This window comes from Peromyscus maniculatus, chromosome 6, assembly GCF_049852395.1.
Source record: "Peromyscus maniculatus bairdii isolate BWxNUB_F1_BW_parent chromosome 6, HU_Pman_BW_mat_3.1, whole genome shotgun sequence".
In the NCBI taxonomy this organism is placed as follows: domain Eukaryota; kingdom Metazoa; phylum Chordata; class Mammalia; order Rodentia; family Cricetidae; genus Peromyscus; species Peromyscus maniculatus.
In genome coordinates this window covers 91,681,554-91,753,642 of record NC_134857.1, presented here as the reverse complement: position 1 = coordinate 91,753,642, position 72,089 = coordinate 91,681,554, and the positions used below count along the sequence as shown (strand labels likewise).

General features: G+C 35.5%; 1 pseudogene; it reads left to right on the top strand.

Moving 5' to 3' along the window:
• The first annotated feature begins 38,224 nt into the window (after positions 1-38,224).
• LOC121830673 (U2 spliceosomal RNA) lies at positions 38,225-38,389 on the top strand (annotated as a pseudogene).
• Positions 38,390-72,089: the final 33,700 nt, after the last annotated feature.

Here is a 72,089-nt window from a genome sequence, read left to right as displayed (position 1 = left end):
ACAGTTATCAAGCAAGAATTACAGTTATAATATCTAGTCTATTTGTGTGTCACAAATTTAAAGAAAATATTCTATTTGCCCTATATTTGTGAGTCTAATATAACTATCTAGTCTTCAACTACATCAAAGAACTCAGAGGGATATAATATTACCTAACTAATCAGGAAGAGCATTGTAAGCAACTTCCAAAAATCTAGAATGATAGAGATAGTACTCTGCCTGGACAGTCATCCAAAGTTGCTCTGTAATGTTGGGACATCCATCTTCAGCCTATAAACCAAGTCTCTCAGTCATTTTTGCCTGTTTGAGAATGTCCGGCAGTCTCATCTGTGATGCAGGAACCTGAAGGACCATCTTGCCTTCCAAAGTTTAGTGGTCACCTTTCTATGGGTCATGTATGTCCAGTTGATACGAAAGTTTGTCAAGCAGTCAAGACAAGAACAGTTTCTTGCCCAAATGGCTATTTTTGCCAACAAGAAGATAAACTTTGTATGGAGTATCTTCAATGCCCATCTTTCTCTTTGGAGTAAATCATCTCTGCTAGGAGCAGATATGTATCACTGTTGAGAAATCTAAGTCTTTTTAAAACATTTTAAATGCCATATTCTATAGGTCTTTGAAGTATGTGAATATCACTTACCTAATAGAATTATATCTATGTATACCTAGAAAACTTAACATGACTACAAGTTTGATTATCATAGATGATTAGCTGTTAATCTATATTTCTCAAATGTACACTATAATTTCAAATGAGCTGTACAAATACTTTAAACAAGCAAAGAAATATACATACAGTATAACAAAATTAACTTTTAATTTGTATCAATAAATTAAAATCTATAGCAGTGTAAAATATTTATCTTATATTTCTATATTGTATCTTCCTATTTTTTAGAAAGATATTGACTATGACCAATAACAATTTGTAACCAATAACCTAAACAAAGACAAATATCCATAATTCATGGTTTGGGAATGTGGATGTAGTTTTCTAGACTACTTCCTGCTGGATGAGGGCACTGGCAATCTAATGGGGATCCTGAGAATATTAAGAATTATGGTCAAGTCCTGATTGAAATAGTCCGTGAAGCTGCATTGTCTGATCCAGTTGCCTTGAAACCATTCCGGGCATTGGATCATCTGGGCAATGGTGTCATCGGAAACCTTTCAGGGTTCTTGACTGGTCAAATCTGATGTGTCTTAATCTGGAACAAATCCATAGCCTCTTACTTCCTGTAGAAACAATAGCAGAGCCTCCTTTCCAAAGCAACATATCCTTAGATCCAAATTTTGAAGTCTAGAAACCTTTAATATATATATATATATATATTGACTTAATTTACCATCCTTTACAATCAAATGTCTTTCTGGAGTTAAAAATATCAAAGACAACTGGACAGCAGTGGTGCATGCTTTTAATTCCAGCACTCAGGAGGCAGAGCCAGGTGGATCTCTGTGAATTCAAGGCCAGCCTGATCTACAGAGTGAGATCTAGGACAGGCACCAAAACTACAGGGATGAAAAACCAAAACCGACCCATCCTTCTGCTGCATACAAGAAACACATCTCAAATTCAAAGATAGACACTACCTAAGAATAAAAGGCTGGGAAAAGACTTTTCAATCAAATGGTCTTAAGAAACAAGCAGGGGTAGCCATCCTGATATCCAACAAAATAGACTTCAAACTAAAATCAATCAAAAGAGATCAAGAAGGACATTACATCCTCATCACAGGAAAGATCGACCAAGATGAAGTTTCAATTCTGAACATATATGCCCCAAACATAAGGGCACCCACATATGTAAAAGAAACATTACTAAAGCTTAAACCACATATAAAACCCCACACATTAATAGTGGGAGATCTCAACACCCCACTTTCACCACTGGACAGATCTCCCAAATCGAAACTTAACAGAGAAATAAAGGACTTAACCGATGTCATGACCCAATTGGACCTAATAGATATCTACAGAACATTCCATCCTAACAAGAAAGAATATACTTTCTTCTCAGCACCCCATGGAACTTTCTCTAAAATCGACCACATACTTGGCCACAAAGCAAATCTCAACAGATACAAAACAATCAGAATAACCTCCTGTGTTCTATCAGATCACCATGGTTTAAAGCTAGATTTCAACAACAACAAAAACTACAGAAAACCTACAACCTCATGGAAACTGAATAATGCTCAACTGAATCACCAATGGGTTAAGGAAGAAATAAAGAAAGAAATTAAAGACTTCCTAGAGATCAATGAAAATGAAGACACCACATACCCAAACTTATGGGACACTATGAAAGCAGTGCTAAGAGGGAAATTCATAGCACTAAATGCCCACATAAAGAAGTTGGAGAAATCGCACACTAGTGAATTAACAGCACATCTGAAAGCTCTAGAACAAGAAGAAGCAAAGTCTCCCAGGAAGAATAGACGCCAGGAAATTATCAAAGTGAGAGGTGAAATTAATAAATTAGAAACTAAGAGAATAATACAAAAAATTAATGAAACAAAGAGTTGGTTCTTTGAGAAAATCAACAAGATAGACAAGCCCTTATCCAAACTAACCAAAAGACAGAGAGAGAGAATCCAAATCAACAAAATCAGAAATGAAAAGGGGGACATAACAACAGACATTGAGGAAATCCAGAGAATTATAAGGTCATATTTCAAAAACCTCTACTCCACAAAACTGGAAAACCTAAAAGAAATGGACATTTTTCTGGATAGATACCACATACCTAAGTTTAATCAAGACCAGATAAACTATTTAAATAGTCCAATAACCCCTAAGGAAATAGAAACAGTCATTAAAGGTCTCCCAACCAAAAAAAGCCCAGGACCAGATGGTTTCAGTGCAGAATTCTACCAGATCTTCAAAGAAGAGTTAATACCAATACTCTCTAAATTGTTCCACATAATAGAAACAGAAGGAACATTACCAAACTCCTTCTACGAGGCTACAATTACCCTGATTCCTAAACCAAACAAGGATGCAACAAAGAAAGAGAACTACAGACCGATCTCCCTCATGAACATTGATGCAAAAATACTCAATAAAATACTGGCAAACAGACTCCAAGAACACATCAGAACAATTATCCACCATGATCAAGTAGGCTTCATCCCAGGGATGCAAGGGTGGTTCAACATACGAAAGTCCATTAATGTAATACACCATATAAACAAACTCAAAGAAAAAAACCACATGATCATCTCACTAGATGCAGAAAAGGCATTTGACAAAATCCAACACCCCTTCATGATAAAAGTCTTGGAGCGATCAGGAATACAGGGAACATACCTAAACATAATAAAGGCAATATATAGCAAACCAACAGCCAACATCAAATTAAATGGAGAGAAACTCAAAGCAATTCCACTAAAATCAGGAACAAGACAAGGCTGTCCACTCTCCCCATACTTATTCAATATAGTACTTGAAGTTCTAGCCAGAGCAATAAGACAACATAAGGAGATTAAGGGGATTCAAATTGGAAAGGAAGAAGTCAAGCTTTCCCTATTTGCAGACGACATGATAGTATACTTGAGTGACCCCAAAGATTCCACCCAGGAATTGATAAAGCTTATAAACACCTTCAGCAACATAGCAGGATACAAAATCAACTCAAAAAAATCAGTAGCCCTCCTATATACAAAGGACAAAGCAGCTGAGAAGGCAATTAGAGATACATCACCCTTTACAATAGCCAAAAATGACATAAAATACCTTGGGGTAACACTAACCAAGCAAGTGAAGGACCTATATGACAAGAACTTTAAGTCCCTGAAAAAAGAAATTGAAGAAGATCTCAGAAAATGGAAAGATCTCCCATGCTCATGGATAGGCAGGGTTAACATAGTAAAAATGGCAATCTTACCAAAAGCAATTTACAGATTCAATGCAATCCCCATCAAAATACCAACACAATTCTTCACAGATCTGGAAAGAACAATACTCAACTTCATATGGAAAAACAAAAAACCCAGGATAGCTAAAAGAAACCTGTACAATAAAACAACTTCTGGAGGCATCACAATCCCCGACTTCAAGCTCTACTATAGAGCTACAGTAATAAAAACAGCCTGGTATTGGCATAAAAACCGACATGTGGACCAATGGAATCGAATTGAAGACCCTGACATTAACCCACACACCTATGGACATATAATTTTTGACAAAGAAGCCAAAAGTGTACAATGGAAAAAAGAAAGCATCTTCAACAAATGGTGCTGGCATAACTGGATATCAGCGTGTAGAAGGCTGCAAATAGATCCATATCTGTCACCGTGCACAAAACTTAAGTCCAAGTGGATCAAAGACCTCAACATAAATCCAGCTACTCTGAACCTGCTAGAAGAAAAAGTAGGAAATATTCTTGAACGCCTTGGCATAGGAGATCACTTCCTAAATATAACACCAGTAGCACAGACACTGAGACAAACAATCAATCAATGGGACCTCTTGAAACTGAGAAGCTTTTGTAGAGCAAAGGATACGGTCAACAAGGCAAAGCAACAGCCTACAGAATGGGAAAAGATCTTCACCAACCCCACATCTGACAGAGGACTGATATCCAGAATATATAAGGAACTCAAGAAATTAGACATCAAAAGGACCAACAGTCCAATTGAGAAATGGGCTTTAGAACTAAACAGAGAATTCTCAACAGAGGAATCCCAAATGGCTGAAAGACATTTAAGGAATTGCTCAACTTCCCTAATCATCAGGGAAATGCAAATCAAGACAACTCTGAGATACCACCTTACGCCTGTCAGAGTGGCTAAGATCAAAAACACTGAAGACACTTTATGCTGGAGAGGATGTGGAACTAGGGGAACTCTCCTCCACTGCTGGTGGGAATGCAAGCTTGTACAACCACTTTGGAAATCAATATGGCGCTTTCTTAGAAAATTGGGAATCAATCTCCCCCAAGATCCAGCTATACCACTCCTGGGCATATACCCAAGAAATGCTCAATCATACCACAAGAGCACTTGCTCAGCTATGTTCATATCAGCATTGTTTGTAATAGCCAAAACCTGGAAACAACCTAGATGCCCTTCAACTGAAGAATGGATAAATAAATTGTGGCACATATACACAATGGAATACTACTCAGCAGAGAAAAACAACGACATCACACGGTTTGCAGGCAAATGGATGGATCTAGAAAAAATCATCCTGAGTGAGGTAACCCAGACTCAGAAAGACAAATATGGTATGTACTCACTCATAGGAAGATGCTAGATGTGGAACAAGGATGACTAGACTGCTACTCACATCACCAGTGAGGCTACCTGGAAAACGGGACCCCAAAAAAAAGACACGGAGAAATGGACAAGAGCTACATGAATAGCCTGGTCATGAGTGGGAACAATGAAGGGCGACAGTCGAGGGAAAGAGTGGGAGATCCTAGCTGGATCAAGAAAAGAGAGGGAGAACAAGGAATAGGAGACCATGGTAAATGAAGACCACATGAGAAGGTGAGAAGGGGAGGAAGCAGAGAGCTAGGGAGGCCCACAGAGATCCACAAAGATACCCCCTCAAAAGACTGCTGGCAATGGTCGCGAGACGGCAGGAACTGACCTACTCTGGTGATGGGATGGCCAGACACCCAAATAGTGGTGCCATAAACCCCATCCAAGGACTGAGGAATCTGAAGGCAGACATCCACGGCTGGGCCCCTGGTGGAGCACTGAGAGTCTAATTAGTGAGTAAGAAGAGGATTTATATGAGCGAGAATTGTTGAAGCCAAGGTTGGATAAAGCACCGGGACAAATAACCAAATGAATGGAAGCACAGGATCTATGAACCAAAGGCTGAGGGGCCCCCAACTGGATCAGGCCACCTGAACGGGTGAGACAGTCAGTTGGCTTGATCTGTTTGGGAGGCAGCTGTGCATTGGTGCCAGGTCCTGGACTCGTTGCATGAGTTGGCTGTTTGAATCCTGGGACTTATGCAGGGACACTTGGCTCGGTCTGGGAGGGGGGAATGGACCTGCCTGGACTGAGTCTACCAGGTCAACCCCGGTCCTCGGGGGAGACCTTGATCTGGAGGAGGTGGGAATGGGGGGTGGGCTGGGGGGAGGGGTGGGCGAGAGGGGGAGAACAGGGGATTCTGTGGCTATTATGTTGAACTGAATGGTGTTGTAAAATAATAATAATAATAATAAAAAAAAAACCAAAAAAAAAAAAAAAAAAAGAAAAACCAAAACCACAGCAACAACAACAAAAATGTCATAGATAACATAATCAAGATTCTCTCTGCAATATCCATCTTTATGTGGCTCATTTTTTATGCTACCTTTACTGTCTCTTTAAAGATTTTATTTTTTAAAACTATTTTTTTTGCTTTTTTTTTTTTTTTTTTTTTTTTTGGTTTTTTGAGACAGGGTTTCTCTGTGTAGCTTTGTGCCTTTCCTGGAACTCACTGGCCTCGAACTCACAGAGATCTGCCTGCCTCTGCCTCCTGAGTGCTGGGATTAAATACGTGCGCCGCCACCACCACCTGGCTTAAAACTATTTTTTATGTAACTGTCTGTATTCATTTTCTTCTCTCTTCTAAGCCTACATACATTTTTACACACACTGTAAACCATATAAAGTCTTGTTCCACTTGAATCTGCCTTATTGTAAATCTATTGCTTTATATTGCAGCACCACTAGGACTGAAATGGCAGCTTTGGCTGCTGACTCCATCCATCTCAGCTTTCCAACACGGTGAATATATTTACTGCCAACTCTAGGGAAACCATGCTCACCGCTGAATCTGGGAGGCAGTGTGTAGCCCAGAAACCTCGTTTCTTTAGTTTTTTGGTCTATACTATCAAAGGCTAAATCTACTAGGGAGCTTGGAAATGCCTCATTCCCGCCATGCTGCAGGTCAAGCCCTCACACCAGGAACCTGCCATAGAGTAGCTCAAGCCTGCAGGCTGTGGCTGGACTGAGAGACACAACTAGGAATCTGTTTGTAGCTCCTTTTTAGAATCTTTTTTTTTTTTAGAAAAGCTTTCTCAGATTTTAGGTGGAAATTCTTGTCCCATGATTCGGCGCCATTTGTAGCCAAATGTTTTCCTGTGTTCCACCCAGTCCACAGTTGCTCAGAGTCAAGTAAATACACAGAGGCTTATATTAATTAAAACTGCTCAGCCATTATTAGCTCGGGCCTACCACTATTTCTTACACTTAAACTCAGCCCATTTCTGTTAATCTGTATGTCACCACCTTTTCCATGGCTTTACCTGTGTTCCATTACATGCTGCTCTCTGAATGGCAGGCTGGTGTCTCCCAACTCAGTCTCCCTCTTCCCAGAATTCTCCTTGTCTGCTTATCCCACCTATACTTCCTGCCTGGCTACTGGACAATCTGTTTTATTAAACCAGTGTTCAAAAGTATTATTCCACAGCAAGCAGGTAAAATATATATAATGATCTTGTAGTTCTTCTAGGTTTATTTCTTTATGTTTGTAGCCAGGATTTTTGGGTGGTTATCCTAGATCAAACCTGATCATTTTTAAATTTGAATGAAGCCACAGCCTTTTATTTTCTGTGGAAATAAAAGCAGAACCTTTTCCCAAAGTCATATATCTTTTGACATCCATTTTGAAGTCAAGACAATTTTAAAATACATAGGTTGGTTTTATTCAGCAGCTTTTATGACTAAATGTCTCTTAGCAGCTATCACTCCTTCCTCAGCAGTCCAAAGGCAACATAATACCATATAGTACCAAGACTTGCTGTGTATTTCCCTCTCTACCTGGCTTTTTTTATTGCTTTACTCTTTTTAAGGACTTTATTATTTTAAAATTATATTTTTTTAAATCTATGACTGTCTATACTCTTCCTCTTTTCTCTCCCAAGCCTGTGTACATTTATAAACACAATGTAATGTAAGACGAATTGCTAAATGGTCTTATTAATAAAAAACAAACAAACAAACAAAATCTCAGAGCCAGATAGCAGGGTGAAAACTGAGAAATCAGAGGAATAGGACAAGCCACAGCCCACCTCACCGTACCAACTCCTCAGCCACCAGAGAGAACCACACCTGTATAGCTTTCTGTGTCCTGCCATCTTGCTTCCTCTATTAGCCCAGCTACATCACTGTAGCTGAAGTTAGCCTGGTCCTGCCTGGCCCACTGTCAGGACAAATCTCTCTCACCTGCCAGTCTTGCAGTCACTTGGACCAAAGCAAACACACAGACTTATATTACTTATAAACTGTATGGCCATAGCAGGCTTCTTGCTATCTAGTTCTTATATCTTAAATTAACCCATTTCTAGACATCTATACCTTGCCACGTGGCTCATGGCTTACTGGTATCTTACATCATGCTTCTCATCACCATGTCTGGCAGCGTCTCTCTGCCTCAGCCTTCCACTTCCCAGAATTCTCCTTTCTCCTTGTCCTGCCTATACTTCCTGCCTGGCTACTGGCCAATCAGCACTTTATTGATCAATCAAGCATTCACAGCACATCACTTTCTCTTTTGTCCAGCTATATCACTTCCTGTCTGTCTTTCCAGACCTCCAGACCTCTATGGTTAACTAGCACTGGAATAAAAGGCACATGCCATCATGTCTGGCTCTGTCCCCAGTGGGGCCTTGCACTCATGGAGATTCAGATGAATCTCTGCCTCCTGAATGCTAGGATAAAAGGCATGTGCTACCACTCCCTGATCTCTATATTTAATATAGTGGCTGGCTCTGTTTTCTGATCCCCAGATAAGCATTATTGGGATGCACAAATAAAATATCACCACAATGTAACCCATTTGGAGCCTTTTTTTTTCCTGTCTGGATCTGTTGTTACTGAGTATCTTTATATCTTTATTGTTTTTTGATTGCATGAGATGAATTTTTTTTTTTTTTGATTTTGTGAGACAGGGTTTCTCTGTGTAACAGTCCTGGCTGTCGTGGAACTTGCTTTGTAGATCAAGCTGGCCTTGAACTTGCAGAGATCCACCTGCCTCTGCTCCAAGTGTTGGGATTAAAGGCATGTAACAGGACTGCCTGGCTGCATGAGATGAATCTTAAACTGGTATGTCAGCTGGTCATGTCAGCTGCCACCTTAGCTTAGTGTATGGTAAAAATGCATGGTGACTGGCTCTTCCCACAAGCGGCTACCAGGAGATGGCTCTCTATACCACAGCCTGTGTAAGATACTGCAAAAACCCTCAGAGTGGCTTAGTTTATGGCTAGCAACTCAAGTCCAAAAGACTAGGAAGCGGCTCCTGGCTCCATTTCTGTGTTTCTAGAACCCTTTCCCAAACTCTCTCAGGTTTTATGTGGATATAGGTGCTGAACATTTGGGTGTCATTTTTGGGCAGCAGTTTCTGTCCCACAAGATGCTCCTGAGTAACTAACTACACAGAGGCTTATTATTAATTATAAATGTTCAGCATTATCTCAGGCTTGTTAAAAGCTAACTCTTATATTTAAGTTAACACATATTTCTTATCTATGCTTTGCCAAGTGGCTTGGTACCTTTCTTCAGTACAACATGCCCATCTTGCTTCTCTCTGTCTTCTATTGACTCCAGACTCTGCCTTTTTTCTTCCCAGCATTTACAATTTGGCTCTTCTGCCTAACCTATGGACACCTGATCTTTAATAAAGAAGTTGGAAATACACACTAAATAAGACAGCATCATCAACATCATCAAACTGGATGTCTGCATGTAGAAGAATGCAAATTGATCCATTTTTATCATCCTGCACAACACTCAAATCCAAGTGGATTAAAGACCTTAACATCAAATAAGATACACTGAACCTAATTGAAGATAAAGTGGGGAATAGCTTGGAACACATTAGCACACCGGACAAATTTCTGAACAGAACACTCAAGCACTAAGATCAACAATTAATAAATGTGACTTCATGAAACTGAAAAATTCTGTAAGTCAAAGGACACTGTCAGTCAGACAAAGAATCAGCTCACAGAATAGGAAGCAATTTTTACTAACTCCACTTCCACTAGAGGACTATAACAATCAGTAAAATATTAGCTTCCCGGTGCGTTATGCTAAGGAATATAATTGATATTTTCTCCTTCCAATTATTTTGAATATATAGTAATAATGTCAGTTTGTTTGATCAATAAATCACAAATGTACTGCTATTTGAATATATTAAAATGTTAATTTATGAGAAAATCATAAAATCTACCTTCAAATATTAACAATTATGCTATTTTGTAAAATCTATTGTATATGATTATGAATTATCTTGAAAATTAGCTTTTATTTTAGGATAATTTCACTCAGAAAAATTCGAATTTAATAGTTCCTATTCTTTCATTGATTTGTAACTTTGGGATACTTTTTGTCACAATTAATAGAATGATATAGATGCATTATTTTTTTAACTAGCTCATACTTAATGCATATTCCTTCAGAAATTCCCTTCCTCTTATTACCTAGGAATATGGTCAAAGTATCACTTTATATTTAGGAAACCAAACCCATTTTCTATATTACATATCATCTGCTCTAATTGGCTTTACTACATTCACCCGAGTCAATTTTCTATATTGATTTTTAACAACTATATCCAGGAATCAGTTAACATGCATTTAAAAGCCACAAATATATAAAAATTCCATTTTAAGAAGGCTTGTGAATTTAATATTGTTTTGTGTGGTAGGAATTGCTTCCATGAGATCCTTTTTTAGATTTCACATTCAGTCCTGGAAGAGAGAGATGGGATGGCAGAGATAGACAGAGACAGAGAAAGATTAATTTCATGCATATGAGTGTTTTGACTGAATGCTTGTCCTAAACACACATGTGGTGCACAAGGAGATCAAAAGAATCCATTGCTTTGCCATGAATTGGAGTTACACATGGTTTTGAACAGCTGTGTGGGTTCTGGGACTGTTGTTCCATTAGAGCAGCAAGTACTTTTAATTGCACCTCTCCAGTCCCAGGTGGTGGTTTTATGATTTTCAGATAAATAAAGACATGTTTTCCCTGCCATCTTCTGATTCTCTTTAGGTGCAAATGTGGTTCCTGCCATATGTATGCTTCCTTCACTATCCTGACCTTGTACATCGTCATCCCTGTGAGTTAAAGTGCTTGATCAGCTAAGGGTCTTTTGTAGCTACACCATCACTGAATTTTTTAAAAGCACTTTTTAGCAGGTGATTGAACACATTGTATAATGTATTGTTTGAGGCTGTGGGCTTAGTGAAGGGTTATTAGTGTCAGGGTTAATTTCATGGTTAAAACCTCCTCTGGAAACACAATCCTCTGATCAGTCAGGTTGGGCATACAGACACATATGCAATTTTGTTCCTTCACACTTTTACATTCATGGAGGTTTTATCCATTTCACAAAGAAGAATGTTTGTAGATGTAACCAACCGTCTTATTAAATAAGAAACACAGAAACAATGTAAAAGAGAAAGCCGAGAGGTCAGAGCTCAGAGCTAAAATCTCACCCTTCCTCCTGCTGTCCCAGCTTCGCGAAAAGAGACCTACTTCCTGTCGGTTCGTATTTTTAAAGTATGTTGTTCTGCCTTCTCATTGGTTGTAAACCCAAACACATGACTGCCTCGTCACTGTCTGAATGTACAGCCCCCTAGGTCTTAAAGGCATATGTCTCCAATGCTGGCTGTATCCCTGAACACACAGAGATCTTATGGGATTAAAGGCGTGTGCCGCCACCGCCACACTCTTGCTATGGCTCTAATAGCTCTGACCCTGAACACACAGATATCTATCTAGCTCTTCTAACCACCACGCTCTTACTATGGCTCTAATAGCTCTGACCCCAGGGCAACTTTATTTATTAACATAAAATTAAAATAATAATTCAGTACAATTAGATTATCACATTTCCCCTTTTCTATTTTAATAAAAAGAAAAAGAAAGCAAAAAACTGTTTCATTTTAACAGAGACATATGATGGAGCATTGTCAGTTTTAATTTGTGCAGGTATACCCATGATGGCCATAACTTCTAGCAAATGAGTGATTACAGAATCAGCTTTTTCAGAACTCAAAGCAGTTGCCCATTGAAATCCTGAATAAGTATCAATGGTGTGGTGTACATTGGAAATAGCCAACCATGGTGACACGCCTTTAATCCCAGAAAGCCAGCCTTTAATCTCAGGGAGTGGTGGTAGAAAACAAAAAGATATATAAGGCGTGAGGACCAGAAACTAGAAGCTTTTGGCTGGTTAAGCATTTGGCCTGGTTAAGCTTTCAGGCTATGGAGCAACACAGTTCAGCTGAGATTCATTCTGGATGAGGACTCAGAGGCTTCCAGTCTGAGGAAACAGGACCAGCTGAGGAACTGGTGAGGTGAGATAGCTGTGGCTTATTCTGTCTCTCTGATCTACCAGCATGGACCCCAATAACTGGCCTCGGGTTTGATTTTATTAATAAGAACTTTTAAGATTCCTGCTACAAATGTTAGTAAAAAGGATGGGGATGAAGATATATTGTATTATCTACTAGTTTGTCTGCATTAATTTGGTTCTGATAGATATTTCAAAGCTTTGCAAAATAATTGCAAGTTTGAAAAAGTATACTACTTTTCAAGTTATTATGCAGATTTATTGAGCCTGGCAGATTTTTAAAACAATCATTACCAGTTTTCTAAATCTTATCATGTTATTGGGTAGAAAGATTATCCTATTATTTTTAATAGTAATAGTAAACTAACCAGGAGAAAACAGTTACCTCATAGAATATAAGCCCTTTCTTGGTGGCATAAAAGTTATATAAGTAATCATTCTCATTTTTTAATATTTTATTTTAACTGAAGGAAAAATGATCTTGTTTATCTTTCTTTCACATAGGAAAATAAGGGTCAGATAAAGAAAGATGCACATTTCCTTGTGACTGAATGATGTAACACTTCTCCTCACACATATGTTTGATAGTTAAGGACAATGCCTTAGGATGACATCAATCATAGCAGCTATTTATTATGAGAATTTTTGGTCATGTGTATTTTAGACTGAAAGAAAACTATAGTAAATGGGATATATATATATATATATATATATATATATATATATATATATATACATACATACAGAGAGAGAGAAAGAGAGAGAGAGTAGGTTCATTAGCTCATGAAGACATAATCACTAAAATCCGTAACAGTGGCCTAAACAACTGAAACAGTAGCAAGGTCTGTAAAAGTTTATACCATAAGCTACTAGTAAATATGAGATAAGATATATTTATTTAACCTTATTTAAATATCTATATACTTTATGCATATATTGAAACAGAATGTGTTACCCAGTCATATGTAAAGTTTCATTTTATGCATTAAAATCAATTCAATTATTGAAAAGACAAAACTTCAAAGACAATCCTAGTTGCTGGCTTGCCTGTGGTCTCCTTGTTTGGTGAGTTCAGACTGCCTTAGCAAGCAGCCTTACAGTTACTATTGTTACAGCAATAGTAACAGAATATCTAAGTGTGAGGCACTGACAAGGCGCTCTATGCTTCACCCTCCACATGCTGCTGTCTTCTCTTTAACCTTACACAGAAGGAGGGTCTGGTTACCTTTCCATGTTGCTCTTATGCGTGTACTAATTCAAACCTAAGGTCTCCATCTTTATGTTTCAATTAACTTCCCAAAGCTCCCCAGGATGTAAATTCTTCCATATCTCTAAATGCCATCACCTAAGACACTAGGACCTAAGACAGTCATGCTCAACCTTTGAGTAACAACCCCTCTGGGATCAAATAACCCCTTCACACAAGTCATCCATGACCACCAGAAAACAGAGTTATTGACGTTACAATACAACACGTAGTAAAATTACAGTTATGAAACAGCAATGAAAATTTTATGGTTGAGGATAACTATGAAATAAGGGACCATGTTAAAGGGTCACAATGATAGGAAGATTGAGAACCACAGACCTAAGGTGTAAATGTTGAGAGGACATCACATTCGGATCATAACATTCCCTAGGTTTCCCATTCTAAGTATTATTAAAATAGTATTATTTATAAGAGATTGAAGTTTACTATAGCAAAATGTAGAAATAGCAGCTATTTAGCAGTCATTGTATATAAGGTTACTGTCGCTAGAATTTTGTTGAATGATGAACATTGTAATTCTTACAAATGGATCGAAATCAAGAGAATAGTTTTAAGAAATGATGAGTTGTATAAGTGTATCCCGTATGTCTTGTGTATTTTGTATATTTATCCATTTATTCAGTCACTACTCACTAAAAGCAAGGGGATCTCACAGCCACAACAGATTTTGTGTAAAAATGTTAGCAACATTTCTGCCTCCAACAAGCGTGCAGTTACAGAGTGAATCTGGTTCACTAAAATCATCCAGACAGTAATATGGAAAATATTTAATTATTTTTGTTAAGATAACTTATAGACTCTGTGCAAGTAAACGAAACAGAGCACCACTAAGTGTTCCCAAAGTCTATTTTAATTGTATAAATTAAGCATTTTTGACTTAAGATTGCATTGAGATATTGGTGATTGAAATAACACAGCATAAGACTATCTTTGAGAAAATATTTTACGTAGTGAAAAAAATAAGTGGAAATATCTCAAGAGAGGAAAGATTTTTTTGTCTAGGTATAAAGAACAACATACACCAAACATGTAATCAAAGGCAAGTACAGTAATATACTATCTTTTTGGTAATAGTACAGTATTTCATTTTAGGAAATCATTTTAAACACATGCTCTAAATGCTGCAGGCTGCAAGAATATGTAAGAGATTCAGCTGTACATGATACAGCTATGCGTAGACACATCAAGGAATCCTTCTAAAGGAAGTCAAATATCAAGGAATATTTGATGTTATTTGGCTTTTAATATATCAGCTGTTTCCTACTATCAATTTTTGTGTGCCCATAACTCCTAGGCCATAACAGCAAACAGTTTCCTAAGCTTTTTTGAACTACTGCTGATCTGTACTAGGGAACACCCCTACATCAACATCCCCTGTCTCCTATGCATAGGAGACAGCTGGGTATGTAGATGTATAGCTTTGTTTCTTGAGCAACTGAAACTCAGACCATCCCTTTCCTTCAGTCCTAGTGGCATTCCAGATCTATTGACTCAGGACAAAAAGGTTTTTTGTGTGTGTGTGTAACCAGGTGCCAGTGAACACTGGGGCAGAATTCCTGACTGGGCTGGGTGAGGTGAGAACAGCTGAGCCTGAAGAGAAAGCAGGAGGGTTACAATAGCATGGCCTGAGGAGAAATCAGGGAGGAAAAGATTTTGCAGATTGTAGGTGGATTTGAATCAGGTCAGGAGAGTAGGAGAGGAAGAAAAGATGGGAGACAAAAGAACAGAGGATGAAGATGAGATGAATAGTAGAAGAGCTTAGTTAGGGCTCTGAGGGGACAAGAAAAGAATGAACAGAGAAGAGATAAGCCTGAAGGCAGAAAAGAACCCATATATAGAGAGAACTGACTCAGAGGAATAAAGTGAATGGACTAAAGAGTTTCATGTACTTATATTCATTTATTATTGTCAAAGAATAGATATTCAGCTGGTCGTAGATTCTTCCTGGACCCTAGGAGAGGGCTATTGAGGGGCTAGGCAACCCACAGTCTGTTATATCTAAATGTATGACTTCTATGTGGGAAGGTGCTACAGAGAGATAAATATGTAAGACCATAACTTGAAGGAAGCATGCAGTTCAGAACTTTTGTCAAGTACACATGTTGAATAGTATTAAAATACCCCTCTGTACATAGCAGAAATATTTAACACATAAATGTGTTAAAATATTAAAATGTGGCTTTCACCAAGGAATTTTGATTGCCAGAATGGTTTCTAATCATTAAAAAAGATGTTACAAACACCACCAAAGCAACATGTTAACAAATTGGTAATAAATGAGGAATACATTTTATATTTGATTATTAAATTCAGTGCTTTGTCTTTTTGATAAAGCAAAGATAAAGCTGTTTGGGGAAAATTACCTTATATTTAGTCACAAGAATTAATGAGAAAGACAGCAATGCTTATGAAAGTACAGTAGTACAGACTCAAGATGTATGTGTGGGTCATGATTAAGTGTCTTACAAAAAGCGGCATGCATGATGTTTTCTTTGGTGGCTTTTGTGGTTAGATTGTTCAAAAGATTTTATGACTTTTTTTCCATTTTCTTTTCCTTTGTTCTTATTTATTTATTTGGTGAATGAGAACATAGATGATCCTTGAGGAACATTAGACAGAACTATAGATTGTTGAGATAAAAAAAAGAAAAGAAAACTTTGTACCTAAGAAGTAAATGGAATCATCAAAGTACTATAAAACAAGGAAACTAAGACATGTTTTGATTTTAATCAAAGTGTTTTATCATGTGTGTGAAATGCATAAGAAGTTCAGGTTTAGAGGAAATATGAGGTTAACTTAAAGGGTATATGTTCCTAGAACTTAAGTATGGTTCATTGCTATTTTAATTTTATATAACAATTATTGACTCTATGTAGGCAATATTCATAACAAATTTTGTTAATTTTTATGGAATTTGTGACTCTCAGCTGAGAATGTTTCAACCAGACTCTGTGATTAAAGATTCTTTTCTCTCCCAAGTTTCCTTATTTTCTGTCTTTCTCTCCTACCTTAGTTTCTCCCTCAGAGACTTGGCTTCCTTAACCATAAAGTCTTGTTGATGGCTGAAAGCCATTTTCTGAATTCTTCAGAAAGTATTCTGAGTCATGAAATCACCAATACTGTTTCCTTGGCGAGTTGATATTGGCTTTAGTCAGTGTCTACATCCTCACTGGGATTTTTCTATTTTCACAAAGGATGCATTTATATTTATCTTTGATATTGTAAGACCCTAACCCTTCAGGTTTACACCCCCAAGCCCCAGGAAATGAGAAACTAAAAATCTAGTTCCAAGGGCAAGCTGACTCAATCATTACTCAATCACCCCTGCCACAATGTAACAATGTAAAGAGTTTTCTATTAAGAGATGCGCTCAACTGTGACTGGGATAGTTGCAAGTGTTCCAGGAAGGACCACTGTTACCTTTGTGTAAGCTCCACTCCTGCCCTGATACCCTCCTTGAGGTTTCAGGAAGAATGTGCACCCGGCATGACTGTACACACTCTGTGATCACTCTGTGATCAGACCATGATCTCATGAAATTAGCCTCTAGACATAAATCAATTGAAACGAAATTGTATGGGAATTGTAATCTTGTGGTTTTTGGGGGTTTTTCCTTTAAAAGCACCCATGTGATTGTAATAGGCACGACTCTTGCTCTCTGGAGCTGAGTTAGCCCAGCTGTACAGCTGCAATAAACCCCTTGCTGTTGCATCAACTGGACAGTAGTCTGGGTTCTTGGGGCACCCACTTGAGACCCTAGATTTTGGGATCTATCAATATAGAAGGAGCAGAGCCATTTCTATGCCTTCACCTATAAAAGCTGCTGCAACTACTAAACCTTATAAGTACATCCCTGTTGCCTATATGCTTTAGAGTCTACACTGCAAAGAAATCACCATGACTGAGAATGTTGAAAACTATCCATGCCAAGGTTTTACCTTTAGACCACTTTTCTGAAAACTGACAATGCTGAATTTGACAAAAAAAATTCCTTTAACATTTTTTGGTCAGAATTGATTACTACCCATGTTAACTTAGTAAACGACCTTAAATTGTCAATTAAGGGTGAGAATGAACTGATAACAATAAAAAGTTATTTGAAAGGTCAAGATTATATATTTCACTAGGAAACCTCAGCCAGATTCAGACTTTAATGGGAGACTTCACAGGAGCTAAACTCTGGTCCTCCCTTCAAGGATAGGAAATTTCCCAAAAAAGTTATTTTCCTCTTTTCATTAGAAGAAAACCCGCTGGGTAGTGGTGGTGCACGCCTTTATCCCAGCACTCAGGAGGCAGGAGGCAGGCGGATCTCTGTGAGTTTGAGGCCAGCCTGGTCTACAGAGTGAGTTCCAGGAAAGGTGCAAAACTACACAGAGAAACCCGGTCTCGAAAAACTAAAAAAGAAGGAGGAGGAGGAGGAGGAGAAGAAGGAGAAGAAGAAGAAGAAGAAGAAGAAGAAGAAGAAGAAGAAGAAGAAGAAGAAGAAGAAGAAGAAGAAGAAGAAGAAGAAGAAGAAGAAAACCCTGTTTTCTTGGAAGATTTATGAGGCAAGATCTTTTCCAATGATCAGATTTTCCACAAGTATGACAAGCTTCAGTGTCTTTAGAATTTTCTGCCCAAGTGAGACCCTAATCTAGTGAAGTTGAGGTCCTTGACTTATGCTAATAAAAATAATTTCAGGATGAAAAAAGTTGGATGATTAAGAAAAGCATTTTTAAGCATAGATTTAAACAATAAGCCGGGCAGTGGTGGCACACGCTTTTAATCCCAGCACTCAGGAGGCAGAGCCAGGTGGATCTCAGTAAGTTCAAGGCTAGTCTACAGAGTGAGATCCAGGACAATCACCAAAGCTACACAGAGAAACTCTGTCTCCAAAAACAAAAAACAAAACAACAACAGAAAAGAAAAATAGACGAGATAATGGGTTCGTACAAAACCCATTGAGACTTGGATAGGGGCTTCTTTCTTCATGCCCAAATCAATTATTTTTGCTCTACAAGTGGAGAAAAATTGTTTCTTCACCCACCCAGCCTTACGTGTCAAAATCTTCTCACAATTTTCTTTGTCAATGTGCCTGATTCTTTGGAAGCATTGGTTGGATATTAAAACTGAATATTATTAAATGAATCAGCATTTGAGGAATGTAATAATAGAAAAACATCACAAGAATAAAGTATGCATAAGTCATATATATTTAACACTTAGTCTTACAAAATTATATTTAAAGATACTTTTTTTTAATTGAAGTGCTAACAACGCCATAATTAGATAAACTTTAAGTCCTCTCGTGAAGCTATCGAACACTGGCAAAATCTGTATATATGGGAAAGTAAAGCTACAGATATGTTTTAATAAATATATCTCTTGAAACTTAGGTCTTCATAAATCCTGAGGATAAATTCCATTAATTCAACTGTAAATTTTATAATCCATTTCCAATGGAGTTGAAGTTCCTTTTATGCTTAACTTTGTAATACTGTACATTAATTGTCTTGATGTAGTATGAATACTAAGGCTGATACTTAATTCACAATGCCATAAAAGAAGACAAACAATTTTGAAACCTGACAGTGCTCCCTTCAACACAAATGTGAACCCAATGGAGAGAAATGTGCATTTCACTCACCATTAAGAAGACCATATTTGGAGTTATATGTGCTGAAAGATGGAGTAATGATGAAGGTTGCAGCCTGGAGCTTTCTTCCCAGTGATTTTTTTTTAATAAACACTCTCTGCTCTCTAAAACAGAGATACTAGCTACTTCCATATACAAGGCAATACGGACAAACTATTTTTCCACTTCTTATCTCCTACAGGTCAATGTTGGGTGACACTGGTTTTCAGTTTGAAATACCTAGTTTTCTCCTTCCTTGTATGCTTGTTCCAATTGGAAGCTATAGCGACAGTAAGAAGCATGGGGAAAAGCATGCTATTCCCTCATTTAAAATTTGTGGAATCTTTTTCTCTTTGATTCTTTGTTTTCTAAGACATTCTGGTGTGGTGGTAATCTAATTATACTGAAATATGATTTTGATTGTATGTTAATAAATAAAGTTGTCCGGGGGTCAGAGCTATTAGAGCCATAGCAAGAGTGTGGCGGTGGTGGCCAGCCTTTAATCCCAGGGAGTGGTGGTAGAAAGCAAAAAGATATATAAGGCGTGAGGACCAGAAACTAGAGGCATTTGGCTGGTTAAGCTTTCAGGCTTTGGAGCAACACAGTTCAGCTGAGAGCTATTGGGATGAGGACACAGAAGCTTCCAGTCTGAGGAAACAAGACCAGCTGAGGAACTGGTGAGGTGAGATAGCTGTGGCTTGTTCTGTCTCTTTAAATAGACTAACAGACAGGAAAAGAAGCCCTCATTCGGGAAGCTGGGACACCGCAGGCGGAAGGGTGAGATTTTGGCTCTGAGCTCTGACCTCTCGGCTTTCTCTTTTGCATTATTTCTGTGTTTCTTATTTAATAAAACAGTTGGTTACATCCATATCTGGCGCCCAACGTGGGATGTTCTGTAGGTCCTGTGGGAGCCCATTCTCAGGTTCTTTGTGGCGTTACCCAGCAGGTCCGTATAGAGGATGATTAGGACCATGGGCCTGAGTGCAGGTGTTTGAGATGGTCTGCACTTGGCTGTGCTGGGGGATGGTCTGTATGTCAAGTTGCTCTGATTGGTTAATAAATAAAACCTGATCGGCCGTGGCTAGGCAGGAAAGATAGGTGGGACTAACAGAGAGGAGATATAAAAGGACAGAAAGGCAGAAGGAGACGCTGCAGCCGCCGCAATGACCAGAGAGGCTGCAGCCGCCGCAATGACCAGAGAGGCTGCAGCCGCCATGACCAGAGAGGCTGCAGCCGCCGCCATGACCAGAGACACTGCAGCCGCTGCCATGACCAGCAGCATGTGAAGACGCCAGTAAGCCACCAGCCACATGGCAAGGTATAGATGTATGGAAATGGATCAATGTAAGATAAAAGCACAGTTAGCAAGATAAGGACAGTTGGCAAGAGGCCTGCCACGGCCATACGGTTTGAAAAGCAATATAAGTGTCTGTGTTTACTTGGTTGGGTCTGAGCGGCTGTGGGACTGGCGGGTGACAGAGATTTGTCCTGAATGTGGGCAAGGCGAAAAAAATCAAGCTACGTTTGGCGCCCGAACTTGGGGCTAAAGAAAAAAAGGGCTAAAGAAAAAAAAGGAAGAAAAAAAAAAGAGAGGGACTAAAGAAAAAGGACAAATGAACAGGGATAAAGGCCGGTGTAATGAAATAAAAAAAATACTAAAGACAAAGTCCCTTAACCAAGAGGCGCTCCAATAAAGTGTGATCTGAGAAGAATCCTCGCGTGGTGGTAAAGAGGATTCAGAACTCAACACACGGAGCGGTGACGTCGGTAAGTTCTCCAGGAACGGTGACGTCGGTAAACGCCCCACAGTTCCTAATTCTCTCTCTCAAATGAGCGGCAGCCGCCGGTTTGAGTTACTGGCGGGTTCCTGGTGTGTGTGCTTAACCTGCAGTAAGGCGGAAATGAGGCCTCTGCAAATGGAACATTAAGCTGCGTGGTGGATTTAGCCTTTGCTAGTAAAAATAAATAAATAAATAAATAAATAAATAAATAAATAAAAGAGGTTTCTGGGCTACACGCTGCTTGGATAAAAGTGTAGACCCACTATTTCTGAGACTTGATAAGCCATGTAAAAATGGATATCACACAGAGAGTTTGGATTATATTGTCTTTGGGATTTTTAACTGCAGAAAAACATTTAATCGTAAAAGATGTTGAGTTAAACCAATATGTATATATTAAAGATATCTTGACTTTAAAATTTGGATATAAGGATGTGTTATTTTGGAAAGGAGATTCTGCTTTTGTCTCTACAGAAAGCCAGAGGCTATGGATTTTTTCCAGATTGAGATACATCAGGTTTGATCAGCCAAGACCACCTGAAAGGTCTCCGATGACACCATGGCCCAGATGATCCAACATCCAGAATCGTTTCAAGGCAACTGGCTCAGACGATACGGTCTCACGGACTACTCCATGATCCTAAAATTTTCTTTGCATCCCCATAAGATACAGCGCCCCCCTCCAGCAGGAAGTAGTTAAGAGAAGCTACGCCCAAATTCCCAAATATACCAAGCTGACTTTGGAGATTTGTAAAAGTTAAAACCTTCCTTTAAAAAAAAAAAGAAAGGGGAAGTGCTGTGGGATGTTCTGTAGGTCCTGTGGGAGCCCATTCTCAGGTTCTTTGTGGCGTTACCCAGCAGGTCCGTATAGAGGATGATTAGGACCATGGGCCTGAGTGCAGGTGTTTGAGATGGTCTGCACTTGGCTGTGCTGGGGGATGGTCTGTATGTCAAGTTGCTCTGATTGGTTAATAAATAAAACCTGATCGGCCGTGGCTAGGCAGGAAAGATAGGTGGGACTAACAGAGAGGAGATATAAAAGGACAGAAAGGCAGAAGGAGACGCTGCAGCCGCCGCAATGACCAGAGAGGCTGCAGCCGCCGCAATGACCAGAGAGGCTGCAGCCGCCATGACCAGAGAGGCTGCAGCCGCCGCCATGACCAGAGACACTGCAGCCGCTGCCATGACCAGCAGCATGTGAAGACGCCAGTAAGCCACCAGCCACATGGCAAGGTATAGATGTATGGAAATGGATCAATGTAAGATAAAAGCACAGTTAGCAAGATAAGGACAGTTGGCAAGAGGCCTGCCACGGCCATACGGTTTGAAAAGCAATATAAGTGTCTGTGTTTACTTGGTTGGGTCTGAGCGGCTGTGGGACTGGCGGGTGACAGAGATTTGTCCTGAATGTGGGCAAGGCGAAAAAAATCAAGCTACATTCTGGTGAAAGCCAAAGGTATCGCAAAGACCAGAGACCCTAAGAGCATTAAAAGTTTCCTTCCTTTCTGGCTCTTTCAGTCATCTTCACAACAGCTGATAAACCAATGTACTTTATTTTTCTACTAATGGCCAGCTTGTCTGCTGTATGAGTAGAATCCATTGATGGTTTCTAAAGGTCTTTCTATAAATGTTACCACAATGCAAGCTCTCTTTTGCCCTTCTCTTTTGCTATTTAGGTTTCTAACTGTCTTGAATTGTCAGAAACCCTGCTTCAATATTTCTTTCAACTTGTCCCCAAAACAGGCATAATTTATTGCTTTTATCTGTGCTTGCATAACATACACACAGAGATAAGTATATACCTAAATATAATTTAGAATTCATGAAACTGAAATATTTATATTTTCTTTTAAAACAAAAGACTAGTTACTAGCACCTAAATCTTAATTGGTATTATCTTTAGATATAAAATTCCCCTACAATTCATTTTCTTTTAATTTGGCAAAGCACTGTTCTGTCTATCTATAAATTCTATTTTTTCTGTTTCTAGAACTGTAGAAATCCTCTATATTCATATAAAGAAAGAGTTCTTAAATGGACTGACCTTGTAACTCTACAAAATGTATGATTTTCTTTCAAACATTATAAGCTACCTAAGTAAAATGTAAATATATGAATTTTCCATTTTCCTTTTCTGATATGGAAGATGATTTCTGTTTCCTATAATGTTACCTGGCTGAGACTTTATTTGAATGGTGTATGAGGATATACAAATCTACAGGCCCAACTTGACTGAAAGAAATTCATCAGAGGAATTTGAAGGAGATAAAGATAGCTGATCACAGACTTAATGTCTTCCATGTTGGGAAAACAAGTGGATACTCTAGTGTGTATTTTCAGAATTATTTGTTTATATTTTTATAATCATATCTGAACACTGAGTTGTCTCAACAATAAAAAAAGTTTACGAATAAACTTTATTTTACTTCATTTTATACATTTATTTTGTAAATCTATTTGTGTATATTCTATGCTAATGACATATTTCATGAAGGGATTAGTTAAGTATAATGATTTTGCTAGATGGAGAAGCCCAAATTCTTAGCTCTTAAGTTAGTATTTTATATATTCAGAGATATAGAATAGAAATTGAAGAAAAGGCTATTGGCAACAACCCTGGAATAAGACAATGTGGAATGAAGAGACAGACAAAGTGATGCTGCTGAAGTAATCCCTAAAGAGGAGATATTGAGAGGGGGAAAGGGAAATGGGATTGGAGAGAGTGGCTATCAAAGATAGAATATTTCAGGAGAAATATGAAAATTTAAATCTCAGAAGCTCCATGGAGGTGTTGAGAATTATGGTTGGAAAATACCAGTTCCTATTAGTAAAATATATAAATTATTCTCACTTTTACCCTGCATTGAAGTCTTGGGACTAGCAACTTCTAGAAATATGTGTATACATGCATGTGGCAATGCACAGAATGCAAACATTTGCCTTTTTATAGTATACATTTGACTGTTGCAAAGTGATGAGATAATAACATTCTATGAAACAGTCAGTGGAATATATCTCAGAAAAAGACAATTACTAGTTTTAAATACTTTACATTGGATTGGGTTGTTTTATATTGTATACAAAATATATATATTGAAATTGATATTGTTAGAAAATGCTATATGTATATTTCTAACTGTATTTACTGTTCATTTAACAATGTAATACAATTTTCTGATCCTTGAATGTTATTATTACCAACTATTAGGATATAAAGAAATGAAAGTTAGTAGTTAGACATTATAATAGAACTTGTAGTCATATTAGGTATGTTTTCAAGATTGAGCAGATATATTTTAGATAGACAGGTTATCTTAAAACCCTTCAGAGATCTAAAAAATATGGCATTTAACATGTTTTAATAACTTAGAGAATTTTTCTCTTTTGTTATGACTATGAGACATGTCGGCTCCTGGCAGTACCAATCTACTTCAGAGAAAATATGGGCATGGAAAAAACGGCTTCTGATGTGCAATGGAACAGCAGCTGAAACAGTTATTCTTGAAGAGTAACTAATCTTACATCTCTCAATAGTAGAATGGCATTTAATAGAGGGATGTGGAGAAGAACGGGATGCTGAGATGAAGCCACATACACACATAGCCAAGAAGAATGGACAGCTGAATTCAAAAACCATCAACAATTTCCAGAATTTAAAATCCTGAATCATGACATGACACTAGTGGAATTCAGGTGTTTCTGATACATGGACTGCTCTCACCCAATGTGAGGTTGAACTGTTGACCTTGTGTACATCCTACTTCACAAATGAGTCTGTCAGATATGCTAAGCCTATAGGCTGAAGATGATGCCCCAACACTGTGGAGAAACCTCAGGTGACTGTCCAGGCAGCTGGCTGTTTCTGTCAACTCACAATTTTTGGAAGTTGCTTGCATGTACTTCCTGTTTTTATTTTTGTTAGCTAATATTATTTTCTTCTTGGGTCTCTGAGGGAGTTGAAGATTAGTTAGTTATAGTTGAAGATTAATTAGGATTGAAAGTGAATTAGATACATTTTGAACTTACCAAAGACAATGGAATTATTTTCTCTGAATTTGTCAAATACAAATGGACTAGACATTGTTTAGGTATTTGTTACTTGTATATATTGTATATAGTTACTGTAGTTTTGTATATAGTTTTTCTTTTGTTAGTTATAACCTTTTGCTTTTTTTCTTTTTATTAAAATAGAAAATGGGAAACATGGTGGTATTTTAATTGTACTGAAATGTGATTTTCATTGTATGTTAATAAATAAAATCTACTACACTATTCATCTAGAGCAACAGTTCTCAATCTGTGGGTTGCAATGCCTTATGGGTGGGTCATGTAACCCTTACACACCAGGCGGCTGTGGCACATGCCTTTAATCCCAGCACCCAGCCTTTAAAGCCAGGCAGATCTCTGTGAGTTTGAGGCCAGCCTGGTCTACAGAGTGAGATCCAGGACAGGAACCAAAACTACACAGAGAAACCACAGAAAAACAAAAACAAACAAACAGAAAATAACTCTTTCACAGGAGTCACCTAAGACCATCTGGAAACACAGTTATTTATATTATGATTCATAACAGTAGCAAAAATTACAATTATGAAAAAGTTTTATGAGGAACTATGATAAATAGTCACAAAATTAGAAAGATTGAGAACCACTGGTCTAGGGTGTGTCTCAATAATTCAGTAGTTGGTTAAAAGACAGCAGAATCAACATCAGGGTGAAAAGGATAATAATTTGTCAATTCTATTAAGTAATTTTAATTGAATTACATTTCACGTTCTTGAATATACACAGATTAATTAAACATAATTATCCAGACTCATCCTGAGAATTATACAAAGCTATAATTGATAGAAATTTTAAATATTCTGTGGTGATAATTTATTTGTGCTGAAATGTGGTGCTATTTTATTTGTGCTTTGATAAATAAAGCTTGTCAGGAGATCAGGGGGAAAAGACCTGCCAGTTTAAGTAAACAAAGTCAGGCCACACACTCCTTTAATCCAATCACTTATCAGGCAGGGTCTCTGTGTGTTCAAAGCCATACTAGGGAACAGAGACAAGCATGGTGACACATACCTTTAATCCCAGTACCAACCATAGAGTCCTGGAGGTCTGTACAGACAGGCAGTGACATGGAAATGAGGTAGCTTGGCTAAGAGTCAATGAGAGGCATATAAAGGTATGGGTAAGACAGGAAGTAGCTCCCATTTAGAAGCTGCAGAATTAGTGAGGTAAGGTTAACTGGTGGCTTTCCCTATTTCCCTGATCTCTCTAAGGCTTTCACCCCTATATTTGGCTCTGTGTTTTTTTTATTTAATAAGATCATTTAGAAATTCTTATACAATATTCTATCCAGATTGCTACTTTAAAATGTGTTTTTTCCTGTACCTTAACCAAGTGTTTGTAGTATTCCCTCAAAAAATAAATCTCACTTTCATCTGAATTATTAGCATCTCCAACAACAGTACTTTTAGCAATGTCAGAAAGTGACATAAAAAAACTATTCACATTCAGTCAGGAAGACACATTATAAAGTGGCTTATCACATTTCAAACCACCCGTTTTGTCATTCTTAGAACTTATCTTTCTCTCTGTATATCAGACAACCCTGACAGACTGAACCTGTCACCTCACGCTCCAGGATACTTCAGGCAGAAAGGGTTTCCTCTGAGATCCATGGTGACAGTGGAGTATATTTATATTTCCATAGTTTCCTTTATATTTTACATGTATAACTCAGATAATTGTCTTATGAAGTACCAGTAATTGTTATGAAATATTAAGTAAATATACCCTACAAATGAAAATGAATTAGCACAAAAGTATAAAGCTGTAAAAGGTCTATTTCCAAGTCTTTTCTAATTACTATTTCAAGTTACCATATAATAAATAAAATATTTTCATTCAAAGACTTTGTGTCTCTTATTCTTATTTACATTTCCACTACCCTCTGTTCCTCCTTAGACTTTCCCTCAAATATTCTCCTTTTGCTTATTTTGTCTGTATAATTTAAATTAGTATATTGCATGTGAGTACAATATGTAAAATGTTCCATACTTCTCTGTATATCCCTGTAATGAATACACACACACACACACACACACACTCACGCGCGCGCGCGCGAATGTGTATAGTGTGTGTAGTGTTGTATGTAGACAAAGCATATGATTTATCTTTCTGACTTTAGTTTATTTAGCTTAAAATGTTGATCTCAAGTTTTGTTAATTTCTCAGCACATGACAATATTCTCTTATGTATGAGTAAATTTCCATTGAGTATATTCATCATATTTTCACTATCCACTGTGTGTTGATGGACATCTAGGCTAGTTTCCCAATTTGGCTATAGTGAGTACTGCGAAAGGTGAGTATTGAGGGCAATGTTTGTCCCTGTGGTTATTTTTATTCAATTTCATTTGAGTACCTGTCCAAGAGTGGTATACCTGAATCACATTGTACTGTTATAAAACATTTATATAAAACTAAAACACTAGAGGACCTAGACAAAAACATTTAGTTAAAACTAATTCAAACAGTAGAGAAAAACAGACAATTCAAATATGGTGCTAGCTAAATTGGATATCCACATGTCAAAGAACAAAAGTAGACCCTCATTCCTCGACTTGCCTGAAAAATCAACTATGAATGGATCAAAGATTAAAGCCATTAAGACTTAAAACTATATATCTTCAAAAAATGTGACATCTTTGTTATTTATTATTTTTACACACACACACACACACACACACACACACACACACACACACACACACGTAGCTGAGTCCAGTTTGTGTTGCTGATGTGGACTTGTTGTTAGGGCAGCCCAAAGGGATTCTCCACATAGAAGATTGATTCTTCTCTCAGCAGTCATTAATTGCCTTTAAGTCTCAATCTAGAGGTGAAGTCTTCTGAATTTCTCCCCATTCTGATTAGTATGTCAAATAGTGTTGTCACTGTATAGATCATGTTAGCTGACCCTATTTTGAGATTCCATGTATATAGTTTTCTTGTCAGATACAGATGACACTATCTCACAGCTGACATCCTGGCTCCCTGACTCTTATAATCTTTCTGCCCCCCATCTTCCATGCTGTTCCCTGATATTGGATAAACTGACTTGGAGGGGGCTAGAATGTAGGATCATTTGGGGAAGTGAAGTTTTTGGGGGTAACACAGGGAGATACAGGTAAAAGTACAGTATATTTGAGAAGTAGTATGGAAACATGATAATGCAGAAACTTTCTAAAATATACACATATATGAAGGTAATCCTAAATGAAATTGCCAAACATTAAGCCAGTTGCAAACAATTTTTATCTACCGTTCTGAACTACCTTCAAGTTATGCGAGCGCAGAAGTACAATGGTGGCACAAAGCTTGTGGGAGCAACCAGTCAACAACTGGTTGACTTAAAGGCCCACTCCATGAGATGGAACCCATACGTAACACTGCTTGTGTGACCAAGAACCTAAAACTAGATAGCTTAGTGACCCAGGATAAAATCAAATAATACTCATATAAAAATAAAAACATAGAAGAGATAAAATTACTCTTAATGATATTCTCCTATCCTCCTAGATAAGTGCCATATTCAGCCATCATTAGATAAACTTCCTTCTGTAGCACATGGGAAGAAATATAGAGACTAACAGGCAGATATTACACAGAGAGTGAGATACCTTGGAATACTCAAACCTAAATAGGATGCCCTCATAAACTCATAAAAGTATAGGAGCCAGAGGGGCAGAGGACACCAAGAAAACGAGGCTCACTGAATCATCATGAATAAAGCTTTTACTAACTCACTGCAGGGGTCAGCACCATGTCCTTTGTGTTTATATCATAGCTTCCAGTATAGTGTTTTTATGGTATTCCTGAGTGTGTGAACAACTGGGTATCTGATTTCTGTGCCTTCTCTTGGACACTTTTCCTTCTGTTGGTGTGTTTTGTCCAATTTGATATGAGTTTTTGTTTCATCTTATTATATTTTATATTATTATATTTTATGAATGAATGAATGAAGACCTAATTATTAGGGCAATGGTTGGTAACTAAACTGCTATTTATAGGTACTGGGAGATGAAACATCAAATTTCTCTAATTGAGTGATACTGAGTATATCACTATTTCAGAGAAGCCCTCATATTCAGGAGTAGTTGACCAACATATAATGGACTCCATAGGTTTTCTGTGTATTAAAAAAATATGGTTACCATTTTTGGGGAGGTGTTATTTATTTTACTTTCTAGGTTTTTTGGGGGGATGTTGTAATGGGTCTTAATTGTTTCTTTGAAAAAAAATACTTAACTAAGTTGGCTGATTAGGGATGGGAAGAGGTTATGGAAGAACTTGGGGAATGAGAAGAATATGATCAAAACTATTTAAAGTTGAAAATTGTTTTAAATAAAAATATATATTGTAAAAAGTAATAATATTTATTATGTATAGTTCCCATATTTTGATCATCATTCAGTGTTTGATGGACAAATGGACTGATTCTTTATTCCCTTGTAAGGAAAAATAAAGTTACAATATCTGCAGGCAAGAAATAAAAAGACTCTAAAAATAATTAAAAATTGCATTTTCTTCTGGTATTGAACACTTTTTAAAATATGTATTACACACTCATATATCTTTATCTCTTTTCTAAGACTGGTCCAAGTTTTAGCTCATTGACGTGTGGGCAGGGTCTCTGTCTCTCTCATTTGTGTGTATTTTACTGGTGCAGTTATTTGTATATATTGTATATTAATTCCCTGTCTCAAGGACAGCTAGGAAGCATTTTTATGTCATCACGTAGGCTGTTTTTCAACTATGGAGACAATATTCTTGCTTGTCTTCATCTTCATAGCTTCAGGTAATGCCCCATGTTTGTTGACTTGATGTTTATTTCCTATGCCACTGGAATCTTAATCAGAAAGTTTTTGAGTATGCTTTACCTTCAAGTGCTTTTGTTGTTGTAGTAGTAGAATTTTTTGTTGTTCATTTCTCTCTAGCAGCTTTAGCATTTCAGGTTGTAAATCAAAGTCTTTGATCCAATTTGAACAGATTTTTGTACTTGGTGAGAGATATGGATCTCGTTTCAACTTTCTACAGATACCTTGTTTTACCAGGAGGATTTACCAAACTGGATGCTCCTTTAACCAGTGAATGGTTTTTAACATTTTGTCAACACGTAGCCTGCCATAACCATGCGGATTCACTGCTGGTTCCTTTGCTCTGTTTTATTGCTCTAAAAAAGTTGGTTTTCTGCCAATGTGACTGCTGCTGTAATTATAGCTTTGTCACTGTAAGTTGTGATATTTTTAGCAAGTGTTCTATGACCACCCCATGGTCTTTTGTTATTTTCTACATAGACTTTAAGATTATTTTTTAAAAATCTGTGAATGATGTCATGCATTTTTATGAAGATTGAATTGAATTGAAATGACTTCTAGTAATATAGACTAGGTCACAGTATTAGCTGAGCAAGCCCAGGTGTATGGGGAATGATTCTATCATAATGTCCTTTTCATTTGTAACATTTTAAAATTTTGAATTCAGAAGTCTTCCATCTTACTTTCACTTTTTATTTTTGATATTTGTATATTACTGAGAATTCAACTCAAAACCTTGCCTATATATTCAGCAAATAATCTACATGGAGCAACACCATTTCCTTTTTTTGCATGTTGTAAATACTAATCATTACAGATTATCTGTATATTATTTTCTTGATTCCTGTCTAATGGAAGGAAATCTCTTCCACTAAATTTCTAAAATATCGTAAAGCATATATCTTTTTTGTGTTTGTAAACTTCCTTAACATTTGTATTTTGAAGATTACCATAGTAGATTCCTTGAGAGGACAGACTTAATTTACTTGACTATATGCCCTCAAAATATATTTCATCATACTATAAGAACAAAAGAATACATATTCCTTAAGAAGAGTAAGATTATATTGTTGAATGTTCACAAATTCATTTTGTTTCATTTTCTTTCATTCTAGCTTTCTGAATCAGTAGTCAAGAGACATGTTCCTTAAGAATAAAACTTAATAGACATGAATGTTATCTCTTTTTTTTCTCAATATCATTCTCTTTACTGGATTCATTTTCTTTTTCTCCTGATGATTCAGGACGTGAAGGTATGCTAATCACAAACTTTCAAAAATTTCTTAAGTCAATATAAAAGTAAAGCCCACAGAGCAAAGGTTTACTCCTGAGAATAAAATTGCTGCTACGATTGTTTTAGAGCATTGTTAGTCATTAAGAAATCTGGTGTCTTAGTTGCTTTTCTCTTCCCAAGACACCAAGAACAAAGCAACTTATCAAAGAACATGTTTAATCTTTGGATTATCATTTCAGAGGGTTAGATTTCATGATGGCAGAGTAAAGTCTGGATGGCAGGTGCATCTGAGAACTCATATCATGATCTACAAATAGGAGGCAGAGAAAAAGACATATAAACATTGAAAATGGCATGAGTCCTTTGATACCTTCTAGTCTAGTCCTAATGACATACTCCTCCAAGAAGCTCACACCTATGACTCTTTCCCAAACTATTCCACTAGCTTGGACCCAAGTATTCAAACACATGAGCCTAAGTGAGGTCTTCTGACTTAAACCACCAGTTAGTTTGCTTTCTGATGAAGATCAGTTATAATTATCTTATTATTGCATTTTCCTCCAGATTATCACAAGATTGACATGTCCTAAACCTTAGCTTTGATTGGAAAATAGGTTTTGATTTAAGCCACATGGGTTTATGTAAGAAGTTAATAATTTTTTTCATAATATAACTAATTTTGTAACTTTTCTCATAAACACACATTTTTATGAAAGCTAAAATAAGTAATAGCCAACTATATTTAAGCAAAAGCTAAATCCATCTTTTCATAAATTCATCTTATTTGAATTTTCACTGAATTAAATATTAGAAGATGGTAATACAGAATCTGATGCCATCTGCCACATTGGCAAAAACTCAACATTGTGACAACAGTGTCATAGCAAATACAAAGACAGATAGATTTAGGGAAAATGAAATCACAGAAAAAGGAAATGTTTAAGCAATTAAAAAAATGTGTCAGTGAACACTTACTTAAAATGTGAAAGGTATATGAATCAGCTTTACTAAAGTATTTTGACTTACTACTTTTTTTCTTCAATGACAATATTTAAAATGGAATAATTACTATTTTATTGAATCAGCATTAAAATAAAAATAGTTTTGTTATAGCAACAGGCTCTATACCCTGTGCTTCTTCACTGTTGTCTTCTTTGGTGTTGCTTATTATCCATTGACATCCAGAATTTCATTGTGATTATTGTTTATTCAGATCATTAATAAAATCATCTTAAGCATAGTTTAGCAGTTATTGTGCATTCATTAAAACATTTCAAGTAAAAATCAATGAATAAAGATGCTATATTGTTAGTAATAATATTTTAATATCACAAAAAGCTTCCAAACTACTTCAAAGTTTTTCCATCCTTTTTTATACATATTTTCAATTAATGAGAAAACCTATCATTCAACTACATCCTTGCCATATTTAGTATTATCAACAACTAAATTTTACACATTCTAATAAGAATAGCATGGTGCCCTATTATTGCACAAAAGTGAGTCCATACATGAAATGTAACACTGAATGTTCTCATATGCCTTTAAGATATTTTCATATTTTCTTTAGTCAGAATGTCTGATCAATTCCATGTTAATTATTTTATAGTTTTTACATTGTATTTATTTTTTATTGCAAATGTATGAGTGTTTTTACTGAATGTGTGTCTATGCAATATATATCTGAAGCCAGTGGATGCCCAAATAGGGCTTCAGATCCCCTGCAATCAAAAGTTACAGGCAGATGTATATAGTCAAGTGGATGATGAGAATTGAGTCCAGATACTCTGGAATATCAGCAAACGGTATTAACTGCTGATCTATCTTTCCAGATGTCCTTGTTGACTTCTTAAAGAGAGATTATTAGGTATTATTTTTGAAACATGAGATTTCTTAAATATTTTGATAGCTACTGATTACTAGGTGTGTTTGGTAGATACTTTCTCCCTAGTTGTGGGTCATTATCTCATTCTCTCATCACTGTGTTTTCCAGAAAGAAGTTTCTGATCTTGATAATATTAATCTGTTTTTCAGCAGTCACACCTTTATCATTGCATCACTAAATTTATTGCAAAATGACATATTCCATACTATTTATTATTAAAAAGATACCATAGGGTTTAACTTTTTCAATTATTTTCAAGTGAGTTATATCTTATGAACATTTTAAGACACAGAATTTAATTCATCCTAATATGATGTAGCTTTCTATCTTTCTATAGGGATATCCTTTAATTTGAGTGTCATATATTAAAGATAGTGTTTTCTCTATTAAAATGTCTTGTAAAATTGTCTTCCATCTTTACCAAAAGTCTTTAAATTATACTTCTGTTTGTAAATTACTGGGTTGTCTTTCTGTTCCATTGCTTATTTATTTGGCATTTTTGAACTTCCAAACTGTTTACATTACTATAGCTTTATTGTACTTATTGGGGCAGCCTGGTAGAAGTTTGATATTTTTGTTATTTGATAATGAGTTAATTATATTTGATCTTTTAGCTTTATGAAAATTAAATTTAGTTTTCACAGACAACTTTCTGGGATTATTATGTTTGAATGATTGGTATCTATACATCAAATGAAGACATGAATTGTTGACAATGTTGGGAATTTGTAACGAGAAACATAAAAAAACTCAGTGTATTTGTAACTTCTTTAATTTCTTTCACTTTGGGTGTATAACTATCCACACATATGCATACTTTTTTTGAATTATAATTATTTTGTCATTAAGTTTTAATCTATTTTAGAGTTTATAATGAAAACTTCCACTTATCCATTGATATAGCCTGTTAAAATGATATTTTATATTAATGTGGAAAACTAAAATGCAACCTTGATATAACCTTTTATTAGTTTTAACAGGTTTATTGTTATAAGTTATTTCAAACTATCTGTATAGAAAATTTTATCATGTGCAAGAGACATGGGTTTTTTTTTCTTTTTTTCTTTTTGTTTTTGTTTTGTTCCTTCCACATATGGGCAGAATCTGTCTCCACTTTTTGTAGTAATTCATTATTTTGGCTGTCCTGCAGCACAGAGATGATGAAATAAGTGATGACTTATGTCTTGTTTTGCTTCTAAGCTTGGCAGAGAAACACCAATTCTCTCTATGTAAGTGTTGTCATAGTGGTGGGTTTTGAAGATGTTCTTTGTAAAGGTGAAGTAACCATTCTATTTTTAGCATTTCAAGACTGTTGTTTTACATGTCGATGTAGCAATTTGTCAAATAACTTTACTATAGCTATTGATCAGATTGTATAGCTTTTCTCCATTTGTGGCATTGTGTGATAGGCTACATTATTTAGTTTTATAATACTGACTGTAACTGATCTTTTTTTGTATAGCCTGCATTATTGGCAAGCATTTTTTTATTGTTTTATACAACATTCTGATACTTTACAGAATTTTATTATGTACCATGATAGCTAGCTTCTCTCATACAAAATTAAATATAAAACATCATACTGAGATTACTAGTGTGGATTGAAAATTTACGTGAACATGTTAGATCTTCTACCACATTTTTCTTCTTAGGTTTTCTTTCTTTGTTTGTGGTTTTTGTTTGTTTCTCTTATGAGCACTTTTTAGATTTTATAAACTACATTTTCAAAGCATGTTAAAATTACCTTTTGTCTTTCAGGTTTTGTTTTTGAATTAAGAGATTTTCTATTTATTTTACATATCAACCTCAGACTTCCCTGTCCTCCCTCCTCCCCCTATTAACCCCCCCAATGCACCCCCCATTCCAACCTCCTCCAGGGCAAGGTCTCCCCTGGGGAGTCAGCAGAGCCTGGTATATTCAGTTGAGGCAGGTTCAAGCCCCACCTTCCTGCACCAAGGCTGTGCAAAGTGTCTCACGATAGGCACTAGATTCAAAAAATCCAGCTCATGCACTAAGGACAGGTCCCTGTTGCACTGCCTAGGGGGCCCCTAAACAGTTCAAGCTAAACAACTGTCTCACTTATCCAGACTGCCTAGTCCAGTACCATGGGGGCTCCTCAGCTATTGGTTCACAGTTCATGTGCTTCCATTAGTTTGGCTACTTGTCTCTGTACTCTTTCCAATCATGGTCTCAATATCTCTTGCTCATAGAATCCCTCCTCTGTCTCATTGATTGGACTCCTGGAGCTCCACCTGGGGTTTGGCCATGGATCTCTGCATCTGCTTCCATCAGACACTGAATGAAGGTTCTATCATGACAGTTAGGATATTTAGCCAACCAATCACCAGAATAGGTCAGCTCAGGCATCCTCTTGACTATTGCCAGTAGTCTATGGTGGAGTCATCTTTGTGGATTCCTGAACCTCTCTCTAGCACTCTGCTTCTTCCTATTCCCATGGTGTCTTCTTTTATCATGGTATCTCTTTCCAGGTATCTGTCCCTGATCCAGCTTGAACCTCCCACTTCCCTAAGCTCTTTCCCCCAACCATTGCCCTCCATTATTCCCCCTTACCCCAGTTTGATCCTGTAGATCTCATCCACTTCTCCATTGCTGTGCAATCCCTGTGTATTTCCTAGGGTTCTCCTTACTAGCTACCCTCCCTGGAGCTGTGGGTTCCAGTCTGGTTATCTTTTGCTTTACATCTAGTATCCACTTATGAGTGAGTACATACCGTGTTTGTCTTTCTGGGTCTGGGTTACCTCACTCAGGATGATTTTTTTCTAGTTCCATCCATTTGCCTGCAAACCTCATGATGTCATTGTTTTTCTCTGCTGAGTAGTACTCCATTCTGTATATGTACCACATTTTCTTTATCCATTCTGCAATTGAGGGGAATCTAGGTTGTTTCTAGGTTCTGGCTATTACAAATAATTCTTCTATGAACATAGTTGAGCATGTGTCCTTGTGGTATGATTGAGCATTCCTTGGGTATATGCCCAAGAGTGGTACAGATGGGTCTTGACGGGGATTGATTCCCAATTTTCTGAGAAACCACCATACTGAATTCCGACCTTCATTCAGTGTCTGATGGAAGCAGATGGAAGCAGATGCAGAGATCCATGGCCAAACCCCAGGTGGAGCTCCAGGAGTCCAATCAATGAGAGAGAGAGGAGGGATTCTATGAGCAAGAGATATTGAGACCATGATTGGAAAGAGTACAGAGACAAGTAGCCAAACTAATGGAAGCACATGAACTGTGAACCAATAGCTGAGGAGCCCCCATGGTACTGGACTAGGCCCTCTGGATAAGTGTGACAGTTGTTTAGCTTGAACTGTTTAGGGGCCCCCTAGGCAGTGCAACAGGGACCAGTTTGCATTCCCACCAACAGTGGGGGAATGTTCCCCTTGCTCCACATCGTCTCCAACATAAGCTGTCTTCAGTGCTTTTTATCTTAGCCATTCTGACAGGTGTAAGATGGTATCTCAGAGTAGTTTTGATTTGCATTTCCCTGATGACTAGGAATGTTGAGTAATTCCTTAAATGTCTTTCAACCATTTGAGTTTCTTCTCTTGAGAATTCTCTGTTTAGCTCTATAGCACATTTTTTAAAAATTAGACCGTTAGGTAATATGATGTCTAATTTCTTGAGTTATTTTTATACTCTGGAGATCAGCCCTCTGTCAGATATGAGATTGGTGAAGATCTTTTCCTCTAGGTAGACATTTTGTCTTATTGACAGTGTCCTTCACCCTACAAAGCTTCTCAGTTTCAAGAGTTCCCATTTATTAATTGTTGCTCTTAGTGTCTGTGCTACTGGTGTTATATTTAGGAAGTGGTCTCCTGTGCCAATGCATTCAAGACTACTTCCTACTTTCTCTTCTAACAGGTTGAGAGTAATTGGATTTATGTTGAGGTCTTTGATTTACTTGGACTAAAGTTTTGTGCATGGTGACAGATAATGATTGGTTTGTAATCTTCTCCATGTTCACATGCAGTTATGCCAGCATCATTTGTTGAAGATGCTTTCTTTTTTCAATTGTACAGTTTTGCCTTCTTTGTCAAAAATTAGGTGTTTATATGTGTGCGGATTAATGTCAGGGTCTTCAATTCAGTTCCATTGGTCCAGATGTCAGGTTTTTTTTTTTTTTTTTCCAGTTCCAAGCTGTTTTTATTACTGTAGCTCTATAATAGAGCTTGAAGTCAGGGATCATGATGCCTCCAGAAGTTGTTTTATTTTACAGGATTCTTTTAGCTATCCTGGGTTTTTGTTTTTCCATATGAAGTTGAATATTGTTTTGTCCAGGTCTGTGAAGAATTGTGTTGGGATTTTGATGGGGATTGCATTAAATCTGTAGATTGCTCTTGGTAAGACTGCCATTTTGACTATATTAATCTTACCTAACCATGAGGATTGGAGAGCTTTCCATTTTCTGATATCTTCTTCAATTTTTTTCTTCAGAAACTTAAAGTTCTTTTCACACAGGTCCTTCACTCACTTAGTTAGAGTTACCCCAAGGTATTTTATATTATTTGTGGCTATTGTAAAGGGTGATGTTTGTCTGATTTATTTCTCAGCCAATTTGTCATTTTTATATAGGAGGGATACTGATTTTTTTGAGTTAATATTGTATCCTGCCACATTACTGAAGGTGTTTATCAGCTGTATGTGTTCCTTGGTTGAATTTTTTGGGTCACTTATGTATACTATCATATCATCTGCAAGTAGTGAAAATTTGACTTCTTCCAATTTATATTCGCTTGATCTTCTTTTGTTGTCTTATTGCTCTAGCTAGAACTTTAATTACTGTACTGAATACATTTGGGGAGAGTGGGCAGCCTTGTCTTCTTCCTGATTTTAGTGGAATCGTTTTGAGTTTCTCTCCATTTAATTTGCTGTTGGCTGTTGGCTTGCTGTGAATTGCCTTTATTATGTTCAGGTTTGTTCTCTGAATTCCTGATCTCTCAAAGACCTTTATCATGAAGAGGTGTTGGATTTTGTCAAAGGCCTTTTCAGCATCTAATGAGATGATCATGTGTTTTTTCTTTCAGTTTGTTAATATGGTATATTGCATTGACAGACTTTTGTATGTTGAACCAACTTTGCATCTCTGGGATAAAGCCTTCTTGGTCATAGTTGGTAATTTTTTGATGTGTTCTTGTAGTCTGTTTGACAGTATTTTGTTGAGTATTTTTTCATCAATGTTCATGAGGGAGATTGATCTGTAATTCTCTTTCTTTTTTGCATCTTTGTTTATCACTTCTCGGCCTTTTGGCTAAGATCAAGTGTAGTATCTTTGTTTGGCTTGGGAATCAGAGTAACTGTAGACTCAAAAAAGGAGTTTGGTAATGTTCCTTCTGTTTCTATTGTGTGGAACAATTTAAAGAGTATTGGTATTAACTCTTCTTGGAAGATCTGGTAGAATTCTGCACTGAAACCATCTGGTCCTGGCCTTTTTTTGGTTGGGAGATTTTTAATGACTGTTTCTATTTCCTTAGGGGTTATTGGTCAATTTAAATAGTATATCTGGTCTTGATTTAACTTAGGTATGTGGTACTTATCCAGAAAATTGTCCATTTCTTTTAGATTTTCCAATTTTTGTGGTGTACAGCTTTTTGAAGTATGACCTGATGATTCTCTGGATTTCCTCACTGTCAGTTGTTATGTCTCCCTTTTCATTTATGATTTTGCTAATTTGGATGTTCTCTCTCTCTTTGGCTTTTGGTTAATTTTGATAAGGGCTTGTCTATCTTGTTGATTTTCTCAAAGAACCAACTCTTTGTTTCATTAATTTTTTTGTATTATTCTCCTTGTTTCTATTTTATTGATTTCACCTCTCACTTTGATAATTTCTTGGAGTCTATTCTTCCTGGGAGACTTTGCTTCTTCTTGTTCTAGAGCTTTCAGGTGTGCTGTTAAGTCACTAGTGTGAGATTTCTCCAACTTCTTTATGTGGGCATTTAGAGCTATGGATTTTCCTCTTAGCACTGCTTTCATAGTGTCCCATAAGTTAGGGTTTGTAGTACATTCATTTTCATTTGTTCATATTACTTGATAAAAATAGTAATACAATATCATATTATTGATTTGTGTATTTACTTTTAGATTATACATTTTAGCATGTTCTCCCACTATTATAGATAATGAAATTAAATTCATGCAAAAGTGTACTGTGTTATCTGGCAGTAGTTTCCAGTAGTTGTTAATTACCATATCTTTTGATTATATCATTGTCTCTAGTGACTTAATTTCATATTGTTTATCATTATGATACATCAGTTTAACATACCTACTATTAAAATTGCAGAAAATGACCATATCAAGCAAATGACCTAAGACAAAATACAGGGTGATTACATAATACAAAGTTAAAAAATGAATGATGATCATTGCTAAGTTAAGTTCCACCACAGCTAGGATCCTAAAGTACAAGGACAAATAAGTAGAATTATTAAAGTGTATATTTCAGTGAAGATAATAAAACTGATAAATTTCACAAAATGGTCCAGGATAGTTTCAAAGAAGGAAAATAATAATTTTAGTCATATATTGCTTTCTTTAACAATAGGTATAACTGTGTTTTAAGGTAGACTATCTTTATTTTGAATGGCTTAAAAGTACTCAAGGAAAATAAAATAGAAGATAAAGTTTGATAAAATATCTTTATACTGGCTCTATTAGTACTTTCACTACATTGGCCTTCTTTATTAGCCCCTTCCTCTTTAATTCCAATCTTGACCATGCTACCAAATATCAATACATTTGAAAGCAACATAATGAGAATAAAAATACCACCAGCAAGTCATGTTGGCACATGCCTTTAATCCCAGAACTCAGGAATCAGAGGATGGTGGGGATCTCTGTGAATTCAAGTCCAGCCTGGTCTACAAAGTGAGTTTTAGGACAGCAACACTGTTATACAGAGGGATTCTGTTTCAAAAAACCAAAATAATAATAATAATAATAATAATAATAATAATAATAATAATATAAAATAAAATAACACTAACCTAGATTAATAAACTTCCCATAAATATGTAAGTGTACATGTGTGTTAGTATATGTCTATGCTTAATACTACAATCCTTTTCACTTTAAACTGTCCAAGATGTCACGTTTATATTATGTGTATTTTAACAGAATTGAAAATAAAAATAAAAGAAACAGCACATTCTTACATTCTAGGATCCCCCTCTTCTCTAACTGCACTTGTACAGTGAAGAATCTGAACCTATGTGGAATAATCCAAGTTGCCTAGAGGGCAACTGCTAACCTTCAGTCCCATGGATGAGATTTGTGCAGTGCTATGGTCAGCCCTGAACACATACATACAAGTAATATTATATGGATTAAACAAGTGATATTTAGGAACACATGTGTATATACATATACTTATATGCATACAACAACTACTTTAAAAAGAAGGCCTGAATTTGTATGAGAGTGGAGAGAAGGGTAAGGGAGAGTTTGGAAGGAGGATAAAGGAAGAGAAAAATGTAATCAAATTATAATCTCAAATATAAATACATAAGTTAATAAAGAAAATATGTACTACAAATTTGCCTACAGGCCAATCTTTTGGTGATGTGTTTCTCAATTAAGATTTCTTCTTCACAGATGACTCTAGCCAGCAAAAACTAAAAGAAGAGCAAGTATCACATTTTTGATGTTAGTGTTGTCAACTAGTCAGAATCTAGAAACACTTGAGAAATATCATTTAGACTAATCTATTGGCAGTTGAGAGAGGAAGACAGGGGCACCATGGATGACAGCACTCCCTGGCTGGCTTCCTGTATTGTTAAGTACAGAAATGGAGGTAAGGCATAGTGTATATTCCTGTTTGGTGAGCACAAGTGTAGTGTGAGCACCAAGCTTTCTGCTCCTGTACCAATTCTTCTACAGGCTGCAGTATCTTCTCCTCCATGGTTGACTACATCCTCTGTAAGTACAAGCAAGTAAGCACCTCTTTCCTTGATGGTATACTACTGTCAAGAGACTGCATTGCATCTAGGGAAAAGGTAACCAAAACCCAAATCTAAATACTAAATGTTTATTAAAAACTTCTAAAGGTTTTTAAAATCTAAATCAGATTAAAATTTCTTAAAATACAGGTAGAGATAATATCAAGCCCTTTAAGTATGCTCTGTTGGGGCTGGGGTGACTACATGACTCAGTGGTTAAGAGTGTGTCTCAGAAAATATGCTGTTAATAAGGTTGTTATAGACACAGTTAACTATGGCATTTTCATTATGACATTTTCAAACATTTGTTGTTTATTAACTTAATAAACTTTATTTTAGAATGTGTAAATAAACAAAAATTCACACATAAATCTTTAATGTCTATTTTCATTTTTTTACTGGCTGTATTCTTTAAACAAATTAAAATAGATAGAAATGATTGTATTAGTTTCTACGACTACTGTGACAGAGTGTCCAAAATTGGGTGGTTTAAACAACAAAAAGCCTCTCAGTCATTTCTGTCTGTGGGAATTTGAAGTTAACTATCAGCAGTGTTGCTTCCTTCTGCCTTCTGTGAGGTAGGATCAGAGCCAACTTTCTGATTTAGATTTCAGTGATTTGTATTCCTCACAAAATAGCTCTTTTGTAAAACAATAATATAATGTAGTGTGATAACCTTTACTAAGCAACAAGATTGTAATTGCATTCATACATTAAAATGAGTAAATAATGCAATTGTAAGTTTTAATTTATCATACCCACTGTACAAATGCTATTTAAATTCATGAAAATTCTCATCATGCATTGGCTGCTATTTTGCATGGTAATACTCTAATATAGCTGGAACATTATGAAACCGCAATTAAGATTTATTTTTAAGCTCATATTTGTGATAAAAACATGTTGAAGAGTTATTAAATCTGAAAAGAGAAATCAATGTTATGAATACTATGTAATAGTGATTTTGTGAGCTGATGCAAGGTAAGGAAACAAGCTGATGCAAAGTAAGGAAACTGGTGTTGATTATATATTTCACTCCCCCAAACCAGAAATATAAAGAAATGTTGTTCTTGAAAAAGTATTAAATTAAATTTTTAACTAAGAAATATATTTAATTAAGCTAATTAAGGCAAAGCACAATTGAATCCTTCACAACATACTATGGCCAGTTAAAAAGGAGTAGGCACCTAAAACAAAAAATAAGTAGCAGAAAAAAATGTATTATAAAATAACTGTGGACTAAAAAGAAGAGAAATAAAAATAGTGGCGAAAAAATGAGGCATATGTTTGAAGTTAAACAAACTCATCACACGAAATGACTTATAAGCTTCCTTCATAAGAGCCTTTCTTAGAACTTTTCTTTGTGATTTAAACCAAGTTTCTGGATCATTGCCAAAAAAACCCTATACTACTGCACTTTCAATTCTTTAATAATTAGAAAATCCTCACTGAGGGGACCCAAGTGAAAGTTGCAATTTTTCATTTGCAGATACAGTGGGAACAGAATACCTCATGCTAGTGGTCAGTCATGCCAACTCCACTACAATATCAACAGACATTCTCTTCACATGCTAACATTGAAAACACTAGCAAAAGTAAATGGTGATAGTTATGTAGCAAGACCTCTAAATTAAAACACATCTATCTTGGAAACAATTCCCAGAAACAAACAACTCACAAGTCTCAGGAACTGTCTGAAACTTATAAGATTCACTAGAACCTGTTTCCTCAAGCTTTAAAACCATTAAGAATTGCTGGAGAAAGAAAAGTACCCCTTGAATGTTCAATCTGCCTCCAAGTTGTTTAGAGAGCTCTGTTGTTCAAACTGTCATGAGTTACCACTCATTCTGGGATGAGCTTATTATTGATGCAAGTACCTTTGATCACTTCATTCTTCTGTTAACCCTCACTCATAACCCTGTAAATAATCAACTAAGCTCAAGGGTCTCTAAGTTGAATTCTAAAAATTAGTTTTCTCTCTTTTTTCTTCCCTGATTGTACAGAGTAGATGTTTGTTTATGTGGTATCAAAAAGTTACATGAGAGTGGTTAGTGCAGCAATGTGAAATTTCACAACTGCTCAGATCCTCTGTAATGACTTCAAATAGGAGTGGGAAATATAACAAACATCTTGCAAAATTATTAGTTCAATGTAGAGAGGTCTGTTTGTGTCACTATGATCTCCAAATCACATTTTATTGTCTTAAACACATTTTGCCTAGCCTTTATGCTTCTGTAAACAACATCTTCATAGAGAAAATTTTAATATCTTTAGTGTTTGTTTCTTAATTGACAATTCAAATTTGCATATATATTATCAAAGAGCACACCATTAAAGGAGACATATATACATATAGAATTGGTAATGCAAGCTAATTAATACTTTATTTTCTCACAATTTTTCTTGACTGAATTTGTGTGTGTATACTCTGAAAATCTATTGTTCCATTAGTTATAAATTTCTATTAACTATAACAAATATATTTTAAATATATCTCCATCTCTTCTAATTAAAGTTTTTCTTTTTTTCCTAACAGAAAAAAAAGTCTTAAAAAGATAATTTTATTGTATCCTGTATCATTTATGAGACATTTAGTATCTTTTGGAGATTTCAATATTTTAAATCTTGAGCCTGCTTTTTGAAACTCTAACTGATAGCACATCTGCTGTTACCTTTCACCAAATACTTAAACACTACAGTGATATGTAGGGCATTGGCTGAGTCTGATACATTGCCAAAACCAGTGTTCTAAAGGGTTGTTTTTCATCATTTCTTTTCCAGAAAAAAAAGTTACACATAAAACAGTGTTTTAATTAAATATCAAAGAAAATTAAAGTCATAAGATAAGCATAGACCACACATAGTTCCTGTGATGTGTGTCATGATAAATTTCTTAAAATACATTGACTTTGCAGTCTTTGTCCACATGGCAAATCTTCCTTTTTGCAACCAAACTGTTTTATGTAGAGATTAACCCAATGATCCCACACTTGAAAGAAAATGTTCCTAGACTTCATTTAAATTCCAGCCACACTGTTCTTTGGGGAAAGGCTAGGTAATCCATACAAATTGTCAACCGAGGAAGCCACAAAAGAAGCAGAAAGACAGAAATGCAGTGAAAATTATTTAAAATATACATGCTTCAGTTAACTCATTAACAATTACAGTTGAAGAGATACAATGTTCTCATTATAATAAATGTTTTAGCTGCTAGATTAACATTTTCTTATCATAGTTATTGGCTATTACATTGTCCAGTATGGAATATTTGTGTTTATGTGGATAAGTATACCAAAGCACATATAGCAATATTTTAAAAACATTGTGTTTAGGAATATTGTGTTAAAAAAGAAGTAATGCACTTAAGTTGTACATAATATGTTTATATGTATAATACAAATTTAATGGGGAATATGAACCCAACACACAAAATGATATTTTGAAGTATAACCTATTGAAAATTTATGAATTAAATGCTATGACAAAGTATAGATATTGAAAAGTATAGCATGTGAATATATAAAGTGTGCTAAATACCTCAAAATCTAAAGATTTACACACATGTAAAATCTAGCCAAAAAGATGTTATGTTTCTCCTTTTCTAAAGTATCCACTTTATATGTGATACATTACTAAAAATTAAATATATTTCATAATTTAAAAACATGTTTTCTGACATTGGTTAATATTTTGAAAGCATATGCTAAGGATATCTAAATGTCACCGCATCAAAGAAAATAAATAAGCTACTACATCAAATATCCTAAAATTCTATATAATAAAAATATGCTGTATCACAAAATACAATCTGAAGCATGATGAAATAATTTATATTAAGCAAAAATAAATGTCACAGTGACAGCACAGGGAAGTGGAATCCAAGATGTGAGAAACTAAACAGGAAACAGCTCATTTGCTTGTTCTAGATTATAGGACTTTCAGGACTGCATTGAGTTTATGCATTTGTGTATATAATGAGTTCATGTGCATTGATTAAAGTGAAATAGTGGTTGTTTAAAGGTTATTTTACTATTTATAAAATTTTAATTTCTTATAGGTCCTAATAGTCAGTTTCTGCAAAATGCCTACCAAATTATCATACTTAAAACTTTGCAACTGTAAATATACATACTGAAAGTCCTGTATTATATGTGCTGAAAAATGTGGATTGTGTGTTTTTATAAACCAAATCTTTATTTGCTAGAAGGTATATGTCACATATCCATTTAAAGATTCTGTAAATAATTTCTATACAGAAAAGGCAAAATGAATAGAAAACAGGTTCCTCCAGTTGGCAACATCTGTAAGCAATCGGTTCAGATGCTATACGGCAGGAACAGAGTCTTTCATATGCAGCAGATGGGGGTAATCAAGACAAATGTCATGGAGCATTAGATAAAATCAATTGTATGTGAAATGAAAATATAGATAATTTTTGTTATTACAATAAAATAATATTGCGAAAAAAATTCTTAATTCGGAACTCACAAACTAGATTGTGATAGAAAAAAATTTGGATATTTAAATCAAATCAGAGCCAAGATTTATTTTTCACTTTCCCCTCAATGTCTGTAGTGGCAAAGCCTTTAGAAAGACATCTCATGTCAATCAGTCCACAGATTGGTTTGTATGAGACAAATGTTTAGGATTCAATGAATGTCTCTCTTTACTTGTATGAGATCTGAAACCAACACTTACAGATTTTCAGATTGGGATCTTGCCAAACATAATGTGTGTTTATTCACTGAGAAAGAAAAATTAAAATCAACAACTTTAGCAAATCAATATGAGATTGCCTAATTATATAATTATAGAAGATTTTTGAAGCTTGTAAATTCCCAGAATCATCTCAAATGAAAACATTAAATATGAAAGCCCATGCTAGTTAAATATATAAAAATCTGTTTATTTCTTTAAAATAAGCATTAATTATTTTCAGTGGAAATATCCAAAATATAGATGATATGTGTCAGTTCTCATAGCAAGATTAAAAGCAGACAGAATATATATTTAATATTAAATGTAGTATCTTTTACACACACATTTCATTCCATACTAATCAATAAACACAAACAAAATATTTAAAATATAATAATGTCTATGAGTTTATAAGGAAATTAGTCTGATATAAATTATTCACTAAAAGGAGCAAGGAAGGAATAACAGCACAGGTTAATTCATCTATTTTTTTATTTGTTTTTATTTTTGCCATCATACCAGAATAGGAAACATGATTTAGTCACATGATTTTATGCAAAATTATCGCTTATGTTTAAACTTCAAAGAAGAAGTTCTATAATGTCTTTATTAAATTTTAAATTAATTAGTAAAATTCATGGATATTTAACTTTTCAATGTAAAATATGATCAAAATAATTTCTAAGTATATGGAACATGAAAGAAGCTCATAGGAGCTCATATAATGCTAAATTTTTGTCTTGATTCAGCTAGCAGTTGCTTTATTAGGTAGCACAGTAATAAAATGGTTAAGCTGAAAATTTGGCTAAAAGCAGGACACCATTCCAAATTGTTAGAGACATTTTGTCAAAAACATGACATGGGTAAAACAGGCCCGGTTCTTCGCAGAAGTGAAGTGAGGTGACCATGCCTTCATTTCTACATAGATGCAGTGAGTGGTATCTAGTTGTACAGAGTTGCCTGTGGAGAGTTGGGGACTGTATTTAAGATTTAAATTGCTTATTTAAATCTTGATGGAATCTATAGTATACCAAATTTAACTTTTATTATATTATGATAGGAATTCCTGTTTGCTTGAAAGCAAACATGCCCATTAGAATGCCAGATTCTAAGAGTGCTCATAAGTACACCAATTCACTGAGTGATAACTTCTTTTTTTTAATTTAATTTAATTTATTTTATTTTACAATACAACTCAGTTCTACATATCAGCAATGGATTCCCTTGTTCTCCCGCCCCCCCTGCTCCCTTCCCCTTCCCCCCAGCAATCCCCCATTCCCACCTCCTCCAGGGCAAAGCCTCCCCCAAGGACTGAGATCAACCTGGTAGACTCATTCCAGGCAGGTCCAGTCCCCTCCTCCCAGATTGAGCCAAGCATCCCTGCATAAGCCCCATGTTTCAAACAGCCAACTCATGCAATGAGCACAGGACCCAGTCCCACTGCCTGGATGCCCCCCAAACAGATCAAGCCGATGGACTGTCTCACCCATTCAGAGGGCCTGATGAGGTTGGGGATTTAGCTCAGTGGTAGAGCGCTTGCCTAGCAAGTGCAAGGCCCTGGGTTAGGTCCTCAGCTCAAACAAACAAACAAACAAACAAACAAACAAACAAAAAAGTGATAATTTCTTAACAAGGACTTAACTAGTATTTTTCCCGGTAAAAAATACATGATTGTGATTTTTGTCCCTCTAAGTCTTCATGAAAATGAACAATAATTAAAGACAGTATTCTATTTTTGTTAATGTGCATCAAATTATAGATTAGTCATGAGGGAGAAGTGACAATTCATGTCACAAAATGCATATACTTTCTGTGTCATATATAATATGACAGTGATCTACAGCTGAAGAACTCTTTCTTTTTTCTTTTTTTTTTCTTTTTTTTAAGATTTTTTTATTTATTATGTATACAGCATCCTGTCTGCATATACACCTGCAGGTCAGAAGAGGGCACCAGATCTCATTACAGATGGTTGTGAGCCACCATGTGGTTGCTGGGAATTGAACTCATGACCTCTGGAAGAACAGCCAGTGCTCTTAACCTCTGAGCCATCTCTCCAGCCCCTGAAGAACTCTTTCAATGGCTCCAGGTAATAATTATTGCCTCGTCATTACCAGACTGAATACATTTGCATCAGCAATCAATTAACATCTGCTAATTATATGTCTATGTTTCGTTTGCTCACAACAGTTCTGAATACATATGACAACAATGCCAGTTTTATTGAAAATTTTAAACAAAGAAATGTTTTGTACAGCAGGAAGAACATGAGCATGCCTGAGTCCATGATTTTATATACTCTCAAAGAACATTCAAAGCATGAAGTCATATTCAAAAGATCTTTATTAATTTTCTTTGAATTACATAGCTATGATTGTTTTAAATCAATTATAAAACTCAATGAGCAGAATGTGAAGAGCTAAAATTAGAAATATATATATAAATATATAAATGATATATATTATAACATAGGATATAAATCTTAACATTACATTTTAAAATCTAGCACTTGTGTAAAAAACTCTTTCAGCTTGGTCCAGATTACTAGATTTCTAGTGAAGAAGATAATGTTCTCAGTGGATAAAACATAACTAGTAAGCAGAATGATACAAGGACACAGAATCAGACTATTTATACATCAAAAGAGCAGATAAACTCACATGACCTCATACGAAAAAACATACATTAACTCTGAATTTGAAGTATGCCTAGATAGAAGAGCATCCTTACATTCATTTTATCAAGACCATTTATATTTTCCTTTGAATATATTTTCAAATTGGTATACATAAAAGTACAATTTCACATCTCTAGTAAAATAGTTATATAGTATAATTACAAAATATTTTTTTTTGGTTTTTTGAGGCAGGGTTTCTCTGTGCAGCTTTGTGCCTTTCCTGGAATTTGCTTTGGAGACCAGGCTGGCCTCGAACTCACAGAGATCCACCTACCTCTACCTCCCGAGTGCTGGGATTAAAGGTGTGTACCACCACCATCTGGGCTGGAACAAAATAATTTTTAAATTGCAGAAATAAAAGATAAATCTGACAGTTAATCAAAATCAATTAAGCTAAAAATCCTTACTGAGGCTGATAGACTTTAAATGCTGACTTTTGGCTTTAATTGAAATTTCCTAGCCAAATGATGACAATTACATACTAATTATTTAATGGAATGCTATTTAGTTGTGAAATAATTTCTTCCAGAATCAGTGATTACTGAATAATAATTTCATGTATATTTAGGAAAAAAATCACGTTTTCTACATATATATCATATATAGTTCGCTTATTTCATATATATATATATATATATATATATATATATATATATATATATACATATATAGAGAGACAGACAGACAGAGAGATAAGTTAACTTTTTCTAAGTATTTGTTTTGTTTCATTACTTCTATTATTCTCAACAGAAAGTACATGGATATTTATTTAAAGCATGTTAGGAAAATGGTAAAAATTTAAAATATTTGTTGATATATTTTAATAAACAATTGTGTGTGGTGATATGATGTTCCCCAATATATCATGCACTCTAATAAATTTATCTTGGGTCAGAGGACAGAACAGCCACTAGACAGACATAGAGGCCAGAAAATGGTGGCACTCACACATTTAATCCTAGCCTTCTGAAGGCAGAGATCCATTTGGATCTCTGTGAGCTCAAAGCCACACTGGAAACAGCCAGGCATGGTGACTTACACCTTTAATCCCAGGAAGTAATAGCAGAAAGCAGAAAGATATATAAGGCATGAAAACCAGGAATTAGGTTGGTTAAGCTTTTAGGCTTTTGAGCAGTAGTTCAACTGAGACCCATTTAGATGAGGACACAGAGGCTTCCAGTCTGAAGAAACAGGATCAGCTGAGGAATTAGCAAGGTGAGGTAGCTGTGGCTTGTTCTGCTTCTCTGATCTTCTAGCGGTCACCCCAATACCTTACTCTAGGTTTATTTTCATTAATAATACCTTTTAAGATTTGAGCTACAGTTGTGGACCTGTGCTATGACTCAGTGGTTAAAGGTGTTTGCATCCAAGTCTGATGACCTGAGTTTGAACCCCTGCACCCTACTGTGGAGAGAACCAACTCATTCAAAATATCCTTTGACTTCCACATGTGCATTCATTCCCATATGTGTAAGCTTGCATACACAAACACTAAGCAAACAATAAACATCAACTCTCAAGAGATGAGTCATTCATATTAATGTCCTTAATTATCCATGTTACAAGAATAATATAGTTTATTCTATTATTGAACATAATTTTAAAAATTATTTTTAGTACATAAAATTTCATATAATATATTTTGATCATATTAATTGGCCTCCCCAAGTCATCTCAGATCCTTCTTCATCTCCTTTGCCACCTAACTTACCTTCTCTCTTAAAATATAAAACAGAAACACCAACAGCATCCCACTAGTTCAATTTGTGTTGCCTGACTAATCTTGTAAAATTTTATGTGAACTCAGGACATTGAACACACTAAACAAGTGTTTTACTATTGAGCAATGCATAATGCCCTAATGGTATAATGACATACACATAAATTTAGTGATAAATCTATTGATATTTGTCTTTATGTAAAATGAAGATTGAGTGTATGTGCATGTATTTGTGTGCATTTGCCTGTCTAACAACTAGTCAGCTCCAGATTTAGTGAAAAAAAAAATCCAGAAAATAACATGGAGATTGATAGAAGAAATCTAATTTCTAACCCTACCCACCCCACCCCTTTCTCTCTCTCTGTCTCTGTCTCTTTGTCTCTCTGTCACTGTGTCTCTGTCTGTCTGTCTGTCTGTCTGTCTGTCTGTCTCTCTCTCTCTCTCTCTCTCTCTCTCTCACACACACACACACACACACACACACACATCAATGCTCCCCTGGGTGACCATTATTTCAATCAGTCTGGTACAGGACATGGACAACAAGCTCTTTTAAGCTATATATGTTTGAACCTTTTCTTCTTTTAACTGGAATTTTCATAAATTCTATGCTTTTTAATTATGATACCCCTACAATTCCAATAACTCATTTAATGAGTTTTAATTACATTATGAAAACTCAGTGTAAAATCATGTCTTGAGACCTCAGAATAAACCCAGCTGAGGTTTTACTTTTGATTCAACAGGCCATAAACACCCAAATAGAAGAAGAAATGTTTAAAAATCAAGACATTTTTCTATGTATTGTGCAGTGAAGAACTTGAGTAACAGCAGTTGGTAATGTGGAGGTTCCAGGAAGGAAGATAACTTGAAATACAGATCCTGACTTCTGTAAGGTTCTCTAAAAAATGCTAAATATCTGTCTCTCACTATATATAAATGAATAGAATTCAAAACAAATGATATCACATCGTTACTGTAAGCATTCATCTCTGACAGTCATTTACTTGAGGTGAAAAACAGATTAGGAACGTAAAAATGTCTTAAAACTCCAGGGACCACACACATGAAACTGGCTTACCTTTTAACAAGGACAAAGTCAAACCATTGGACAGCAGTACCATCTCAAGAGAGTCAAGACTCCTCTTTATGGAAACTCAAGGTGATGCCTTAGTTTTTAAATAATTTAGCTCTGAGCAAGAAGAACTATGAACTTTAGTTTATAAATCTCCAAACTATCTGGATAGAAAGTTATTACTCTGTACTATACAAGTATTTCTTTAATACAAATTTCATCAAGTATAATATCAGTTAGGATTGTTTGTATTTTCTGATTAAAAGTAACTATACATGATTCTTATGAATCCTATCTGATGTGTATTTTATACAACTTCAATACACCAGATATTGACAAAATACTAGCTGATATTAATTCCAGAGAACATTTTATATTTACTATTCCAGGAAATTACTTCTTCAGAATCATATCATGACTAAATTAATAAAACTAAAATGCCAGACTCATTGTCAGCAAATGTCTACATGGCTGTTCAAGTTTGTACATGTTTAGGATAGCATATCCTAGTCTTTTCTTTTCTGAAACAAGATCAGCTAGAATGTTCACTGTGTATCTTGAGTTGACTTTTGACACATAAACATATTCTTTTTAACAGTTTATTTTGAAATACTCTCTGAATTTGAAAACAAACATAATGCTACACCAGGGGAGGTCAGAAACTGCATTAAGATATTGCGGCCAATGCTATTGTTCAGAAGTTACTTGTTGGGAGTAAGGTACTGAATTAGATACAGTCTAAGACAGTCATTCCCAGTAAGAAAGACACAAAGACTACATAACAGAATGTGTTATCCAATAAAAGGAAGGTAGTCAGTGAAAAATAAACCAGTAACAACATACTAGTAGAAAATAGGGGTTATGAGACCTACAACAGGAAAGATACACACACACACACACACACACACACACACACACACACACACACACGCTATGTATCACACAATAGAATAAAAAACAGAATATATGTGTATATATGTATTTATGTATGTATGAATGAATGTATATACATAAATAATGGCCCAAACTACCCTTCTTCTACTGCTAATATTACTAAAAACCTTGTTTTGACAAATAATTACCCATAAACTATGGAAATTTTAATATAGAAATATGTTTGGTTTGTTAATAAAATAGGTATAGAAGTATTAGACTCCACATATAGTTATTCCAAGAAGTTAAAGCCGTTTTCTCTTTCTTTTATTCTGACAATAAGATGAATGTTTTCCTGAAAGTTATTTTCTTACAGATCTCATTTCTGTCTCTCCTTAGCCCATCTCTGTATTTACAATAAAGCACAGAAAGCTGAGGGCTCAGTTTTTCATTTTGAACAGAGTGAATTTATACTGTGGATACTTTTAACTATTGGGATTCGATTATAAATGTGCCTAGACACCCTTGTAAAGCTAGCCTTGGACTGTCAAGATGAACAGAGATGAATGTGCACCTACATTCCCAAGGGATTATGGGAAGAGCCTTCTGCCTCCCCTCAGGTGTTCTTTGTTGCTGTTGCTACTTCATGGAGCAGCACACATGGAAGAGTGTTTATGAAGAATATTTTCTACATTCAAGGATTATGTTTCTTCATGAAGAAATACTTATTAAATGTATCTTATAGTAAAATAAGATAGCTTCCTCTGATTGGGTGAAATCTAACAGCCTCCTTTTATCAATGTAAGTTCAAAGGACTTAGAAAAAGATCACAAATCTAATACTATTTAAAACAAGTCTTTGTGACTAAAGAACTATGTATAATTTAGGAAACACATGTTTACTTATTTTTTCTGAGAAAGACTTTCGACACATGTGTTGATATGTCTGAAAAATATGATGTACATATATTTTCAGTCTGTACTTTTCTCATTTTTCTAATGTTGTTTAAATTCAACATGAAATAATGAAATAATTCATATTCTTGAACTTTATTCTTCATATCCAATGAATCGTCAAAGAGTATTTTAAATAATTCCAAATACAACACAACTGTATAATTCTTTTACATATAACAGCATATATGTACCTAATTAGTTATATCCATTGACATTTTTCCTGTATATTTGAGGAATAAAGTGTGCCATGTATTTCTATGAGAATATATTTTAGAACTGTTTAAAAGAAGGTATCTGTGCAAAGACTTCCAATACCCCTTCTCTCATGAGTAGTTATTGTATCAAGGAAAAAATACATTTAAAAGGGAGAGAAATAGTGTTGAGATGTATGGTCCTGATGTGAAAGCCACCTAAATGAAGCTAAAGCCTGAAATACAGGGATAATGGCAATGATCAAGACTGTCATGGTGATGGATTCATGAAGATTATTTGGCATAGTGAGAATAATTTGTGAACAAATATTTTTAAAAAAAGCATAACCCAAGTCATTTGGCAGGTTATTGGCGTATATGATCCACCTGTTTGCTTCAAGAAGTTAATTTCTACCTTAAGACAGAAAATTGAACAGGTAATCATTTTCTAATGAATTATAAAATAGCTTCCTAAAATGTTGGTGTTTTGAGTTGGGTCTTCAAATCTAAGAAAAACCCATTAAGGTAGCAGCAAAAGAATTGGTGTTGAGATTAATAATAGCCACATTTTGTGTGCCATTTGTTATGATCTATACTCAGTGTTGACCAATTCTTTTCCTAACAGAAATTTTATTGTATGCACAATTTTATAGGGCATAAAATTGAATTTAGTTTAAACAGCTTGCATGTTGAAAAGTATAGAACACAGAAAGTAATTGTTGCTTGGGAAAATTCCAAAAGCTCTTTGTATTTAAATTACATTTCTTTTGGTCCTACACAGGCCTGTCATTCAATATTGAATAAAGCAGATGCCTTTTCTAATACGAATTAACCAAAATTAAACAATTTTAGTTGCTTTTTATTAATCCTTATATTTTAATATCAGTTTTAAAATCAAGTTAAACAAAATAGAAAAGCATTTAAGATAAAAATAGGTATAACTCAAACACCTCAAAAAGGCAACAGTGGCTCAACAATATCAAAAGAAGGGAACCAAGAATATATATGTAGCCCACAACAATCACTATGTCAGTATATAGTTCTTGGAAAAGTTCTAGGATAACCTCAGTGTCCAATACTCTATAGCTCTGAAAATAAGGGTGGGTTCATGATATATAGAATATCATATGTATCCTTTGACTACAGATTTTAAATAGTTTTATGTGAAATATTTCACTGTGCTCAGAACTCTTAGCCACATGAATTTTTTCCTTTTATACTTATCAAAGCTACATCTCATTTCAAGTCAAGGGTCTCTGTGTCTACTAATCTTTTTTAAAAATTTGTTAATTGTGTGTATTTTGTCTAAAAAAGCTGTTAGAAGCTAGATTGCTGTGTCTTGCTTTCCTTTCATGAGTATGAAACTTAGTGCACATATAATAGTTAGTTGATGATAAGCTGCCACAGAAATAGGAATAACCCCAATGACCTGAAGTTTGTCCATGATAACTTACTCATTTCAGGTCATTGTAGGATTTCAAATATGACTCATCCAAATGAACTCTGTGGTTTGAACACTGTGACTTTACATAAGCCATAAACATGCCTCCCTAAATTTCATATATCTTGAAAAAAAACCAGGCCAACTGATACTTATTTTGAAATAGCATAGAATTTAAGCCCTTACTGAATAGCATTTCAGAAATGTTCCCTTTGATTGGGTCCAGGAAAGAAAGGCCATAACTTAGAAACAAAATCTTCAGTTGAGGTTAATCGTGACTTGTGAGGAGCTGTTCCATAAGTAAATGCCTGCTTCGTACTATTTTGTATTATCTCTTCTGGATGGAGAAGCTGTGAGCTTGAAGTCGGGTCAAAAAGGGAAAAGCAAAAAAGGAAAACTTCTTAAAAGCAAGGGGACAAAACTAGGCCACGCTTGACTTCTAAAGCTGCTTTGCTGATTTATTTGATTGTAGTCCTAAATCTAAAATGTCAAATTTCAAATAAAATAGCTTTCCTTTGTGTCAGTTTTGAACTACAAATGAGGACAAAAAATAATAAATGTTTGAGTTTTTGTTTTCAAGCTGCTTCCTCAACTCCAGGATTAGTTGTGCAAACTCAGACTGTAAAGCCTATTCTGCAATGTAGATCCATATTTTGGTCCTAGAAACACCGAATTTATAATGAAATAGTTAATTCAATGATCATTATTTTTATTAAAACCTTAGACTGATTATAAATTTTGAGAGTAAGTCTAAAATACAGGACAGCTAGGATAAATTAACAGCACCCAAACTTAGTAAGATACTGACAATATATTGCTTAGTAGATTAATTAATCTAAATGCTATGAAATATTTACACTATTCTTACGAAAAACTTCACAGTTTTACTTATTAAATATTTAAGCAAAAGTAACTCATTTGGTGAAAAATAGATTTACTAAGTGTTCCTTTTTCTTAACTTCAGAAAATTTTCTCATAATTACTTGCTAAGAGTTAAAGATGTACCATACAGAATGGAATATAAAACAACACTTTAAAGTTTAAAATCTTACAATTTGCTCAAAGTCAATGAAGAAGAATATAGTTAATAAAAGAAAATTATTCAAATTCATATGGTAATAAATGCATAGAAATTATTATGAAAAAAACTGTTATTTTTCTATCTATACCTACCAGAGCCAAAGATTTAACATTAAGATATTCATTGATTATGCAATGTAACTTATTCTCAAAATGAAGAAAAATATTATTGAAAAGCAAATAATTATTCATTTTTATGCACAGATTGATTAATATGCTCAAATTGGTTGTCAGTCTCAGACGCTTTGTTGATTGGAAAATTTTTCTGAGGTATGTAGATGTGCCTGGAAAACATACACACACACACACACACACACACACACACACACACACACACAGGCATGCAAACAAGTTAATCTTTCCATATAACCACTGCCAAAAATATTGAGACCTAAGTTAGAGGGAACATGAATGCTAAGAGGGAAAGTACTGCTCTTTGCAAACTTTATGTGCTATTTTTCTATTTTTGTGACATATTTTATAAGAAATCCTATTTGAAGATTTATTTGAACTCCAAATAGTTGGAGATAGTATGTGTTTAATAACTACAATCTATCTTCTCTCCTAAAAATTTATATACAAAATTATCTATGACAAAAAGTCTGTTGAGGTTTTTAATTGAATTTGGATTTGTAATAGTTTGGAAAATAATAATTTCCTCATGATACTGATTCTTCAAATTGATTAATATGCCATTCTTCTCTAAATAGTCCAGGTATTTTTAAAGTCTTGACTTTTTAAACTTGATTTTATGATGTTTTATGCATTAAGTGGTAGCAAAGATACTATTTCGATTTTAAATTTCCTACTTTTGACACTCTTTTGTAAACGTAAATCTCTGTCAACTTTATGTATGTACAATGTACAATGCATCTGGTTAATCTCTCTTCCACCTCCTCTTATCATCCTCCAGGTCCTATCAGTGCCTCCTTCTAACTGTCTCTTTTGAAGATTCATGAATTTTAGCTTATCAAGGTCATCTGAATGAGCTTTGGATCAGGGATTAACCATCAGAACCAGATGCTGTCACTGCCTTATGAGATGCTTATCAGGATAAACCTTGAAGGCACTAAAGTAGAGTTTATTGTCGCTGCCCTTGGTTGTGCATCAAAACTATATGATAAGTTTTTGTTGCTGAAATCACAGCAACTTTGGTTGCATGATACAGGGAAATCACATTAGAGTTGTACTGACAGTCTCCTCCCTCTGGCTCTCTTACATAGCACCCAAAACTATACAGGCTACTGGAGAAGAAAAGGCACTAATGGTATTACACCATTGAGAACTTTTCAAGCCATGATACAGTTCTGCCAGGCACAGGATTCCTGCATTTACAATAATAACACAACTGTTACAGGGGTAACCAGATGCTTTCTGGATAAATTTAATGCCCACACCATAGGAAGGATTTCACATCTGGCACTATAAATCTGCTTGAAAGCTGATGCAGGGGGAGCTCATAAGACTTATGAGGCACCACAACACATTTAAAAAAAATTTACTATATTGATATAGAATCCAGCCATCATATATACATGCATATCTATTTTTTGTCTATCTGTATATCTCTCTCTCTAGGTAGATATGTTTTTTCCTTCCTGAAAATAGATAATCTTCATACAATAAATTATGGTTATGGTTTTTACTCTCTCTACTTGGAGTAACTATCCACATACTCTCACATCCAGGTCCACACCAATTTCTGTTAGAAAACTAATAGTCATTGAAATAACCATAATAAAGTAAAATAAGATAAAACAAAAAATAAACAAACCATAAAATGACAAAACATCCAAACAAGTAAGAGAGTCAAAGAAATAGAACAATAATCACACATCTGTGGAGACACTCATGTTCATGCACAGAAGAATCCCATAAAACTATAATATGTATTCAAAAGGTTTGTGAGATTGAAAAACTGCCCTGCCTTAACTTTATGAGACAAAGAACCTCGAAAGATGCCATTGTGTTTGTTCTGCATTAGCCATCACCTGCTGAGCATGAAGCCCACCATTAAGAGCGTTTTGTTCTATCAGTGACATTCCCTTGGAAAAAAACTAGTTTTTCTTTTACAAATGGTTATGAATCAAAGACAGTGTGTGGGTTAGTTATGGGAGCATGTGTCGCCTTCTCCTTTAAGCTCTTGGACCCCATCTGGAACAGACCTCTGTGGGACAAATGCATGCTTCCTCAGTCTCTGTGACTATGTATGTGTGCAAGCCCTATTGTTTCTAGAAGGCCTAAATTCCTATTACAAATCCAAATTCAATTAAAAACCTCAACAGACTTTTTGTCATAGGAAAGTCCTCTTTCCCCTCTGGCCCTTACACTTTTTCTGCCTCCTCTTCTGCAACATTTCCTTGACCTCTGATTGGACAAACTTAATGGGGACATTCCTTTTGGCCTGAGTGTGTTCATACCATAGACAAATAGGAGTTTAAGCCATAATAAGAGAATCCTATTTTTTTAGGCAACTTCATCAAAGACAAAGATGGATGATTAAACAGCATGCTGCTAATAAGACATTTTTGAGTTGTCAATCCTAAATTTCCAAGTCTGAATTGCTATTAGGAATAAAATATAATTGATAATTATGTAATGATCGGATATTATGAATTATTAAATTCTCAATTAACATTTACAAATGCTATTTAATAAATCTTAGAAGATTATCTTTGTATATAATCATATAAGAAAGATGCTATTTTAGCCGGGCGGTGGTGGCGCACGCCTTTAATCCCAGCACTCGGGAGGCAGAGCCAGGCGGATCTCTGTGAGTTCGAGGCCAGCCTGGGCTACCAAGTGAGCTCCAGGAAAGGCGCAAAGCTACACAGAGAAACCCTGTCTCGAAAAACCAAAAAAAAAAAAAAAAAAGAAAGATGCTATTTTATATGTCAAACTGACACAAACGAGTTATTTTGAAGAGGGAACCACAATTCAGAAAAAGCTCTACCAGATTGGCCTGTGGTGCATTTTCTTGGATGAAGATTAATGTGTAAGGGCCCAGATAACTGGTGCCTGTGCTATTCTTGCTTTTGTGGTCCTGAGTGCTATAAGTAAGCAGCCTACAGTGCTATAAATAAGCAGTCTAGCAAGCCATGAGGAGCAACCCAGTTATCAGTATTCCTCCATGGGATCTGCTTCAGTTCTTGCCTCTAGGTTCCTGTCTTCACTTCCCGACCTGCCTTATCTCACAGAAAGACTATGATTTGGAAATGTAATCTGAAACAAATGCATCCTTTCCAAGATACTTTTTTTTTTTTTTTTTTGGTTTTTTGAGACAGGCTTTCTCTGTGTAGCTTTGCGCCTTTCCTGGGACTCACTTGGTAGCCCAGGCTGGCCTGGAACTCACAGAGATCCGCCTGGCTCTGCCTCCTGAGTGCTGGGATTAAAGGCGTGTGCCACCACCGCCCAGCCCAAGATACGTTTGGTCGTGGGGTTTTATCACAGCAATAGAAACTCCAAGGCACAATCATGATGTTTTCCTTAATCTCAGTTGTCATAAAATTACTCATTTCTCTTATGTAATCAAGGCTTTGTCTCCTTATCATTTGGTCTTTGCTGCCTCCATCCTCTTCTCTTTTACCACCATACCACCATGCTTCTGTGAGTTTGTCTTAAATTCTATGTAGAAGTACTTTTCACTGTATTTGTCTTTCTGATTTTTTTCAATGGAGTCATAGATTACAGAATTTTCTTTATTAAGATTAAATAGTATCATACATATATGTATACCACATTTTGCTTACCCCATTTGTGTTATAAAGACTAGGACTATTTATATAACTTGAGTTTAATGAGTAGTGCTACTCTGACATGGGAGTGAAAATATATACAGTATGCTTATCTTTGAAATATTTAAGCTTCATAGTTTCAGATATTGTAAATTGTATCTTTATTTCTAGTTCAGTTAAGATACTTTTTATCATTACTTTAATTATGTGTGGCTAATTACAAGTGTATAGTTTAAGCTGTAGAAATGTGAGGGTTATTTCAGAAAGGTACCAAGTGTTTATGTCAGATTTATATTTTTATCAGAGTATATATATATATATATATATATATATATATATATATATATGTTGCTTATATATCACTTAAGCCTTCTAGAAACATCTATGGGAATAAAAGTCTCATAAGCCATTGAGAGAAATTAAGATTGATAGCATACCACAGCAAACACCAATGTTTTGTTTTGTTTTGTTTTTGTGAATGGGACCTGTGAGTTTAATTTGACCAGCTGCCCAAACATGGGTAAAAGGTATTTGGCTGGAGGTTAGGGAACATATTTCTTAATCTACTTGTTCTCATCACTTAAGAAAGTGGCATACCTTCTCCCAGCAACCATTAACAGTACTACCTCATGGAGCTGTTGGGTCTCGTGATTCCTTCCTTTTTTATGATGCAATGTTTACAGCCCATAACATGTATAGATACCGTACAGTACAACAGGGAGTTCTTGAAGGCAACTGCCATACCATGTCGAGAAGACATCTTTTTGTAGCAAACCTTTTCTTATTTTTGATGTCATTCAACTTATTTATCTTCATTTTCATTGCTTGTTTTTAGGAAGTACCAATATCCAAATTGTCAATGTCACATCTGAGGGAATTATTTTTTTCTCAACATTTTCTCCAAAGAGTTTTATAATTTTAGCTCTTATATCGACATAGTTAATAAATTAAGATTAGTAACTCCTTGTGGTTCATTGTAAAAATATTGAATTCATTTTTTGCATGTAGAAATTCAACTTTCTCTGAACTGTTATAGAAATTGTCTTTTATGTCCTTATTAAAATTAATACTTGTGTGTTTAATAAATTTCTTGTTCCCTTTGTTGATCCCTGAAGGACTAAAATCAAAGTTCACAGTTAGTAAAATGCTTGTAGACAAATAGGCTTGGTGAAGCAAGAAATCTGCAATTGTTCCTTTATCTAAATAGTACAATTTCCCAGAACAAAGTTGGGCTAAGAGGAAAAGAATTATCACAAAATAATTTTAATTTTTAATTTTTAATTTTGACTCGTTGCTAATTATTTCCCTGACAAAACTATTTTCAAATGAACTTGATTATAGACTTTATATTAAGCAATGTAAATTAGATCATTCAAATTCATTTCAATACATTTTCATTCATAAATCCATAATTTTTCTGAGTCATCTAAATATTGTATATTTATTTGATTAAATTCTGAAGTACAAAATAAAACATTTCTGATTTTCTCTCCTGATCAATATACCTTGATTAAACTAAGTTTTACTTCACTATGATTATTCCAGTTTATCTATGACTTATTCATAGTCTATCACTGCCTGACATACCAGTTTGTTCCAACTATAATTCCTTTCTCATTTTTTTAAACACAACCTATATGCCACAGAGATGTATCTTAAATCAATATCCACAAGTCTGAGGAATCATAATCATGACAAGTTAAAGGTGAACCTGTGTTAGGCAAGGAGATGGAGCGTTAGACAGTAGACTTAGATGTGGTGATGTATTGTGTCCCCCAATATACTGTGTCTCCCAATAAAATTTACCTGATGATCAGAGGAAAAAGCCAGCTACTATATTAACAAAGAACTCAGCTAATAGTAGCACTAGCCTTTAATCCTATCACTTAGGAGGCAGGGATCTGTCTGGATTTCTGTGAGTTTAAGGCCACACTGGGAACAGAGCCAGGCATGGTGATACATGCCTTTAATCCCAGCACTAACCCCAGAGTTCTGGAAGTCTGCAAAACAGACAGGAGGTGACAGAGCTGGGCAGGAAGAGGAAGTGATGGAGTTGGGCTGAGAGAGCAAATGAGAGAACAGAACAGAAAGGCATATAGGCATGGGAAGACAGGAAGTAGCTCACTTTGGAAGCTGTGGAGTTGGTGAGGTGAGGTTAGTCATGGCTTTTCCTATTCCTCTGATCTTTTTCAGGTTTTAACCCCAATTTCTGGCTCCAAGTTATTTTTATTAATAAGACGACTTACCACTTTGTCTATACTTAGATCTTTTCTCAAGACATGTGAATGAGAGTGCAAAACTGAGAATAGGGGAGTAATACATGAACTTTATGGCAATCAAGACAGAATTTGAGACTCAGAGCCCATAGTCCCTGATGTTTCCTACAGTAGATTAGGAAGGAATGTAATTGAAACATTGTTATTTTAAAGACATCACTACCACTTTTTTCTTAATAAGTATAGAAATAATTTTATAGAGCCATCACTTCTTTCACATTTTTCACTTTCTCCTGTTTATCAAATTTAAATAAAAACTGAGTTTAGCTACAAAAATATCATGATAATTTCATCTATTCATACAAGTTACTTAGCATTTTGCCTACATACTGTGGGATATAGTAAGGATTTGTTATACTTTGGAAAATTCCAGATACATTTGGTATATATTCTGTTTTATTGAAACTTGAAACAGTATACATATACATATACTCATATATCATATGATTGTTCCAGAATCCAAGTCAAACTACTCCCAACTCAGAGAAGAAAGCTGCCCTTTCCCATTTTATGCTATTTTCTCTGGTATGGTGTCAATAATGGATGCACAGACAAAGCTACAGAGTAGTTAGCTTAAATTTTTTTCAGATATATTATCACACTAGATTTTGACTTTCTTTTGGCTACTATCATAAGCCATTTCATCTTCATTCAAGACTCAAAGCCTCAAGTGTGTGTGTGTGCGTGCGTGTGTGTGTGTGTGTGTGTGTGTGTGTGTGTGTGTGACAGAAACTGGCTCAAATATATGCCACCTGAAAGTTGGAAGACTGGAAAGAACAACATGAAATCCAGTCTAAGTTGTATGGGGTCACTGGTACAATATTTTTGCTATGGCCAAAGTTTATGTCTGGGAAAATACTGTCAAGAATCCTGTGTTCCACGGTACAATAACCATCAAACTGTATCATCCAATGATTAAAAAAAAAAAATGGATGTTCCAAAAGACGTTAAGTTTATTCCTCATTCATGTGCTTATTCAAACATTGTTGTAAATAGATTCATTCATGTGTTTATTCAACCGTTGTAAATAGATTGAATCCATTTTTACTGATGTGAACCTCTACTGACAGAGATGCTAATATCTAGAGACCCCCTCATCAACACACATAAAATATTTTTATTGGCTGTCAGTGTCTCAGTATAGTTGACAGAAATTAAATGCTCTAACACTTTTCCTACAACTATTTCCTGAAGGACTAATGTCTCTACTCTAATCACACATAATAATTAAAAATATTGTATCTAAATTTGGAACAGTGAATTTTGTATTAACAAATTATCAGCAATATTTTCAGTTATTTCACTCAACAATTCATTTATCAAATAGGTGTTACTTCAGTGGCTGTGTGTCTTCTATGTCAAATGCATCACAACAGGAGCTAGTGTTCAGGAAAATAAATCTGACTCTTGTGTACATGTATCTTTTTAGAACCCTGTAATTAATGGCCAATGTCAAGTAACACAACTCTAATTCTCTCTAGACGTTACTTGCCAAATACATTTAATCTACATTATAACTTTCAAATCATTCTACTTCTCCTATTGTAGACCGATGTCACATTAACAGTGGAGGGCTTCACAAAGCCCTGCTGCTATATGAGGATCTACAGGCAGTTGTTGGTTGCTGGAAGAAAGTAATTCAGTTTTATTTTAGGGAAGTTACATCTGGTTAATTGCCCTTGCACGGGTGGATGGCCCTACAATATGCATGCAGTGAGGACTCTCTGGACTCAGGGCATTAGAAAAATAATATATGATATTGGGAGAGTGACATAATGAGGAATCTTGGAGGAGTTGAAGGAAATAGGGGGATATAATAAAATGAATTTTAGAAGTATATGAAATAATCAAAGGACAAATAATAATATATTGAAAATTAATGGAAATTTGTAGCTGAAAGTTTTTTTCGTCCTGCCTGGTTCCCATAGCCCCTTGGTCTGGTAGCCACTCAGACACAAGTAAACACACAGAGGTTTAATTTTAATTAAAACTGCTCAGCCATTAGCTCAGGTTTACCACTGACTAGCTCTTACACTCAAACCCAGTCCATTACTGTTAACCTATATGTTACCACGTGGGTAATTTATTAGTTGTATTTGATTCTTCCTTCCAGTAATCACATGTGATTTTATATTTTCTCCTAATTGTTACTGAATATTAAGAGATATTAAGAAGTATATTTCAACTAGAAGCTAAATACTAATAAGAAGTCTACTTATTTTTTTATATTTTATTTTATTTTTTTTATTTTACAATACTATTCAGTTCTACTTAATAGCCAGGCAGGTCCAGTCCCCTCCTCCCAGATTGAGCCAAGCGTCCCTGCATAAGTCCCAGGTTTCAAACAGCTAACTCATTCAACGAGCCCAGGACCTGGTACCACTGCCTAGATGCCTCCCAAACAGATCAAGCCAATCAACTGTCTCACCTATTCGGAGGGCCTGATCCAGTTGGGAGCCCCTCAGCTTTTGGTTCATAGTTCATGTGTTTCCATTCATTTGGTTATTTGTCCCTGTGCTTTATCCAACCTTGGTTTCAACAATTCTCGCTCATATAAACCCTCCTCTTTCTCGCTAATTAGACTCCCAGCGCTCCACCAGGGGCCTAGCCGTGGATGTCTGCATCCAGGTTCCTCAGTCCTTGGATGGGGTTTCTGGCATGACTATTAGGGTGTTTGACCATCCCATCACCAGAATAGGTCTGTCCCAGCTGTCTCTCAACCATTGCCACCAGTCTTTTGTGGGGGTATCTTTGTGGATTTCTGTGGGCCTCTTTAGCTCTTTGTTTCTTCCTTTTCTCAAGTGGTCTTCATTTACCATGGTCAAAAATAATGACATCATGAGGTTTGCAGGCAAATGGATAGATCTAAAAAAAATCATCCTGAGTGAGGTAACCCAGACTCAGAAAGACAAATAAGGTATGTACTCACTCATAGGAGGATGCTAGATGTGGAACAAGGATGACTGGACTGCTACTCACATCACCAGTGAGGCTACCTGGAAAACAGGACCCCAAGAAAGACACGAAGAAATGGATGAGATCTAATGAACAGCCTGGACATGAGTGGGAGCAATGAAGGGCGAGGGTCGAGGGAAAGAGAGCGGGAGATCCTAGCTGGATCAAGAAAAGAGAGTGAGAACAAGAAGTCTACTTATAATCACTAATATTAATGACATGGAAGAGTCTCTCATATGGAAGGTATCAGAAATTAATTGTCCATGGCAACAGAAGCAACCTTGTCATCCTTGACAGCATTAACGCATCTCTGGACTTATGAACATTTTTGTCTGTTGTCATTTTTGTTGCCTTTAGAGGACAGAGGAAGAAATATGAACTAGTTAAAAGAAAATCTATATTTAACATTTTAAAAGAGCTAATTATTTGGTGTGTATGTGCCTGGTGTCTGAGGAGATCAGAAAAGGTGGATGTGATCCCCTGTAGTTATATGTACAGATAGTGGAGAGAGGTCTTGTGAGTGCTGGACACTCATCTAAGGTCCACTGCTAGCTAGACAAATAGATATTGAATAGATGATTGATAGATAGATAGATAGATAGATAGATAGATAGATAGATAGATAGTCAGATTTTATATATATATATATATATATATTACATGACAAAATAGCTTATAGTTAAAATATGTTATCTGGATTTGCTTAGAGTCTGCCATTCAAGTGCTTATTTGTCATTTTAAATCTATGGTATGTGTATGAGCCTTCATGAGGTTTGGGGAACAAGGGAATGCCAAAGCCTGTGGAGGCCAGAATAAATCATCAGATCCCATAAACTCTAATCAGGCGTCAGCTGACTTGATCTTCAATGTCCCACACCTTAGAACCTTGAGCTAATCAATTTAGGTTCATTATAAATTGTTCACTTTGTGCTGTAAATACAAGTATTGAAGTAATACAACATGACCCAAAATAGGCAGTTGGCATTGGGAAGAGTTTTCTGCTTCTCTAACAAATCCTTAAAATTTTGGAGCTTGTTTTGGGGTTGGAAATTGTTGAGGGATAATTACCAGCTTTGAGAATTTGGAAAACAAAATTATTCAGAAATTTTTTAGGGGCTGAAGAGAGAGCTCAGTAATCTAGAACACACATTGATTTGAGAAGACCCAGTTTCAATACCCTGGACCCACCTGGTAGTTATAGTATGGATATAGAAAGAACAGAAAACACCCATAAGAACAGCCACATAAACTTTAATCACAGGTTTGATGTAAATATTTAGAAGCCCAGTAATTTTCATTCCATAAAGACCAATGAGAAATGACCTGAAAGTATTTTCCACATCACAGAAACTGGCTTGACCATCAGAGAAAGAGAGTTCTAGAATGTCAGCGTGTTTTCAAAGGGCAAATGCTTTGTGCTCTTTTCTAAGCATGAAAATGCTAATCAGGGTCTTTTCCAGTCTCTGTTCCCCCAATTTTGTGCATTCCTTTTGATTCAGATCAACTCATTCACTAATCAGGAGACTTACTCATAAGCTATGAAAATGTTTACATGGTACAGATTCTACAAAATGCAGTATGCATGAGCTGTTGATTTGTGGAGGCTTCCACCTGAAGATCGCAGCAGAAATACATCACAAATGAGTTATAGAGTGTTCAGTAGAGTCACACATAGTATATATACATATATATATACATATACATATGTATATATACATATATATACACATATATATGGTATATTTTATTAATGGAGAAATTGTTCTCTTCCTCCTCATCCTTCTCTTTTTCTTCTTTTTCTTCCTCCTCCCTTTCTTTCTCTTTCCCTTCCCCCTCCTCTTCCTAAGAGCTTCTCAATTCTCCCGTCTATATCCCTCTCTCTGTTTTTATTAGTATATTATGCAGTACCACATTACAACATGAAATTTCTATGCAGACAACAGTCTGTTAATCTTTGACTTCCTGGACACCAACCAGAATTATGAGCTGATAGCATTCTGTTTAGAAAAATTACCCAAGCTTTGGTATTTTGTTGTAGTAATTCAAACCAGAGACAAATCACATAAAAAGAAGAAACTAACACAACATATCTTGGCACAAGCACTTAGGTAAATGACTTGGTTTGAATAGAACATAAAACACTGGAGAATCCATTTCAATGGCAGATAATGCCATGGAAAAATTCTGTGTTGGAAATTATAGGCGATTTGAGCTAACCATAAGAGCTCACTTCAAATCAAATACAGAAAATATTTTCCATTAGAAAACCTCCATGGCCGGGCGGTGGTGGCGCATGCCTTTAATCCCAGCACTCGGGAGGCAGAGCCAGGCGGATCTCTGTGAGTTCGAGGCCAGCCTGGGCTACCAAGTGAGTTCCAGGAAAGGCGCAAAGCTACACAGAGAAACCCTGTCTCGAAAAACCAAAAAAAAAAAAAAAAAAAAAAGAAAACCTCCAATAGTGAAGACAAGAATTTGCTTAAAAGCCTGTATTTGGAATGCCAAATATTTATTTCTCAAAAATATCATGAAGTTAGGAAAACCTGAATACTATTGAGAAAATATATTTCAAAGTGAATTATATTCAACATTTAATTTTATTAGCTTCCTACTTGTTTTAAATAGATTATCATAATATTATAATTTAACCAGTTAATCTAAACATGTATGACATATAAAGTTAACATAAATACATATATATACTCCAGAACTAGCTTTGCTGCATATGATATGTAAAATAACATAAACAAGTAAAATAATGGCCAAATTTGGTGTGTACTTAAGGAAATGTCTTTTACAACTATTTTTGTTTTATAATAATGCATCTTTGAACTCATTGTATGCCAACATTCTTTAAATATCATCATTTAAAAAATTATAGTTTAGTCATTTATTTAACATAATAGTTATTATTACAAAAAATTTGTGGAAATCTATAGCTGTGGGCTATTGAGAGGGTTCCATGGGTATAGTACTTGCTGCACAATCTTAAGAACCTGCAATCATGTCTCCAGTACCAACAGAAGAGCTGGCCCTGGCAATATTTGTCTTTAGAGAAACACTCAAATAGCAACTTCAGGGAACTCACTGGCAAGTCTGTCTATTTGAAACCACAAGATGTAGGTTCAGTGAGGACTCTGTTTTAAAAGAAAAGAGAGAGAGAGAGAGAGAGAGAGAGAGAGAGAGAGAGAGAGAGAGAGAGAGAGCAATGGAAGAAATCGCCCAGTGTCAGTGTCAACCAAAAGTTTCCATAAAGTAAATATATCGCCTCGTGCACAAGTCCATGCAGGCGCGCGCACACACACACACACACACACACACACACACACACGAGAGAGAGAGAGCGAGAGAGAGAGAGAGAGAGAGAGAGAGAGAGAGAGAACTATTTTTAAAATTATCATCTATTTCCAGTCAAAATTATAGCAGATTGATACCTGCCATTATAAAGATAGTCTCTAGAAAACCTTTATTAAACAAAATATATATTTTTTTCATTTACTAAATGATCACATGTAATAGAGTAGCTTTAGTTTAACTATGCACCTGAACACATTATAATTTAATTTTAATAGGAATGCCAGCTTTTTCCATTCAAAACTAAGAATCATTGTTTCCTTAAGCATAGCCAATTTTACAGAATTCCCAGACATGTCATCTTATTTTACCTTTCACATCTAACCTTCTAATGTTTTAGGATAATCTTTTTGTACACTATGAATATATACAAAAAGGTTTCTTTGCCAAGGCACCTTCTGATTGGTTTAACTAAAGAACTGAATGGCCAGTAGCTAGCCAGGAGAGAAGAAGCAGGACTTCTGTGGTGAGAGAGCAACTGGGGAGAATTTGAGAGGTGGGAAATTTGCCTGCCAAACACAAAATCAGACACACACTGAATTGAGAAAAGGTAATGAGCCTCATGGCAGAACACAGATTAATATAAATGAGTTAACTTATATTATAAAAACAAGTTGGGAATAAATCGAAGCTAAGGCTAATAAGAATTCTCCATGTCATTATTTGGGAGCTGACAGTCCAAAGTCCAACTACACTCTGACTCTATATATAGGGAAAGTTTATTTTCAATTATTGGATATAAAGCTATCATTTGGATTAAGGAGAGTCAGTAAATTACATTAATGATAATGATATCAATATTTCTGGGATAGGAAAGTTTAAAAAATATTACATTTGAAATGTGAGTTTAATTATGATATTGAAGATTTTTATATAATTTCACTTGGACGTTTCAGAATTTCCTATCTAGTCTATGTTTAACATTTATACCTTCTTTAAAACACAATAAAATTTAATAAAAAGTACAGTATCATTTAATAAATATTGCTTGAGCTGACATTAGAAGTGATCTTTTCTTTAGAATATTAACATCTTGAAACTATAAAAATTTGTCAGTGTATGTGCTAGTCATAAATCAATTTGACACACAAACTAGAGTTATCTAAAGGGCAGGAACCTCAAATGAGAAAATGCCTCCATAATAATTGGTTGTAAGCATTTTCTTAACTAATGAATAAAGGGAAAGGTCCAGCCCATTGTGGGTGGTGCCATCCCTGGACTAATGATCCTTGGTTCTATAAGAAAGCAAGCTGAAGGGTATCTAGGTTGTTTCCAGCTTTTGGCTATTACAAACAATGCTGATATAATCATAGCTGAGCAAGTGCTCTTGTGGTATGATTGAGCATTTCTTAGGTATATGCCTAAGAGTGGTTTAGCTGGATCGTGGGGGGAGAATGATTTTCTAAGAAAGCGCCATACTGATTTCCAAAGTGGTTGTACAAGCTTGCATTCCCACCAGCAGTGGAGGAGAGTTCCAAATGGAAACACATGAACTATAAACCAAAGACTGAGGGGCCACCAACTGGATCAGGCCCTCTGAATAGGTGAGACAGTTGATTGACTTGATCTGTTTGGGAGGCATCTAGGCAGTGGTACCAGGTCCTGGGCTCATTGCATGAGTTAGCTGTTTGAAACCTGGGACTTATGCAGGGACACTTGGCTCATTCTGGGAGGAGGGGACTGGAACTGCCTGGACTGAGTCTATCAGGTCAATCTCAGTCCTCGGGGGAGGCCTTGCTCTGGAGGAGGTGGGAATGGGGGGTGGGCTGGGGGAAAGGGGAGGGAGGCATGAAGGGGGTAACAAGGGAATCTGTGGCTGTTATGTGGAACTGAATAGTACTGTAAAACAAAATAAAATAAAATAATAATAAAAAATAAATAAAAAAGAAAGTTAAAAAAAGAAAGAAAGAAAGAAAGAAAGAAAGAAAGAAAGAAAGAAAGAAAGAAAGAAAGAAAGAAAGAAAGAAAGAAAGAAAGGAAGAAAGAAAGAAAGCTGAGTGAGTCGTGAAGCCAAGCCAGTAAGCAGCACTCCTCCATGGCCTTTGCATCAACTCCTGTCTCCAGGTTCCTGCCCTGCTGGAGTTCCTCTTCTGAATTTCTTTGTAATATGGAAGTGTGAGCCAAATAAGCACTTTCATCCCCAAGTTGCTTTGGTCATGATGTTTCTTAATAGCAATAGAAACAGTGACTAAGACACTGTACGAATACTACTTGAAAAAGCTATAAATTTCAGATGTACTGCTAAAAAATGAACATTAGAGTGGTAACAAGTGTGCTAGGATTGGATGATAGAGTACTGGATATAACAGACCTAGGTGATGAAGGAGCTCAGAATATATTCTAGATCCAAACAAGGGTATGGAATGGTAAATCAGTGTTTCTGTATGGAAATTGTTCAAATAGCCATCTAGATAAATAGAAAAATATGAAGACTCATGGTAACTGCTTCCCAAAGACAAGTATTCCCATTCTTATACTATGCCATACTATGTGATACTATACTATACTGTACTATACTACACGACACGATACTATACTGTACTATACTATGATATACTATACTATACTAGAATGTGTTTTACTATATTATACTAAACTACATAATAAAATGGAGATATTTGATGCTAAAAATACTGGACAGAATACTGAAATGGTTTTTGTTTGAGGAAACCATAATAATTGCCTTAGGACAGAGATCCATAATAGTCCTTTGATACTTGGTTCTACAAATTTTTGTGATATAGTCAGCAACATTTTCAGCATTTATTTTCTATATGTCTGTCAAATTCATCTCTAACTTTCAACAGTCAATGATTCTAGACATTGCTATAAATCATAAATGAATAAAATGTATTCTTATTGAGACTAATGTTCAGTATATACTTGTTCTCATTGTACTGAGAACAACAGGATTAAGCTACTTCCAGGTAACTAAAATCCAGAACAAGCATGTTTATGGCAATATAAAACTTTTTACTGAGGATACAAACTACCCAATGCCCAGTATTGGTTGACCAACACAAAACTTAATGGCATTTTTGACATTCTTCATGGTGTAACATTTTGTTAAGGCATGTTTTAATGTTACAAATCCTTTGCTCATGTATATGACTTAGAGTTTTGTGTTTTTATGGGATTTCTGTGTGAATGAGCATGTTGTCTCTGTATCTGTGTGTATTTTCTGTTTTTTTTTTTCTTTAGAATTCCTTTTCTTCTGTTTGTTTGTTCCTATTCAGGTTTGTTTGCACTTGTTTTATCTTATTGTTATTGTTATTGATGATGTTGTTGTTATTATTAATTACCAGTATTTGATTTTGGATTTCTGAGGACTTTTTTTTTGTTTGTTTGTTTTTTGTTTTTGGAGCTCACTCTATAGACTAGACTTAGAGATCCACCTGCCTTTGTCTTTGTGTGCTGGGATTACTGACATGTGTCCCCACTCATTACTGTTTTTTCTTATTATTCTTTAGATGTCTGCTTGTTTTCTTTTGTTGTTTTTGTACCAGTTTTTTAAAAAATTCTTCTCTCATACAATACAGCTCAACAGCAGTTTCTGCTCCCTCCACTGCTCCCATTGCAACCCTCCCAACATATCTCCCCTAGATTTACTCCTCCTCTGTTTCTCTTCAGAAAAATACAGCAGAACAAGACACAATAAGACTAGGCATAAACACTTATATCAAAGCTTGGCCAGACCATCCAGTAGGAGGAAAAGTTTCCCAAGAGCAGGTGAAAGAGACAGAAACACCTTGACTTTAGACAGAAGTTTCTGTCCCACAAGCAACTCTCAAGTGACCACACAGAAACTTTGTATTAAATATAAGTGTTCAACTAATACCTCAGGATTGTTATTAGCTAACTTTTACATTTTAAATTAATCCATTTCCATTCCTTTACTTGCTTCCATGTGGCTCATAGATTTACCTGTCCTACAACATGTCTTTCTTCCTCTGCCTCTTTTGGCAACTCCTCTGACTTGACCCTTCTTCTTTGCAGTGTTCTCAGTCTTGTTTTCCCACCTAACTTTTTCCTGTCCAGCTATTGAACAGTCAGCCAGCTTCTTTATTAAACCAATCACAGTGTAATTTGCACAGTGTACAGAGGGATTATTTCACAGAATTTCCTCCTTTTT